Source organism: Hevea brasiliensis, chromosome 4 (assembly GCF_030052815.1).
Source record: "Hevea brasiliensis isolate MT/VB/25A 57/8 chromosome 4, ASM3005281v1, whole genome shotgun sequence".
NCBI classification, from domain to species: Eukaryota; Viridiplantae; Streptophyta; class Magnoliopsida; order Malpighiales; family Euphorbiaceae; genus Hevea; species Hevea brasiliensis.
Window position 1 is genome coordinate 21,403,780 of NC_079496.1, and position 72,089 is coordinate 21,475,868.

Consider the following 72,089-nt stretch of genomic DNA (forward strand, 5'->3'; position numbering starts at 1 on the left):
AGTTGGCAATGTCAATTATTAATTGATGAGTTATAATTTATTTTTTCTTTTGGTAATTCATTTATAAAATGCAATTCAGAAAGGTATGCTGCAGTGTTTTATCTCCTTCCCACAAACAAGACAACCCAATTCTCCTTCGTTGCTGTCCATCTATGGGACGTCGTAGTCGTATTGATAAAGGAATTTGCAAAAACAACTCCTCAAGCAATCAATCAAGAAACATACTTTACAATAGAATAAAGATGAGTATTAAAAATTGAAAGAAACTCAAAGAAAGAACGAAAGAAGTGGAAAGAGAAAAAGAAAGAGTTGACAACGAGAGTGATTGAGGAAGAAAAAAAAAGAAAAGCAAAATATGGTCATTTAAATTCTAATAAATTAAATAAGACATATAAGTCCTTAAATTATATTAATTTATGTTGTTAATAAATAAATAAAATAATTTAATAAAATCCCTAAAATAAATAAAATATTATTAAATTAATAAATAATTAAATTAAAATGTATTTAAAAAATATGGAAAAACCCTTAACTTCAATCAAACGCTGAAAAAGTCTTCAGATTTTTGCCTTGGATATCAACAGTTGTCGAAAATTATTACCTCTACTCCGTGGAAATGCCCGAATGTTGGATAGGTTAAACTAAATACCAATGGAGTTTCTAAGGGGAATCCTGGGTTGAGTGACGGTGAAGGTCTTATCAGAGATCATTTGGGTATTTGGCAGGTTGGCTTTGGAGTTAGATTGGGTGTGTATAGTGCTAGGCAAGCTGAACTTCAAACTTTAGTTCATGGATTGGAGTCAGTTTGGAACTTGGATTATCGGCAAGTCCAGGTGGAAGTGAATTCGCAGGCTTCTTTATGCTTGGTTTCTGGCATCGTTTTCCGACCAGTGAAAGCAGAGTGTTAATGATTTAAGATTTAATCAGAGTAAAATCGGACCACAACATAAAGTCTCATATAATAATATTTTAGTTTTAATACAAATATATCATCATATTCAATACAAATGTCCACAAGTCATATTCTACATCATAATTAATTAAAAATAAATAAATATAACATAATTATCCAAATAATTATGTTCAAAATAAGTCACCATAATATAACAATTTAAAAATTAAAGAAGAAATAACGCATTTTCTATGGTTGAACATGGTTAAAGTCTTGGATGTTTCAACGCTACTTCAAATCCCAAATGGATGAAGACAATATTGCTCCTTTTCATTCCTTAAACTAGGACATGGTTGTTGAACATGGACATACCAAATCAGATTCTCGATGAGTAAAAGAAAAAGGAAATTAGAAGTTAAATTTCACCTATCAAATGGGTGTACCAAGTCAGAAATTAGAACACATTACACATACGTTATCTTTCCTCTTTGAACTTTATTTCTTGGACAATAACAAGTTCAAATTCCATCAACATTAAGACACAATCTTATAACTCTTCATTTTGCTATCAAGAACAACTATTCGCAATTGAGATTCAAGAATAAAAAATTGCCTAAAAGTGGAGGCGAAGGCAACGAGCAAAGTAGACAAAGCCCAAAGAAAGACTTGTTGAAAGATCGTCTTTTGAAAGTCTATCCAACAAAAAATGATGAAAGTCTTGAGAAAGGAGAGAGAGTTGCAATTTTAGAAAGAGAAGCTAGGGTATGGTTCATTTTTGAGAATGAGAGGAAAGGATAGAGAGCTGGGATTTAAGAATAAACAAAACCAAGTCATTTTTTGTTGAAATGACAAGAATGAAAGGAGTTATGAAAAACCCGCTTGAACTATTAAACCCGTGACGGATTCACCGGTAGCCGGTAAGGTCAACGGGTATATACTGATTTTACTTCAAAAGGGTTTTAAGGGTGAACCAAACTGGAGAGAGGGCCTAGTTATTGGTTTTTACAATTGAACCGGTCGAGCTGGGCTGGGTCTGATAATCATGGTTTATGGCAATGACAACTCTAAGGCCCTGTTTGGTTCAATTTCATATCTGTCTTGTATCTATGTTCGTATCAATATATTTATGTTCATGTTCATATCTGTCTATGTATTTATATGCATGTCTATTTATGTGTCTATGTTTATGCTTGTATTTGTGTTTGTATCTATTTGTATCTGCATCTGTCTGTCTATCTATATTTGTGTTTTTGTCTTTTTTTTTGTATTTGTCTATGTTTGTATTTATGTCTGTTTGTCTATATCTATGTGTTTGTGTATGTTTGTCTACGTCTGTCTCTTCGTCTATCCACATTTATTTGTTGCTCTATTCGTATTCGTGTATTTATATTCATGTCTATTTATGTGTCTATGTTTATGCTTGTATTTGTGTTTGTATCTATTTGTATCTGCATCTGTTTGTCTATTTATATTTGTGTTTTTGTCTTTTTTTTGTATTTGTCCGTGTTTGTATTTATGTCTGTTTGTCTATATCTATGTGTTTGTGTATGTTTGTCTGCGTCTGTCTCTTCGTCTATCCACATTTATTTGTTGCTCTATCCGTATTCGTGTTTGTGCATATGTTTGTTTTTGTATGTCTTTTTTAATGTCTGTCAATGTATGTATTTATTTGTCTATGTACACGTGTATGCCTGTGTTTGTGTATGTCTGTCTTTGTGTTTACATATGTGTTTGTTTTTGTTTCTTTATGATTTTGTGTCTGTGTTTGTCTATGTTGTATCTGCGACTGTTTATGTCTATGTCTATTTGTGTGTCTGTCTGTATTTGTCATATGGACAAAATGAGGTAAATGGCACAAAAAAAAAAGAGTAGAATGAGATCTAAATAAGAGACGATATTTTTGAAATATATAGGAACATTTTAGGAAATAAAACTAAAGGAATCTTTGATTCTGCATTTATTCCAAACATAATTTTATGAAATTCAATTCAAACATATGCTTTAAGTTTCAACATACTAACCATGAAAAATTCATTTACAAATGAATTTTACTTGGAATTCATTTTCAAGTGAATTTTGCATTTTGAATTCCAGCATGTCAAACGGAGTGTTAGGTAGTATTTAGTATAGATGAATTTCACAAAATTTGGTGGAATTCATTTGTAATTCTTATGGAATTTGGTTTAGTTATAACAAATTCCATGGAATTGGTTCAGATTTGCAAATAAATTTTTATTTAAAACAAACATCCAAATTTTAGAGTTACAAATTAATTTAATAAAATTTTGTGAAATTCATTTCTATTAAACATGACTAATTTTCCGTTTGCCAACTTGTTTTTTCAATATTAAAAGCTTACGAACTGAGCTTAGCATGTCTCTTTAACTCACTCTACCCTTGAGGCAAATCAAGTGATAGATTGGCTAATCTGGCAATGGATTTTGAGATGGGCATTCATATTTTACATGATCTTCCTAGTGCAATTTTTGAGCTCTTGGTTGCTAATTTGCATGGTGTTGTGTGGCCTAGGATTAGGAATGATAACAGATCAGATATTTATAGGTACCCAACTTATTCGAATCCTAATATAATGGATTTAGTAGTATATAATCAGATTTGAGACGAGTTTAGGTTTAAAGAATAACACCAATGTCGGGTTCAATTTCTAGAGTATTCATTATCTAAACCTGTTTATATAATTAATTAATTAATTATAAAATATATTTTTTATAATAATATTTATGAATTTTTATATATTATATTTGAAATAAATCAATTTAAACATTTTATTAAATTTTAAAATATAAATTATTAATAATATTTTTTTAATTATTAATTAAAATATTTAAATTAAACAGGTCAAATATTTTTCAAATAATAATAATTAGATTTTATACGAATCTGGATAGTTGAGTAGAAATTTTAATCAATTTAGGATGTATTTAAATATTGAAAATATTAATAGAATTCATATTCAAATAAGGTGTTTTTCGCAAATGCCTTATACATTATTATTTCAACCTAAAATCTTCCATCACATTTATTAAAGGTTTCTTTAGTGTGTCTATCTAAAAAATATGTTTAGTAAATTTTAATATAATGATATTAAAATTATTTAAGTTTTGAAATATATTTCTGTTATTTTTTGTGACTTGAAATTTGATATGTTTTCGTGAATCCGAATTATAATCCGAACCGAAAGTTTCGCGCTGTGACCCAATTAGGATAAAAAGTGAGATTTGTAGTGGTAGCGGAGGGCATGGGCTGATAAAAGGTGCGGGGGTAATGCCTCGGCCGTATGGACCAGTATAAATATTGTAATCTTCTGCCCTTTGCAGTAAAATTATGAGATATTCAGGAAACACACTGAGGTTGGGATTTGAGAGTTCTGAATGATTGTATCTTGCTCTTTTCATCATAGTGAAAATTTTTCTCTTGTCTTGCTCGTGGATGTAGACCTTATAGTTGAACCACATTAAATCTTGTGTTATTCTTCTTCTATTTTCTATACTGTGTGATTATTCGATATGTGTATGTGTCTTAGATTTGTGTGCCTATTATAATAATTTGGTATCAAAGCTTTGTGCGCAAAACCTAGAGTTTACAGATGGCGTCATCTTCAATGAAGTATGAGACGGAGAAGTTTGATGGTAGATCGTGTTTTAGTCTGTGGAATATTAAAATCAAATCTTCCTTGATCCTACAAGGTCTATGGAAGGCAATTGAGGATAACTTTCTAGAAGGTATGAAAGAGGTGGAGAAGGTTGATCTGAAGGAAAGAGCCTTAAGTGTGATTTTCATGAGCATAACTAATCCTATGCAAGATTGCTGGTGAAAGCTTAGCGTCTGCGGCATGGAAGAAATTGGAGGAGTTGTACTCTATAAAATCGCTGACCATCCACCTGTATCTGAAGAAAAGGCTTTACAATCTAAGAATGAGCGAAGGTATGCCTATTAAATAACATATGGATGAATTTAATTCAATCATTATGGACCCGAAGAACATTGATATTAATATTGATAGTGAGGATTAGGCCCTTATTTTATTGTGTTATGTTCTTTGCCACCCTCCAATAAGACTTTTGTTGATACTCTGTTGTATAGAAAAGACAGTATTTCACTAGACGATGTTAGTAATTCTCTAAAATCAAAGGAGTTGAAAAAGAATTTTCTAGATAAAAAGAGAAAGATTTGAGGGGAAAGGTTTGGCGAGTAGGGAAAGAACACATTCAAGGGAGGGTTCTTCCAGTAGGAAGAAATCTAAGTCCAGATCTAAGTCAAAAATGAAAAAGACTAACTGTTTTGAGTGCGGGGAGCAAGGTCACTATAGAAGAGACTGTCCCAAGTTAAAAAATAAAAAGGGAAAGTAACCAGAAAGTTCTATGAATGTGGTTGATAGTTTTATCGATATTGATGCTGATGACAGTGTTGGAGAAATTTTATCCGTGAGTTCAAATCATGGATAGAATTCCTGGATTTTTGATACTGCTGCTACTTATAACATGTGTCCACATAGAAACTGGTTTGTCACTTATAAACAGATGAGTGGTAAGGTGTTTCTGAGCAATGATTGTGCATTATCTGTGAAAGAAATTGGTAATATCATATTGAGGATGTTTGATGGTGCTATCAGAACTATAGAGTGTTGGCATGTTTCAGGACTGAAGAGGAACCTGATTTCTCTTAGGAAACTTAACTTTCACGGATTCAGGTACCATTCAAAGAATGGAGTTCTTAAAGTGTGCAAGGGCTCTATGGTACTAATAAAGAGCAGTTTGATTTCAGGATTATATTTTCTTCAAGGTAGTATAGTTTCAGGGGAAGCTGCAGTAGCATCTGAAAGCAATAATCAGAATTAGACTCAATTGTGGCATCCGCGTCTTGGTCATATGACTGAAAGAGAGTTATCTCTATTGAGCAAGTGGGATTTATTGGATGGGAAGAAAACAAAATCTATGGACTTTTGTGAAAAATGTGTGTTTGGCAAAGAGAATAGGGTGAAGTTTGATAAAAAAGCAATGCACAAGACCAAAAGAATAGTGGATTATATCTAATTAGATCTATGGGGTCCTAATAAAATCCCTTCCAAGAGTGGTGCCAGGTACTTCATGATTTTGATTGACGATTACTCTCGGATGGTGTGGGTGTATTTTCTGAAAATAAAAGATGAGGCATTTCAATCTTTGTAAAGTGAAAGACAATGATTGAGAAGCAAACAGAAAAGAAGGTCAAGTGTCTTAGAACTAATAATGGGTTGGAATTTTGCAATCATGAGTTCGATGCATTCTGCGGTAATGAAGGTATAGTGAGACACTACAATTGTGTAAGGATACTACACTTGTGTAAGGATACTACAACAGAATGGTATTGCAGAACGTATGAATAGAATGCTTTGTGACAAAGCACGAAGCATGCTCTCACAATTAGGATTGGAAAAAGATTTTTAGGCTGAAGCAATTAATACAGCTTGTTTCTTAGTTAATAACTCTCTATCTACAGCTATTGAGTGTAAAACTCCTTTTGAGATCTGGTCTGGTTCACCTACTGATTACTCTCAGCTGAGAGTGTTTGGTTGCCTTGCTTATGCTCATGTGAGGGATGGTAAGCATGATCCGAGGGCAAGAAAATGCATATTTCTAGGGTATGCATCTGGAGTAAAAGGCTAAAGGTTGTGGTGCAATGATCCAAAGTCTCCAGGATTAATTATCAGCAGGGATGTGACATTTAATGAGTTTGCTTCATTGGATAGTCAGAGGGAGAAGTCAATAGCAGAATCAGATCATGGTATAAGAGAACAAGTGGAGCTTGACATTGATACTTCAGCAGTTTAGTCCAGTGATTCAGAGGATGAGGTGCAAGTTCCTGATCAACAAGAGAATGCACCTGAGCAAAAGTAATAGGAACTGTCACACCTTACCCCTCCATAAGGCATAACATGCTCCCGTAGAATACTTAATGAACTACCGAACTTCACCTACCAATAACTCATTAAGTACCCTACAAGGGATTTTAAAACAATTTTCTTACATTTTGGAAGTGGTGAGCATTTTGGTAAGAATTAAAAACCATTTATTCAAAGTTTAAATACTAGTAAAAATTTTTGTCTATTCAAATTTTATCGCAAATTTTATAAAAATTTTGACAGAGTTCTCTCTGTATTTTGAGAAACCAGTTCTTCAAATACCTGTAAAAAGCACTTCCAAAACTATTTTACAACTCCCAACCTCCAATAATTCACAATTCAACTCAAGTCAATCCATTTCAAAACAGTTTCACAATCCAAGTCAAATTTGTCAACTCAGTATGTTCAATAATTCCATTCACAAAACATAAGGCGTAAAAATCCATATGTACAAATATCAAATTTAGTAAGAAAATCTAAAATAATATTATTATATTTTATTTACACATGCTCAATTTACATTGATAATTATGACATTACTTTATTTATATCAAAAGTAACATCAGGGTATAAAACAATACCCGTACAAAAAGGGATCTAAAAGATCTTGTCAATCCATGACTCACTCTCGCTTTCTCCTTGCTTTTATCTGCGACAGTAAATTAAACTATCGCTGAGTATAAACATACTCAGTGGTGCACAATAAAGATTTAAAATGCGATACATAAATCATTTATTGATGAAACATAATTTGAATACTTCACAATCACATTTCACAAATATCAAAGCTCATAACAACTCATTTTGTCAAATAATATATTAAACAACAGTTTAGTCAAACAATTACATAAACACAGTGTTGCCAAAGTCGTACACAACTTAAGCCATGACACAAAATTTCCGATCAATGTCGTGTTGTACACCACGACAAAGCAATCTCAACCCCATTAATCGAAACCAATGAGGGAGGTGGCTAGCTAGCTAATGAGTACTCATCCGATCTACAACCTCAACTGGCAAGCCAGAGAGGGAGGAAAATAAACGATCTCAACCCCATAAATGGAGGAGGAATAATAAGTAACTGTCATGCTAAGTGTGAATCAAAAATTTGTTTCAAACATTTCATTCAAATATTGCATACAAAAATCAAATCCATTTCCAAAGTTACAATTTGATCACAAGGTGGCAACACAAAAGTTCATAAATTCATAATGCGTAATAAATCAAATTTTCAAAGATAAAATGCTTAAATAGGGTTTATTGTGCACAAACCTCAAGCGAGTCGTCCCTTAACCTCGACTCGTTTCCTCGGGTTCCTTCCCGATATTCTTTTTAACTGAAACACAAAATTTTACAATGTTTCAGTACTAGAACTTAGCATAAATCCCAAAATAAATTTTAACTTCGCATTTACCTATTTCTAACGTGTTAAATTCGACGTTCTCGAAATTTTGTGTTTCGGGTTACTATTCACTGCACTATTTAAGTCAAATAATTGACTTTCTAAGGATTAATAGGTATGGGAACTCCAACTTCACCCACATACCACATTTTGTTCATTAAACTTGTTGGTTTTGGTCACTTTTTCAAAGCATAGGTCATTTTGGCAAAATTGCCAATTTTCGGTTTTGTGCTACGAAGTTGCACTATTCCATTGGTCGATCTACTGTTGGAATTTGATAAAACTTCCTTCATATAAAATGTTCCTTATTGTCTTAAGTGTATTCTCATTTTTGGATCACCTCAATTGGAGTTTTGTAGCTCAAGTTATGGCCAAAATAAGTTTACTGTTCACGCAATCGCTCATACTGAGATTTTGGTGCTGGCAGATTTTTGGTCCAACTTTGGTTAATAATTTGATCAAGTTAAGTTCATAATTTGGTCTTACTTTCTTCATATGAAATGTTGTACTATGTCTTAGGTTTCCATCGGTTCAAGAATCGCCTAAATCCGAGTTTTCTAGAGAGAGTTATAACCATCCAAACATTGCTGCTCAATGAAAAATCTGCAGAATCTCAGTACAGTAAATTTAACTTTGCTCAATGATTTGAATGAGTTAATGGCCTAATTTGGGTTGGTGTTCTTCATGAAAGTTTTAGGTCTATATCATATCTAATTTCTGGTAAAATTTCAGGTCAATTTGACCTACCTAGCTTGAGTTATGACCAAATGAACAGTTACTATTCATTTGGTCAGTTTGGTGCAGGGCAGCCTGCAATCAATTCACTTTGGTCAATTGTTTCACCAAGTTTTGGTCAGTTTTTGGTCGTGGTTCCTCAATGAAAATTGTGGTCTTTTATGTCTATTTTCATCTCCAATTGGTGGCATATCAATTGGACTTGTAAAATTTGAGTTTTGGTCCTTCAAAGTGGGTTTGGTCATGCTGCCAGCAGCATGACCATTGACCTACGAATTTAGCTAAATTTTCCACCATTCCCATACAATTTATTTGGTCCTAATTGATCATTATTTCATTTCACAATAGGTCAAATATGCCATTTATGCATTTCTCCAATTTTTGGTTCATAAACCCTTGCATTGAAACCCTAAACTCACTAACTCTTGCATTTAACCATAACTAGTGCACTTAACCTTAACCATTTAACTAATCAAAGCTTTTAAACTCCTTCTAATGCATCAATTTCATGTAATTCATACTCCTATCAAGCTGCCCAAATTTCAGTTTGGTCCCTCTCCCATATTTGTTTCATTTAAATCAAGTTCTAAGCTCACTTAATTACCTAAACATGCATTTAAATGGAAAAATAAAGAGTTTGATATGCTAACCTCACTTAAAGCTTCAAAACCCTAACCTTTGCTCTTCTTTCTTCTTGAAATCTCCTTCTTAAGTAGTAATAACAAGCTTTAAAGAAGTCCTTATGAGAGTTATTATGGTTGGGTAAGGAAAATTTGAGCTTAATGTAAGCTTAAAGAGAAAGCTTCCATGGGGGATTTAAGGAAACAAGTGGGTGGCAAAGAGAGAGGGAAGAAGAAGAAAATCCTAAATTTTTTTCTTTGTTTTTCCTTTACACGTTTTTGCTTTGGAAGACCATAAATATCAAATTTAATAAATATTTAACAAATTTGTTTATGACATCATTAGTGATGTCATCAACTTTGACTTTTCCAACCTCTTTCCTTTTCTTTTTTTTTCTATTTATTTTTCTATTAGTTCTTTAATTTTATTCTCGATTCCGAAATTTTCTTTTCTCCGATTTTATTTGACAGTTAGGTCAGGAGTCAGCTCTCGGGGTCAATTGACCAAATTGCCCCTCGCCGGTTCATCCCGATTTGCAAATAATCCAATATTTCTTCCGGCTCCCTGACCTAATTTTTTGACTGGCTTAACAGTTCTTTTTCATGGTTTTCTCTTTTCCACTGTGTTTATAAGGGTCCTAAGGACCGCAGCGTCACTTTTTACGGTTCGAAATTTGAGTTTAAAATGACTTGTGATCGTTCGAGGACGTCACTCATTACTGTGACTCTCGGCTCGTTTAACCTCTTATGTTCTGTTTTTCTTATTTATAGTTAACTAATTAAACATTACTAATTATTTGTGTTTATGGCTTCTCAAATTGTCTTAGGTGTGGCTCTAATCCCAATAATTGTCTGGACTGACACCGGTCACCGGAACAGTGAAATATACCAGGCTATGCAAACGGGGGTGTTACAATTCTCCCCCCCTTAAATAAATTTTGTCTCGAAATTTTTACCTGGTATCAATCTCTGAACAGCTGTGGGTGTTGTCTCCTCATGTCCTCCTCTCGTTCCCAAGTAGCCTCTTGGCCCGAATGATAGTTCCACAGCACTTTTACCAACGGTATCTGCTTGTTCCGTAGCTGCTTCACCTCATATGCCAGAATCTCTATGGGTTCTTCTGCATATGTGAGGTCTGGATTCACTTCAATTTCCTCTACTGGTAGTACATGAGATGGGTCTGATCGATACCTCCTCAACATAGACACATGGAAGACATTATGTATCTTCTCCAACTCTGGAGGTAGTGCCAAACGATAAGCCAAAGGACCTACTCTCTCCAGAACCTCATATGGCCCAATGAAACGAGGACTTAGTTTTCCCTTTCTGCCGAATCTCATAATTCTCTTCCAAGGAGAAACTTTGAGGAAAACTTTCTCACCCACTGCATACTCAATATCCCTTCTATACAAATCAACATAGGACTTTTGTGATGCGATGCGACTTTAAGTCGATCTCTCGATCACCCCGATTTTCTCTTGATCTGTTGAACAATTTGGGTCCGATCATCTTTCTTTCACCCACGTCATCCCAACACAACGGGGTTCTACATTTTCTGCCATACAAAGCTTCATATGGAGGCATCCCAATGCTTGATTGGTAGCTGTTGTTGTAAGCAAACTCAATCAAAGGCAAGTGTGTATCCCAACTGCCCTCAAACTCAATCACACAAGCCCGTAGCATATCCTCCAAAATCTGAATGACCCTCTCAGACTGGCCATCTATCTGTGGATGGAATGCAGTACTGAAGTTCAATCTAGTTCCTAGGGCTCTCTGAAGACTACCCCAGAATCTAGAAGTGAACCTAGGATCTCTGTCTGATACAATAGATACTGGCACTCCATGCAATCTCACAATCTCATCGATGTACAACCTGGCCAATCTGTCCAAACTATAGTCCATTCGGACTGGCAGAAAATGAGCAGACTTGGTTAGTCTGTCAATAATGACCCAAACTGCATCATGACTCTTATGTGTCCTCGGAAGTCCCATTACAAAATCCATCGTTATTCTTTCCCATTTCCATTCTGGTACTGGTAGTGGATGTAATAATCCAGTGGGTACTTGATGCTCTGCCTTTACTTGCTGACAAGTTAGGCATTTAGATACAAACTCTGCCACATCCCTTTTTAAACCCATCCACCAGTAATGCTCCTTTAGCCCTCTATACATTTTTGTACCACCAGGGTGCATGGCAAAAGGAGACTCATGTGCTTCCTTCAAAATGATCTGCCTCAAATCAACATCATTAGGAACACACATTCTGCCCTGGTGTGGCAATAGACCATCATCTCTAATTGAGAATTACGGTTTCTTGCCTGTCGGACTTCTTCCATCAACTTCGATACTTCGATCATTACGAGCACCATTCTAATCGATCAATCAACACCGGTGTACATGCCATGCAAGCGTTATCGCCCCTCATCATTAATCTCTAAGTCGGCATGCAATGATCTTAACTCATGTACCAAAGACAAAGGAGTAACAGTAGACTTGCCATAGTCTTGCGACTTAAGGCATCAGCCACAATATTAGCTTTCCCTGGCTGATAGTCTATCAGACAATCATAGTCTTTTATCAATTCTAACCATCTCCTCTGTCTCAAATTCAACTCTTTCTGGGTGCCCAAATACTTCAAACTCTTATGATCTGTGTAAATGTAACATTTCTCCCTATACAAATAATGTCTCCAGATCTTAAGAGCAAACACAATGGCTGCAAGCTCCAAATCATGCGTCGGATAATTCCTCTCATGCGGTTTTAGCTGGCGTAATGCATAGGCAATAACATTTCGATCTTGCATCAACACACAACCTAATCCGTTGTGAGAAGCATCAGAATCTGTATATTCTTTACCCGTGTAGGTAAAGTCGGATGGAGCCTCTGTCAAACATCTCTTCAATTCATCAAAACTTTCTTGGCATTTGTCCGTCCACCGAAATTTCACATCCTTTCTAAGCGACTTGTTCAATGGAGATGCCAACATGGAGAATCCTTCACAAATCGACGGTAGTATCCAGCTAACTTAAAATCGCGAATCTACGTGACATTTCGGGTGGCTTCCAATTAAGGGCGACTTCAATCTTGCTAGGATCTACCTTAATGCCCTCTTCTGATACTACATGCCCCAAAAAGGATATCTCATTCAGCCAAAATTCACATTTCGACAATTTGGCATATAGTTGTTTCTCCTTCAAAGTCTGTAGTACAATCCGCAGATGTCTATCATGCTCTTCTGCATTCCTCGAATAGACCAATATATCATCAATGAATACCACAACAAACTGGTCGAGGTATGGTCTGAAGATAGTGTTCATCAGATCCATAAAAGCAGCTGGAGCATTAGTTAACCCGAATGGCATGACCAAGAACTCATAATGGCCATAGCGGGTTCTGAAGGCAGTTTTAGAAATACTCTGCTCTTGTACTTTTAGCTGATAATAACCTGATCTCAGGTCAATTTTAGAGAACACAGTTGCACCCCTCAACTGATCAAACAAGTCATCAATACGGGGTAATGGATATCTATTCTTTATTGTCACCTTATTCAACTGCCGATAGTCAATGCATAGCCGGAGAGTGCCATCCTTCTTCTTTACAAATAATACTGGCGCTCCCCAAGGTGACACACTAGGGCGAATGAAGCCCTTATCAAGCAACTCTTGCAACTGCACTTTCAATTCTTTTAGTTCATTGGTGCCATTCTCGTATGGCGTTATGGAGATTGGGTCCACACTGTGCATAACATCAATTTCAAATCGCACTTCTTCTCGGAGGTAATCACGGCAATTCATCAGAAACACATCAGGAAAGTCACATCTGATAGGAATGTCCTTGATCTTTGGACTCCCACTTGGGTGTCTATCACATGTGCCAAGTACGCCTCACACCCTTTTCTAATCATTTTTCTAGCCAGTGCAGCTGAAATGATGTTTGAAGGCAATAACTGCCTCTCCCCCTGTATTACTACATCACCATACTGAGGAAGACCAAAAGTGACTGTCTTCAGTCTACAGTCAATCATAGCATGATGCCTGGCTAACCAATCCATGCCCATGATAATGTCATAATCTCTGAAGGGCATTTCAATTAAATCGACAAAAAGTGTGTCCTTGGATCACCAAAGGCGATCTCTATATAGCCTATTTACTCGACCTCCGCCCTAATGGACTAGTTACTAACACATCATAGTCCATTGGTACACACGGAATAGTAGTAGAACACATCACACTAGCACTAACATACGAATGTGTGGAGCCAGGATCAAATAACACATGCACATCTTTGTCAAGGATGGAGAAATTACCAGCTACAACATCTGATGTTTCCGCCTCTTCCCTTTGACGCATGGTATATACTCTAACTAGTGCGCCATCGGATGCCGGGGTTAATGCTCGACTTCCGTGGGTGTTACCAGGACCCTACCTGCCTCTGCCTCTAGCGGTGATCGTGACCCTGGGTGCAGAGACTTGAGCTGATCCTTCAGATGTAGTGAAAGACCCAGACCGGCGCGGACTAGTGCAATCCTTAGCGAAATGTCCGCTCCCTCCACAGTTAAAACATGCACCAGTAGCTCTGTAACAAACCCCACCATGAGTTCTACCACAAGTTTCGCACTGCCGTACTGATAGAGCTCCTCGGGATGCTGGTTGGGTCTCACGACTGCATCGAGGTGGTCTTTGGCCGTAAAATCGCCTCGGCCTCTACGGGAGCTAGATCCCCCAAACTGTTTCCTCTTCCCAGAACCACTTCCAGATGCTTGTTCAGTAGTCTTTTCAGTTTTCTTTTGTGGACCCTTCTTCATTGCCCCTTCTGATTCTATCTTTTCTAGTTCTAGGGCCTGTGAGATCAATTCGGCAAAATTCGATGTCCAATCCCACAACTTGCATTCTCAGACTCTGTCTTAGCCCAGCCTCAAACCTCTTGCATCTGTCTCTGGGGGTGGAGACTAAGCTTCCAGCATAGTGGCTTAGTCTTGAAAAATCTCTCTCATATTCTGCTACAGTTCGGTTCCCTTGTTTCAAACTCAAAAATTCTTGCAACTTCATGTCCACATATGCATCGGGAACCCATTTCTGTCGGAACTCCCTCAAGAAGTCTGACCAGGTTAACACAGGTGGCTCCACCAGGCTGTGGGGGATGGTCTTCCACCATTCATAGGCATCCCCTTGTAATAAGGAGACAGAATACTCAAACTTCATTTCTTCTGTACACTGCAGCTTTCTAAAAACCCGTTCCATTCTTTCTAACCATTGTTCTGCTTCCAGTGGATCCACAGTGCCTTTAAACTCGGTGGCCCCAAATTTCATCAGTTTTTCATATTACCGAGCTGAGGGTTGTGGTTGTCTTTGCATGCGGCATTTGAGCTTGGGGTGGCTCATTACCCGCCATTTGTTTGAAAAAAGGCGACCATCCACTGCATAAATTGAGTAGGAAACTGCGGTGCTGGAGCAGGAGCCGGAGTGGCTGACCCACTCACATTCTGGAGTGCTGGGGCTTTCCCTTGAACCTCAGCCTCAACAAATTGTTCTTCGGAATGATCTCCTTCTTCCATTCCGTTTTTCACAATTTTCTACTTCCTGAGATCAAACACAAGGAGGTTGACCTCCGTTAGTGCATATTCATGATGTAAATATGTCATATGCATCAATTAAAGACACTTGAGCAGTTGTACTTATCATAGAAATATTCACATGCATAGTCAAAATTTATTGCAAAACCATGCTTTGATACCACTAAAACATGTCACACCTTACCCCTCCATAAGGCATAACATGCTCCTGTAGAATACTTAATGAACTACCGAACTTCACCTACCGATAACTCATTAAGTACCCTACAAGGGATTTTAAAACAATTTTCTTACATTTTGGAAGTGGTGAGCATTTTGGTAAGAATTAAAAACCATTTATTCAAAGTTTAAATACTAGTAAAAATTTTTGTCTATTCAAATTTTGTCGCAAATTTTATAAAAATTTTGACAGAGTTCCCTCTGTATTTTGAGAAACCAGTTCTTCAAATACCTGTAAAAAGCACTTCCAAAACTATTTTACAACTCCCAACCTCCAATAATTCACAATTCAACTCAAGTCAATCCATTTCAAAATAGTTTCACAATCCAAGCCAAATTTGTCAACTCAGTATGTTCAATAATTCCATTCACAAAACATAAGGCAAAAAATCCATATGTACAAATATCAAATTTATAGAAGAAAATCTAAAATAATATTATTATAGTTTATTTACAACTGCTCAATTTACATTGATACTTATGACATTACAGTATTTACATCAAAATAACCATAATGGTATAAAACAATACCCGTACAAAAAGGGATCAAAAAGATCTTGTCAATCCATGACTCACTCACGCTTTCTCCTTGCTATTATCTGCGACAGTAAATTAAACTATCGCTGAGTATAAACATACTCAGTGGTGCACAATAAAGATTTAAAATGCGATACATAAATCATTTATTGATGAAACATAATTTGAATACTTCACAATCACATTTCACAAATATCAAAGCTCATAACAACTCATTTTGTCAAATAATATATTAAACAACAGTTTAGTCAAACAATTACATAAACACAGTGTTGCCAAAGTCGTACACAACTTAAGCCATGACACAAAATTTTCGATCAATGCCGTGTTGTACACCACGACAAAGCAATCTCAACCCCATTAATCGAAACCAATGAGGGAGGTGGCTAGCTAGCTAATGAGTACTCATCCGATCTACAACCTCAACTGGCAAGCCAGAGAGGGAGGAAAATAAACGATCTCAACCCCATAAATGGAGGAGAAATAATAAGTAACTGTCATGCTAAGTGTGAATCAAAAATTCGTTTTAAACATTTCATTCAAATATTGCATACAAAAATCAAATCCATTTCCAAAGTTACAATTTGATCACAAGGTGGCAACACAAAAGTTCATAAATTCATAATGCGTAATAAATCAATTTTTCAAAGATAAAATGCTTAAATAGGGTTTATTGTGCACAAACCTCAAGCGAGTCGTCCCTTAACCTCGACTCGTTTCCTCGGGTTCCTTCCCGATATTCTTTTCAACTGAAACACAAAATTTTACAATGTTTCAGTACTAGAACTTAACATAAATCCCAAAATAAATTTTAACTTCGCATTTACCTATTTCTAACGTGTTAAATTCGACGTTCTCAAAATTTTGTGTTTCGGGTTACTATTCACTGCACTATTTAAGTCAAATAATTGACTTTCTAAGGATTAATAGGTATGGGAACTCCAACTTCACCCACATACCACATTTTGTTCATTAAACTTGTTGGTTTTGGTCACTTTTTCAAAGCATAGGTCATTTTGGCAAAATTACCAATTTTCGGTTTTGTGCTCCGAAGTTGCACTATTCCATTGGTCGATCTACTGTTGGAATTTGATAAAACTTCCTTCATAGAAAATGTTCCTTATTGTCTTAAGTGTATTCTCATTTTTGGATCACCTCAATCGGAGTTTTTTAGCTCAAGTTATGGCCAAAATAAGTTTACTCGCTCACGTGTCTTCGCTCATCTTGAGATTTTGGTGCTGGCAGATTTTTGGTCCAACTTTGGTTAATAATTTGATCAAGTTAAGTTCATAATTTGGTCTCACTTTCTTCATATGAAATGTTGTACTATGTCTTATGTTTCCATCGGTTCAAGAATCGCCTAAATCTGAGTTTTCTAGAGAGAGTTATAACCATCCAAACATTGCTGCTCAATGAAAAATCTGCAGAATCTCAGTACAGTAAATTTAAATTTGCTCAATGATTTGAATGAGTTAATGGCCTAATTTGGGTTGGTGTTCTTCATGAAAGTTTTAGGTCTATATCATATCTAATATCTGGTAAAATTTCAGGTCAATTTGACCTACCTAGCTCGAGTTATGACCAAATGAACAGTTACTGTTCATCATTTGGTCGATTTGGTGCAGCCTGCAATCAATTCACTTTGGTCAATTGTTTCACCAAGTTTCGGTCAGTTTTTGGTCGTGGTTCCTTAATGAAAATTGTGCTCTTTTATGTCTATTTTCATCTCCAATTGGTGGCATATCAATTGGACTTGTAAAATTTGAGTTTTGGTCCTTCAAAGTGGGTTTGGTCATGCTTGCAAGAAGATGACCATTGACCTACGAATTTAGCTAAATTTTCCACCATTCCCATACAATTTATTTGGTCCTAATTGATCATTATTTCATTTCACAATAGGTCAAATATGCCATTTATGCATTTCTCCAATTTTTGGTTCATAAACCCTTGCATTGAAACCCTAAACTCACTAACTCTTGCATTTAACCATAACTAGTGCACTTAACCTTAACCATTCAACTAATCAAAGCTTTTAAACTCCTTCTAATGCATCAATTTCATGTAATTCATACTCCTATCAAGCTGCCCAAATTTCAGTTTGGTCCCTCTCCCATATTTGTTTCATTTAAATCAAGTTCTAAGCTCACTTAATTACCTAAACATGCATTTAAATGGAAAAATAAAGAGTTTGATATGCTAACCTCACTTAAAGCTTCAAAACCCTAACCTTTGCTCTTCTTTCTTCTTGAAATCTCCTTCTTAAGTAGTAATAACAAGCTTTAAAGAAGTCCTTATGAGAGTTATTATGGTTGGGTAAGGAAAATTTGAGCTTAATGTAAGCTTAAAGAGAAAGCTTCCATGGGGGATTTAAGGAAACAAGTGGGTGGCAAAGAGAGAGGGGAAGAAGAAGAAAATCCTAAATTTTTTTCTTTGTTTTTCCTTTACACGTTTTTGCTTTGGAAGACCATAAATATCAAATTTAATAAATATTTAACAAATTTGTTTATGACATCATTAGTGATGTCATCAACTTTGACTTTTCCAACCTCTTTCCTTTTCTTTTTTTTTTTTCTATTTATTTTTCTATTAGTTCTTTAATTTTATTCTCGATTCTGAAATTTTCTTTTCTCCGATTTTATTTGACAGTTAGGTCAAGAGTCAGCTCTCGGGGTTAATTGACCAAATTGCCCCTCGCCGATTCATCCCGATTTGCAAATAATCCAATATTTCTTTCGGCTCCCTGACCTAATTTTTTGACTGGCTTAACAGTTCTTTTTCGTGGTTTTCTCTTTTCCACTGTGTTTATAAGGGTCCTAAGGACCGCAGCGTCACTTTTTACGGTTCGAAATTTGAGTTTAAAACGACTTGTGATCGTTCAGAGAGGTCACTCATCGCTGTGACTCTCGGCTCGTTTAACCTCTTATGTTCTGTTTTTCTTATTTATAGTTAACTAATTAAACATTACTAATTATTTGTGTTTATGGCTTCTCAAATTGTCTTAGGTGTGCCTCTAATCCCAATAATTGTCCGGACTGACACCGGTCACCGGAACAGTGAAATATACCAGGCTATGCAAACGGGGTGTTACAGGAACCATATAGTATTGCAACTGGTAGAAAGAGAAGACAGATTAGACCCCTATAGAGATATGCATATGCAAATCTAGTTACGTTTGCCTTATTAGTTGTTAAGACAGTTGATGTGTATAAACCCAGCAATTGTAGAGAAGTTATTTCTTGTTTAGATGCAGATCAGTGGGTCAGTGCTATAGGTGAAGAAATTGAATCTCTTCACAAGAATCAGACATGGGAGCTTGCAATATTGATAGACTGCAAATGAGTGTTCAAGAAAAAGGAATTCACTCTAGGGGTTGAAACACCTCGATGCAAGGCACAGTTGATAGCAAAAGGCTTTACTCAGAGGGAGAGAATTGACTTTAATGAAGTGTTTTCTCCAGTTGTGAAGCACAATTCTATCAAGGTCTTCTTTGCTATGGTTGCTCTTCATGATCTAAAGCTTGAGCAACTAGATGTGAAGACAACATTTTTGCATGGTGGACTGGAAGAGAAAATTTATATGATTCAAACTGTGGGATTTGTCATTTTAGGTATGAAAAACCATGTTTGCTTGCTCAAAAAGTCTTTATATGGTCTGAAACAGTCTCCTAGATAGTGGTACAAAAGATTTGATACATTCATGGTTTGTAATGACTTTATTCGTAGTTCATATGATATTTGTGTGTACCATAAGAAGCTTTCAAATGATTTCTTTATTTATTTGCTATTATATGTGGTGACATACTTATTGATGCTAAAAGCATGTCACAAATTAACATTCTGAAAAAGCAGTTGAGTGATGAGTTTGAGATGAAGGATTTGGGTACTACAAAGAAGATATTGGGAATGGAAATTACCAGGAATAGAAGTGTTGGGAAGCTTTTCTTGTCTCAGCAGGCCTATGTTGAGAAAGTGCTTAAGCGTTTCAACATGAATAATGTTAAGCCTGTGACTATTCTGTTTACTGCCCATTTCAAGTTATCTGCAGACATGTCACCAAAAACATATGAGGAGATGGAGCATATGTCTAATGTTCCTTATTCGAGTGCTGTTGGTAGCATCATGTATGCTATGGTTTGCACCCAACCTGACATTTCACATGCAGTTAGTGTTATGAGTAGATACATGGTGCGTCTTGGAAAAAAGCATTAGCAGGCAGTGAAATGGATTTTGAGGTATTTGAAGGGTACTACAAATGTTGGTTTGACATCTGATAGGGCTAAGATGAGTGATTCAGTTATTGGCTATGTGGATTCAGATTTTGCAGGGGACATAGACAAGAGGAGATCTTTGACAGGTTATTTGTTTACTCTCTCTAGAAGTGCTATCAGTTAAAAGGCAATATTGCAAACTATAGTTGCTTTGTCTGTCACAGAGGCTGAATATATGGCTTTAGCAGAGGTAGTAAAGAAAGCTTTATGGTTATAAAGTTTAGTGGGTGATCTTGGATTGATACAAAATAAGCTAACAGTGTTTTGTGATAGCCAAAGTGCAATATGTCTCACAAAGAATTAGATGTACCATGAGCAAACTAAGTACATTGATATTAGATATCACTTCATTTGGGACATTGTATCTCAGGGGACTGTAGTTGTGCATAAAATTTTTGCACACGATAATCCAGTAGATATGATGACCAAAGGAGTCATAGTCAGCAAGTTTAGGCACTGCCCAGACTTGGTAAGTGTTTATAGTGCTTACTAGTGCCCTTACAAGGGCATATAGCAAGACAGAGTATTTGTGGTTATTTTGTTAATGATAGAGAGAATTCAAGGTAAGGGGAAGAATTATTATTTTTTATGGCTTAAAATTTGGATATGTTTTCATGGATCCAAATTATGACTCAACCAAAAACTTTTCGTTGCGACTCGATTGTGATAAAAAGTGAGATCTGTGGTGGTAGCAGAGGGACGGGTAGATAAGGGGTGCGAGGGCAACGCCCCCGCGGTATGAACTAGTATAAATATTATAATATTTTGTCATATACAATAGAGCTATGAGATATTCGAGAAACACTCTAGAGTTAGGGTTTAAAAGTTCTGAGTGATTGTATCTTGCTATTTTTATTATAATGAAACTTTTTCTCGTGTCTTACCCTTAAATGTAAACCTTACAGTTGATCCACGTTAAATTCTGTAATATTATTATTCTTTATTTTATATTATATAATTATATAATTTATGTGTACCTTAAATGATTTGCGTGTCTGTTATAATTATTTCATTTAATATTAAATATGATTTATTGTACATGAGAGATTATTATGTGTATATATATATATATACACACATGTGTTGTTGCTCATAATTACAAAAGATTCACTTTTTTCATTTTTTTGAGAGATGGAGTGTGTATATAATATTCCAAATCCAACAACCGAATATCGAAAATCAGGCACCCAATTTTAATAGTTGGAAAACAAACGTTTGAATTTTTTAAAGCAGACAAAAAAAAAAAAAGTTAAAAAACGAAAAATAAATATAATGGTTTGATTTCCCAGATTGAAACAGTATCTTATGCATAAATAGGGTTGTTGGTCCTCTAGCTAAAATTACCCTTTTGTCATCTTCTTCCTCCTTGTACACTTTTTTATTTTCTTCTGCACACTCTCTTGCCTGCTTTAATTCAAATCTTCTGACACTTTCTCTCAAGCTTTGTGCTTTTATTGTCTTTCAACAAGCTTTTATTTTGTGTCAAACACACTTACAAATGGGTATCTCATGGAATAATCTTCTCTAACGGAGATTTTCTCTCTCACAATCTGCGCTACAGCCTAACTCTTCATCAACTATCTATTAGTTGTGCAATTAGCTAGATACCCAGGTGAGTTTCTCCTTTTTTTTCTTCTTTTAATCTTCTTCTTAATGAAGAAATAAAAGTTTCTTGCTTTTCATCGTCATCATCTTCTTCTTTAGCATTGCCATGTGTTTGACTGTTTAGAAAAGAGACGTGAAAGAAAGAAAGAAGTGAACACTTGGAATCTCATGACTCTCTTCATTCTGAATCTAGCAACTGTTGTAAAATTTCCAGCTTTAGTCCAAGTTTCCCCCCTCTTTTGATTCTTTCTCCGCAGCCAAACGCATTCTTTTAGTCTTTCTTTGTTTTGCATTTGTTAGACGGAAATTTGGTCTGAACATTTAACATTTCAGATCTATCTATTTTCTTTCGTCTTCTATTATTTTACATTTTGAAAACAGAGTTCTCTTTTCCCACACGAGCAAGCGCGTGGTGGCTCGTGCGTGGTATGCTCATTTTACTGGTGTTTAAAAACATTCCACTGTCACTTTTTCACGTCTGCTCTTCTACGACAGCTCTTCACTTGTCAGTAAAAGCTTGATTGAAATGACACAAGTGCCCTTGCAACATCTCTTTGAAATTTAAGATCAAGTGTCTTTAGCCTCTGAAACTTAAAGGGGCACAATGATGCATGTTTTGAATTTTTTTTTTTTTTTAATTTTTAACTGAGTTTAGAGGGACTGATATGAGTTAAAAATCAATGATATGAGTTGGTGTTTTATGTACAATTATTGATTAGAGTTGACAGTAAACATCTGCTCCAATGGTAGGGTCTGAAAGTTGGAAGGTGAGTTAATAGTTGTCTGAAGTGGTCATGTAGTTGGCCAGAATGAACCCATATGGATGACAGATGGCACTGTCAATTCCACATCTCTGAAGGGTTGCATTTGCATGTAGCTCATTAGTGACATTCATCAACATTGCATGCACCAGGAAAAAAGATGTGCAAATCTTTGGAGGTGGGGGGTTGAAATCATGGCAATTTTTTTTTTACTAATTCACATTTGACAAAGTTTTCATATTTATCGATTAGAAAGCTCTGGAGGCATTTGGGAAATGTAATGCAAATCTAGTTTGATTGCCGTTTTAAATATATATTGTTTGGGTAATCTTCAATCGCTTGGAATGCTATCTAAATCCATGAAAATGAGCAATTTTAAAATGACAAGGTTTTGCAAAAGTTTGCCTTTTAGAGTGTGTGTGTGTGTGTGTGTGGGTTTTCATAATCCTTCTGTAAAAGCCATAATCTCGGCGATATGCATGTTTTCACAAAACATGGTACACAATTTATTAATGGGAAATTTATAATTTGGTCTTTGGGTTTTGCCTTATATTACACTTTAGTTCTGAAATCTAGGAAATTAATTATTTAGTCCCTGGATTTTGCACTACATTACACTTTAGTCTCAGAATTTTGATAACTGAATTATTTAGTCCATTTAATTTTAATATATAAAACAATTTAATTTCAGTAATTTTAATGTTTACAACAATTTCATCTATTGACAGAAGAACTAAATTTTTCAATATATTAAAATTATATAGACTAAAGCATGATATAGTGCGAAATCTGGGGACTAAATAATTAATTTTTCAAAATCTAGGGATTAAAGTGTAATATAGTTCAAAACTCTGAGACCAAATTGTAAATTTCCCTTTATTAATTGTTTCCTAGCTTTATATTTCTCAACTTGTTATGTCAGATTTTGAATGTGATGGTTCTGTTTTTGTATGAATTGAACACATGACAGATCCATGCCAAATGAATATTGTAGGATATGCATGGAATTCCTGTTTTCTTCATTTTATTTTTCATCAAACTGCAAACATGGATTGCAAATCTTACAAAAGTTGGCTTCTTTTGCTTTACCTTCTCTGTCTCTCACTATCTAACTTCAATGAAGAGCAAGTAATGTTCTATTTGATTTCATAAGTTGAAACATATGCTTTAGCTTTTACATGTAACTAGAAGCCAAAGTTACTTGATGTTCTCTACCAAGTGCTTGGCATTGGTATTGCAGACAAGAACACTAGGCTGGGATATCAAAGAATTAATTATGGATTTTATCTTTCATTTTTTTTTTTTTTACAATTTCGTTATATTGATATTTTATTTATGAGCTTCACCCTAACTCTTTTTTTTTTTCTTCCCTTTATCTTTTTGCATTATTTTCCCTTTCGTTTATCTATTAGATTCTTCAGAGAACAATTCTCTATACATTCCTTGCAGTTCTTCAACCAATATTCCTTAAGCTGATCAAATGCCAAGATCAAGGTAAGTAAACCCAATTTGTCACCAATATGTAGTTCTCATATACTTGTGAATTGTGTTGTCTTTTGATTTTTTTTCATTTGTATTTCTCCTAGTGCAAAGTTTAGCAAATATATAAGCATGTTGACTACTGGTATTAAAGATGCGTATATGGACTTCCTGATTGGTGAAGGTTATGCCTAATTCTGCAGCATTTACTGTGCGCAAGAGTTGGATTATGCCTTGTTTTATTTGTGCATGCTGTTTTGTTATTCTCTTGCGCTTGTGTTGAGCATGAAATGAAATCAGACATGAGATACTTGTCTATGCAACAAAGTTAGATGCGGCTGCCTGATTTTATGGCATGCACGTGCATGCTTTAATGGGGGTTTCACAAAGATTAAGATATTTGTTTCATCATTCATCACTTACAGGCTCATTCTGCTCTCTATTTATTATTTAATCTGGAATCCATTAATTTACAGAAGATCTGTATGTGTCAAATTATGAGAAATGTTGTGTGATTATGTGACTGGAAGTAAGTCATGCATTTCTTTTGTTTGCACAATTTAATGTCTACCATCTTGTGATTTTGTGATGAACAGGGGTTCAGAAATGCCTCAAAGGCAGTCGCCTCGAGGTCCACATCCACTTAGGACATCTAGCTCTGAGTCAGATCCACAGCATAATCGACTAATTACTGAGCGAAGTCCCAAGCTGGGAGACCGTCGCTCCCCTCGAGGTTCGCATCCTGACTCACTGAACCAAAAGAAACTAGGCACCCGTATTGCAGATTTAGAATCTCAACTTGGCCAAGCACAGGAAGAGCTGAAGATTTTGAAAGGACAGTTGGCTTCTGCTGAAGCTGCAAAGCAAGAAGCTCAACAAGAATTGGAGAAGAATACAAAGAAACCAGCTATTCTGGAGCCTGAGGAAATTCAAGAAAAGCATCCTCCAACTGAAATTCAGGATCTTGAAAAGGCAGAGAACAACATTGTGGACAAAGTATCTGATGAAAACCAGCAGGAAACTGATGTTTTTGAAGTTCCAGTAGAAAAAGAGGCTGTGGAGGCCAAGGCTGAACCTGGCCACCTGATTGATCAGGTAGAAAAAGGAAACTGGACAACTAAAATGACAACCGAACCACTAGCAATTTCAGAGCCAGAAAAGCCATCATTCCATGACTTGACTTTAAAGGATGATGAGATAAACATGCTAAAAGCCAAGTTAGAAAAGAAAGAAAATGAATTGGAGGCGTTCGGAAAAGAGAATGAGAATTTGAAGAATCTACTGAATGAAGCAACCTCAAACATTTCATCTGCTAAAGCTAAGGAAGACAAGATGTCCACAAGGTTAAGCCAACTGGGAGAAGAGCTGGAAAAAAGCCAAGCAAGTGCAGCTCATTTAAAGGATAAGCTGGAATCTGCAGAAGGAGCCAAGGAAGCCTTGGAAGCTGAAATAAGGAAAATGAGGGTGCAGACAGAGCAATGGAGAAAAGCAGCAGATGCAGCAGCAGCAGTACTCGCTGGGGCAGTGGAGATGAACGGTAGGATTACCGAGAGGTGTGGCTCCATGGATAAGCACTTTGGTGGTGTATTCGTAACACCAGGTGGTGGTGGGTACACTAGTTTTGTGGGATCACCAGGAATGTCTGATGACTATGATGATGGTTTTGGAAGTGGAAAAAAGAAGGCCTCTGGCATTAAAATGTTTGGAGACTTGTGGAAGAAGAAGAGCCAGAAATGAAGATATGATACAACCTCTTGTTGGTATCTATGTTATGTAGGCATATTCAAGTATTTTGCACTGTTTATGTAATGTATGTAAGCTCATGTTAAATTCATCATGAAACCTTTTCAGGGATGATCTTAATATATATTCTACTTTGATTTATGGGTGAGGAATTGGAAATTAGGTGGGAAACAAAATTAAAATCTGATTTTAAATTGGGAAATCAGTAAGGGAAGAAAAAGGGGTTGAATGATAAGTTGGATTGATTTCAGATCAAGCTTCTTGCATTCTGATTGAATAAGTCCAATATAGGGTAAATTAGTGTAAACTCCATAAGTGTATAAACAGCACACACTTTTGTACTTTAGTCCTTTGTTCTTAAAATCAAATTAAAGGATCCTTAATGTTTGATTCAAACGTTTTAATCTTTCAGTCAATTAAGAAAAATAATTATGAAAAAAAAAAATCTTTCTTAAGTACAAAATGCGTAGGGTAAGCTTAATTGAAACACTACTTAGGGTGGCAATCCGGTGAATTTTATTGATTCGGATGTATATATGTTAGTTGAGTAATAGGCTACAAAGCATTTTTCTTTTCCAAGTTTTTCAAACAAATGGAGTGCAGGCGTATGAGAAGATTTGTTCTTCTATTGGAGAGTTCAAAGCTTTTGTCTTTACAGTAGATTTATTAGCTTTGATAGTGGCTTTTTTGAGCAAAGATACATAAAATTATTGAATGTTTAATGTTTACTAGAAATTTTAGCCAATTAAAAACGTAATTTAAATTTAAAATTTAAGCAATGGAGTGCAACTTAAATAGAAAAACTTTAAATAAAAAGAAACCTATTCTTATTAAATAAACTTTGTGGATAAAAATGTAAAATTTTGAAAAATATATTGTTTAATCTTTTCGTCAGTTTTTTTGTTTTTTAGTATTAATAAATTACTGTTTAATTCTTATATTTTAGTGAATTTAATTAATTATTTTGTATATTTTTGAAAAACATATTAATTAGTATGTGTAATTTGATTCAATTAACTATTTAGTTCTATAATTATTTTTTATACCTAAACTATCCTCATGATATTTTCTTTATTTCTTTCTTATCCTTCCTTATTTTTCTCTTCATCATTTTTTTTCTTTACATCCACACTTTTTTCCCTTCATTTTCTCTTTATTTTCATATGTGGATAGAAATTGTACAAATTATCTTCACAAAAAGGTAATCAATTTCTTTAAATTCTAAATAATAAAGGAAAATTATTTCTTAGTAAAGAAAATATAAAAATGTTGTCCAAAGAAATAGAATTTAAAAAAAAATGTGAATTCAGATTTACTTTCCATATAGTAAAATTTCTATTTTTATTCAAGAATATATTTATCAAAATATAAAGAACAATTAATTAGTTTCACTAAAATAAAAAAAAAAAAACTAAATAGTTGTGTGTTTTAAAAAAAAAATCAACTAATTAGTTTCCTTAAAATAGAAGAATTAAATAATAGTTTAAATAGTACGAATAACAAAAAATTTGACAATGAAATTAAATAATTTAATGAAAATAAAATATATAAATTAATTAATATAATTTTTAAAATATAAAAATTAAATAATTAATTTCATTAAAATATAAAAATTAAATAATAATGTTTCCTTAATATAACTACACTTACGTATAAATAAAATAATTAAAGTAATTATTTTTCTATGAGCCGATAAATTATCGGTTTCTCTCTTTTCCACCCAAAATCACATTAAAATCAAACTCTCAAAATCAAAATAGAAAAAAAAAATCTCATAACAGTGTAACTCAATAAATCAAATCAAATTTAGGCAATATCAAAGGAGATTTTGTTCTTGTGAAACCCAAAAGGAAAAATGAACATTGAGAAAGAAAACAACATGAGAAATGGATTAATTTGTCTCTTATAAAATTGGATTTTTAAATTAATTATTTAAAAAGTAAAATTTAATTTATTTTGCGGACGATATTAAATAAATTTTATTTAAATATGTTAAAAAATTAAAATTTTCTTTTTGTGAAGATGTAAGATGTGTAGTTTTGTGGCTCATCAGACAATACTTTAAGAATTAGAGGAAGAAGAAGTTCAAATTGGATAAATATTCATGAACTATAGTTTCATTAATTAAATACAATTGACACTTTAATTTTTTTTAATATATTTAATTTTAACTAAAATTTAAATTTGAAACTTTTTAATTTTAAAGATAACTTCGTTACCTTTGAAATAAAACTCATTAAATTATAAGTTGATTTTAATAAGATTATTTGAAAATATATAAAATACATAATCCTGCTATTACATGTATCTTACAATCCGTTTGAAATTGCTCAGGTTTTGATTGAAGAATGTGTCAATTTAGAGCATGTTGATTTAATTTTTGTCAATAAATATCTTAATTTAGAAATTTTTTATCTAAATTCGATATATCATTATTTTAAAATATAAATATATAAAATTTATATATTTAATAAATAAATTTCATATATTACTAATGTTTATACAGATTAAATTGTGAATCATATAATGACTCATATCTACGGGTATTTATTGAAAAATTTTAAAATATAATTATTTTATATATAATCATCATATTATAATAAATTTTATATAAATCTGATTATACGAGCATATTCATTGTCCATATTCTCTTCTCCTTTCTACCGTTTCCTTTTCTTCCTTTTAAGTGGTCCCTCGGAGCCCACAATATACTAATGCTTAACGGTGTGCTACCAAATTTTCCTTGTGTAGGGGTTCATGTATAAATAAATACGTATGTCAGACAAATTTATATGCATAGATATATGATTCTATGTGGTCGGTCCAATGTCCATGCTTCAATTATTTTTATTTTTTGCTTATATATTTATTTATGAAAATTAAAAATCTATGGAAGCCGATACCCACAGGGAAAGAGATGAGGTGGCACATAGTCTAACCAAGCCAATAGAATTCAATTCTATCATCGTCATCATCATCATCATCTCTTGCATATGGATGTTGGTGGAGGAGATGCGCGCTTTTCAATCATTTTTTATTTTATTATTAATGCAGTGGTTGCAATTCAAAATATATATATATATATATATATATATATATATATATAAATTATTTATTATTATTATTATTATTATTAATTTTATTTCCATCATGGATATCTATCTTGACTAATCTAGATTCTAGTGCACGTGATTTTGAGGTAACCTTCTTATCTTAATAATTCTCTTTCTAAAACTATTATTTTTTAAAAAAAGAGTGTACAGACACGCAGATTACAGATCATATGCTTTATTCATATTAGAGTCAAAGTATAAGAAAAATGAAATTAATTGTAAGCCGATATGTCAATATATTAAAATTAATATTTAATTATTTGATAAATTATTTAAAATTAATTTTTAAATAATTTAAATATATGATTAAAAAATGTTTAAAAAAATTTAATTTATTAAAATGATTAAAAATAATATAATTAATTTATATAATTGTTAAAAAGATAATGCTAATAATTTTAATTATTAGATAATAAAATCTTTTACTTGATAAAAAATAATTTTAAAATAAGCATATAATTTATAAGTACTTTTAAAAGATAAATTACACGTTCACTTATTTATAATTTTTGATTTATAAGTAAATTTAATTAATTTATAAATTAAATAAAAAAAATATATCTTTCTTATCATTTAAATCAACTCTTGAAACTTGATTGTAAACTTTATTTGCAATTAGGAAATAAAAATTTTTGTCCTAAAAAAAAAGATAATTTTACTTATTTTTCTATTACATTTAAAGTAGCAAAATAACAAGTTGAAGAACTTTTTGAGGTGGTGATAGATAATGAGAATAAATTTATTGTCTTATTAACAAAAAGTATACAAACACATCACCAATGTAAAATTAAAAAAAAAAAAAAAAAAAAAAAAAAAAAAAAGACCTATTCAAAGAGTATATGTAAACACCAGGCAATTGTTCTTGATTTTGTGGAAATCATGAGGCTGCTATTTTCTCAAACAGAACCAGCCTATTATCAGCCAATCTTGAGTTATATGCAGATCTTTTATACTCAAACCATGTAAATTCTTTGTACAAGCTTTCCTCCTCTTCCTTTATCAGTGGGGGCAATGGAGCTATTTTCTCACTCAAAGGTGGTCCACCAAAATATATCATCGAAACTCTGGATCTCATGCTGTTTGCCAAAACCCTATGCCTCACACTTTTAAACCTCCCATTTGTCATCACCTATACCAACACAAACAACCATTGGTAAAATTAACTAACCTCTTTAGCTCAGAACTTTAGGTAAATGGAATCACCAAGGCTGTATGTTACCTGCAAAGAGTCACCAACATTGATGAAAAAGGAGTTCTGATCAGGTGGGACTGAAATCCAGTTGCCATTCTCAAGAGAGATTTGGAGGCCTGATGTGTTGTTGGATCTCAGCACAGAAATAATTTGTGGGTCTGTATGCTCTCCAAAGCCAATCGTATTGTTAGAATTCAGAGTTTGAATCCCAGGTCCTGGACATGGAATTGGAGGGTAATGATTTAGCCTAAAAACAGAGTCACTCTGTTCGTCCATCAAAAGTTTACTGAACACAGTTCTTGGTTGGATCCTTAAACCATCAGCCATCATTTCAAGAATATCACATGCCATCTTTTTCACAGCTGATATGTAATCATTCAAAGCAGACCTGAAAGAAATTAAGAGTAAAGGAATCAAATTTTCTATAAAGAAAATAAAAATCGCCGAATCTGATTGATTTTGTTGTAATTTGTGTACCTAAACTCTTCTGGATTGCTCCCAAAAACTTCAAAGAACCTCTGCGAAAAGGAATCTTGATTGATGGTGAAGAGAAGGTATTCGATCCAGCCCACATCGCCGTTTGGTCCAATGCTTCTGTTACCATAGCCTAAGGGATTAGGAGGGCCTGCCTTCTCCTTCTCAGAAAGAGGTAATGAGAAGAAGCTGAGAGCTTCAGATTCAAGCTTGGAAATGAATTCCACAGGGACTCCATGGTTGACAACCTTGAAGAATCCAAGTTCCTCACAGGCCTTAACAAGGAAGTGTTTGGAGTCGGTTTTAGAGAGGTCTATTATGGGGACTCCAGAAAATAATGTGGTGGGTTTGCAGTTTCTTATACATGACAACTGTTCAATAGCTGGTTTGGACACGACCTCCATTGTTGTTTCTGTTCAAGTATTGGATTTGGGCAAATTTTGAAGAGCAGGGGAAGGCTTTCTCGTAGGGAGAGAGAGAGTTGAAGAACTAGCTTTGTATTGAATCTGAGGTTGATTCTGGACTATTTATAGAGTGTGTATGTAAGAGGAAATTGAAATTAAAAAAAAAATATTATTATTTTTTTTTTTTTTTGAGTTTCCATAAATTTCCTGTATTTTATTAAAATTAATTATTTAATGTCATTTTTATTTTATATATATATATATATATATATATATATATATCCAATTAAAAGATTTTTATGTTCTTAAAATAAGCTGATTAATATGTTTTTTTTTTTTTTGACAATATTAGATAGAAAGATTTAAGAGTTTGAATTTGTAAAATAAGACATATTTTAATTGAATTAAAAAAAAATAAAAATAAGTAGGTAATTTTAATAAATTTTAAAAACTTAATAATTTATTTTGTTTTAATAAGATATTTTTGGCTACGCCAAGTTCATGTGTATCACTATTCATTGACTGGACTTCATTTGCATGCGCAAATAGCATTATCTAATAGGTTATTGGTCTTATTCGAAATTATAACTGGTGATTTCAATTCATTATTTGAATCAAAATAAAGAAATCGATTCTCCAATATATATATATATATATAGATCTTAAATTGTACTTGACCGTCTGTGAGATTTTTATATTTCTATTTGAACATATTAAAATTTTTCACAATTTTATTTAAAAATATAAAATTGAATAGTACAGCTCCAAGCAACTGATAATAAAAATAATAATAAATAATTATTTATTTTTATATTTTAATAAAATTAATTATTTAATTATATTTTAAAAAGATATTATTTAATTCTTGTCATTTATTTTTATTAAACTATTTGACATTTTCGTCAAATTTTCTGTTAGTAATATTAGACAAACTATTATTTAATCTTTTTATTTTAGTAAAACTAATAATTAATCCCTATATTTTAAAAAATATACTATTTAGTCATTATATTTTATTTATGTTAAACTATTTAGTCCTTCCATTAAATTTTCTATTTAGTTAATTCCTGCATTTTGAAAAATACTATTATTTAGTCCTTTTATTTTGTGAAATTAGTTAGTTAGTTTATGTATTTTGAAAAATATATTATTGAATAAAAATAAAAATTTTGATATGTGAGAACTAAATATGAATTTTTTTTAATTTCCAATTATTTGGACATCATTTTTATATTTTCTTTATTTGGAAATAATTTTTCCTGATTATTTAGAAATTTAAAGAGATTAATTGACTTTTTTATGTAGACAACTTATACTATTTTAATTGACAGATGAAAATAAAAAGAAAATGAGAGGGAGAACGGTGTGGGCATAGAAAAAAAGAAACATAGAGAGAGAAATAAGGGAGAAAAAGAGAGAAATAAGAGGAGAGGATTATGGTTGTTTTGGTATATAAAATAATCATGAAACTAAATAATTAACGGAGTTAAATTATAAGGACTAATTAACGTGTATTTCAAAAATATAAAGACTAACTAATTAGTATTATTAAAATAGAGGAACTAATAATAGGTTGACCAATTTGACTAACAGAAAAATTGACGGATGGACTAAACAGTTTAACAGAAATAAAATACAGAGACTAAATAGGGTATTTTTCAAAATGCAGGAACTAAGTAGTTAGTTTTATTAATTTACCCATTATTTTTTATATCTAAATTACCCTAATAATTTTTCTCTTATTTCTCTTTTATCTTCTCTTATTTCTCTCTCTTCATATTTCTTCTCTTTTATATCCACATCCTTCTCCCTGTCATTATTTCTTTGTGTTCATCTGTTAATAAAAATAATATAAGTTATTTACATAGAAAAAGTTAAATAAGTTTGCCTAAGTTTCTAAGTAATTAAGAGAAATTATTTCTCAACAGAGAAAATAAAAAATGATGTCTAATAAATTGAAATTTAAAAAAAAAAAAAAAATATATATATATATATATATAAAGTTAGATTTAGTCCTCACGTAGCAAAATTTTTTTTTTATCCAAGAATAATTTTACTTTAAATGAAAGCTTAATTTTCATGAAAGCTAAATTTTTTTTACATGAAAGCTTAATTTTCATGATTTTATTTTTATTTTACTTTTTAATTTTGCTTTAAATCTCTGAAATTTAACTCTCTAAGTGTTTAAATTTATTCTGTTTCATATTTAGCTTTCACTAAAAATATTTTAACTCAAATTTCTAAAATATTTTCATATATTTAAAATTTTATTTTATATATATTTTTTATTTTTCATTTTTTTGTAACCATTTAAATTTATGTATAAAATAAATTATAGGATTAATTCATTATTTCTTTTGTAATAAAAATTTTTTTATAATCAAGTGAGCAAAATATCGGTATAAATATATTTTGTACGCAAAAAAGAAGAAAGTAAACAAACAGTGAGAATATGGGGAATTGACACTCTAACTATTAAGAGTTTGTTTAATATTATTTTTTATAATTAATATTGAGAAATGTACTTTTTTTTAAAATATATTATTTAAAAAATATTAAAAATTAATTTAAAATTAAATTTAATAAATTTTAATTATAAAAATAATAATAAAATATTTTTTTTAACGATATTAATATAATGTTTCTTTAAAAAAAAAAACTTTTTGGACTTCAAAATCACAGTGTTGAATAGGCATTATAAATAGCGGAAAACATAAATTAAATTATAAAGAAAATAATAATTTTTCTTTCAATATAAAATTTACCTTTTTTATAATTTCACTCAATCAAGTCCATGTTAATAGCTAGCGAAGAGAAGAGACAAGTGAATTATCATAATTTAAATCAATATTACTCTTCAGAATTGACTCATCAAACTATCCAATTTCATAATTATTGTACAAAAATAAAGGTTTCTGGTAGAAACAGAAATAAAAAGAGAAGAAATCCAATGAAAAAAGGGAAGAAAACACAAGAAAAAATATAGAGAGAGGATCTCATTTGATAGCATCAAATCATACAATGAATTTCATAGTTCCATGAAGCAGCTTCTTATATGAAAATGGTCAAAATCTCCCAAAAATAAGTGGCATTCACTATTCCACTTTAGGATTAAAAAGTCAGATTTTATTCCTCCGAACAGACAGACCCGACAAGCTTATCGCATTCATAAGGACATTAATGGTCACATCCAATCGACTCTTTTAGATTTTCGCACTTATCCTTTCTTTCTTTGGTTTTCAATTAACACACTTTCTTTTTTAATAAAAAATATGATTTTTCCCCCTTTATTTAATTAATGAGAAATATTTACAAACTTGAATTGAACATTCAGTGGACTAAAATAAGAATTCGTAATGTATGAGATAAATTTATTTAAATTTAAATTAATTATTTCTAAAATGTTAAAGGGGATTAGCATTTTTTTTAATTTTTTGTTTTTATTTGAAATTAAAAAAAAAATAGACGTGTTGAAAGGAGGAGACTTCAGTGACAGTAATACTGAGATGCCGTCAAGGTTCTCCCATTTGGTTGTCGGTCAATTACATCATCCCGTTGTTATCATGTGTTTCGTCCAATGAATATGCCTGCGATGCGACCGCTTCATTTTCTCAACGAATTTCCACCTTCTTCACTTTTCCCTAAAATTTAAACTGCTTAATTTTTTTTTAATTTATATTTAATTAAAATTATTTAAATAATTTACAAATTTTATAATTAATTTAATGATTTTTATTATTTAACACGAAAATTTATTAAAATTTGATGTGTTTGAATAAAATTTAATCATTTTCTATTTCATAAATACCGATGAATTTACTAATATGTAATGATGAGTTTCACTATAAGATTTTATGTAATTTAATAAAAATATTTTTTATGAAAATTATTTTTAAAAAAAATATTTTTAATAAAAATAGTAATATTAAGTTTATGATATGTATTTATATTATACATATATAAATATTTTTATATTTTAATAAAATTATTAAAATTACGTTGACTATTTTGAAGCAGTTCAAACATTAAAACAAACAAAAATAATTTTTAGGAAAATAATTTCTGTAAAATAAATAGACTCTAATTAAACTCTTCTATTATGAATTTTTATTTTTGTAAAATTGATAGTTGATTATTAAGCTAATAATAATTCATTGTCAATAGTTCATTGTCAATGTGGATGGATTGATGTATTTAAAATATCACCAACAATTTTTTTTTTTTAAAGATAAAATTTGACAATTCATTAATAAGAATAATAAGATGAGTGTAATATAATATTCTCATAAGAAAAAAATATAAATATAAATAATTAAAATATTTTATTTAGGAATGATATGGATAAATAGAATAACCTTTCAGGTAGTAACTGTTCTTTTGTTTTTTGGACGACTAAAAAATCTTACTGCACATCTGTCTTTAGAACTTGTTACTTCTATAATCCATAGAAGATATTAAACCACCAAATATTAATGAAGGAACAGCCGCATGATTGAATTTCTTGATAGAAGATTATTACCTATACTTGAGTCTCTAACAAAAAAAAAAATGATCTAAGCTATATTTTGAATTGCCAAATAACCCATTTAAATATTAAAAAAAAAAACTTGACTCAATATTAAAAAGAGAACCTCATATCTGTTTATAAAATATATAATCTAAAGAGAGAAATTCAGATTTGTTCTAAATGAACACAGATTTGAGAGTTTATTAAAAGTAAAAACTAACAAAAAAAAAACAATAAAAGGAAAAAGAAAAACAATGTAAGGGTAGCCATCATTGAGAAATTCACCGGTGGTTATCAAAAAAAGAGATTTGAAAAGGAAAAAAAAAAAAAAGAGAGGAGAAAGGAGGAGAGGAAGAAGGAGAATGATCCACCAACGATTTATTTTGAAATGATAAAGAAGTATTAGAGATATAAAATTACTAGTTTAAATTTTTAAGTTAAATGATTTATTAATATAATATTATAACCTCTCAAATTAAAGGGTTAAAAATTCAAATCTTAAAGACTCAATACAAAATAGAGTAAATATGTATTTATTTACTCTTTAAATTTAATAAATATTTATCGTGTGAATATATATTAGAGATATAAAATTATTATGAAAATATATTAAAAATATAAAATTATTCTTAAATCTCTATCAATATTACTAAGGTAGTAAGTTGCAATCTTTCAATCTATTTGATAGTTGACATTGAGTACAAAGCTACAAAATTATGCAATATGAATACAAAAAACTCAATGTAGATGAACTGTTTCTGAAAATCTAACCCATCAACTAAATAAAAGACTAGGACTTGAAAACTTGCACTAATCATAGAGGTCAAAGGTTAGATTGTGATTAGTCACATCAAATTAAATATGGTCAATGAATGAGCTGGTGCCGGAGGTGACCCAAGTTATAGTAATGATGCTAATTCTATGCACCTACACTCCACTTTCAATTATATATCCCCTCAAAGTTTCAACCACAATATGAGGTCTGCTTACCATCTTGGATTCTGAGGGACCCTCTTAACTTCTGAAGGATTTTCAATACCCTCTCAAAATAGTTTTTGAGTACCAGCAGTAGGCTTAGAGTTTGCTTCTTGTGCAGAATTTGAATCAATAGCAACAGATGTCTTATTCATTATGCTGTGATATCTTCATTGGATGCTATGCAGGTTGATAATTACTTTTAAAATAATGTTTAATGTTTTAATTAAAATTAAAATATTATTTTTTTATTTAATATATAAATGTTCATTTTACATTTAATAATTAAATAAATAATTATTTTTTATTAAATATTTTTATTTTAAATTATTATATAAATAATTAAATATTAATAATTAATATAATAATTAAAAACTAGTAGAATAATTAATATCAACCGGGGTGATAGAGATTGAAAATGTCATTATTTTCACAATCACATCCTTTACACATATGGGCTTCTAGAAAATTACATATGAAATGTCTTATATAGAGGCAAGTCCCATCTGCAATGAATGTATGAACTGGAATCTTTTCATGCTTCACCATGAGCTTTAGCCAATAGGATTATAGTCATTTTCAAAGAGATAAAAGTTTTGAATTCCAATTTTAATTAAAGTTAATTATATTAAAAATATTCTCATTGGCTGGCCCCTTAATTAAAAAATAAAATTAAATATTTAATGAGTTAAAACTGATAAAACTATAAATTATAAATAATATTTTAAAAATAATAAAAAATTTTAACTTATATTTAATAATTCATAATGAATTGAAAGTTAATGATAGTTTATAACTTAAAAATTACAAAATAAAATATAGAATTATAAAATATTAAATTACAAGTTTGAATTTATTTTTAATATATATCTAAAAAATTATAAAAATATGTAAATATTCATATTATTTTGAATTTAAGTAAATAATTTTTTAATTAAAAAAGGTTTTAAATTTGATGATTTTCTTTGCCTTAACTGTAAAGCTGTTGGTCTAGAAAAGAAGATTCTATGTAAGCTATTGATAGGGTATAGGTACAATCTCCAAGTGAGGACCCATTTTGATACATGATATAAATGATTGGAGGGAAGATACAGACTCAGACATTGATTGATCATTGGATCCAATCAAACAAAACTATTCTGCATTTAATTTTATAAAATATTTTAAAATTATTTATTTTAAATATATTAGATTAATATGGAAGAGTATATCTTTAAAATTACTAAAAAATTTAATTTTAATATATGAAAAATAGAATTATTGGATCCAATGTTATATTGCCAATTGCATGCCCCACTAGTCATTAATTCCCTTCTCCACTCCAACAATTATAAGCATATTGTCAACAATTATAAGCTACTAAATTTGATTGATTAATTCATAGAATGTAATTAAATGAAAATGATATAATCATTTTACCATAAATTAAAATCGACTTTGCAATGAATATTTCACCGTTAATTATTTGATTAAAAAATATATCCTAAGGTTCAATTAACCAAACCATACCGATCCACCATCAATCTCTATTGACTAGTGCAGGAAGATATACTCATCATATGTCTACAAGATTGCTCATCTCTTTTCAACAAAACCACAAAGGAATTAAAGATGTGAACAAATCCAATGGCTCACCTCACCATGAATATTTCAGTTGTTATAATAGTAAATAGCCCACTGAATCAAGAATATTTCAATTCTTGCAAGAAACACATGCGCAGGAATATTTCAAATGGCTCATCATGAATATTTCAATTGTTATAATAGTAAATAGCCCACTGAATCAAGAATATATCAATTGTTGTAAGAAACACATACGCAAGAATATTCAACTCTTGCAAGAAGCACATACTGTACATCAACCAATCATTAGATGGATTCAAGCAGATGATTAGCACTATAGAGATTCAATAAAAGCTGCCTTTTTTTTTTTTTTTAATCTTTTTCTCTCCTTCTTCTATCATGGAAGAAGAAATGTAAGTCATAGGTAAGACAATCTTCAATAATTAGATTGCAGTTCTTCCAGCTGTTCCGATATTCCACCCTCTCTCCTTTTCCCTTTGATTCCTGTTCTGCTGAGTATCCTTCATTCCTGCTCTTCTACCATTGCCTAGCAATACCCTATGCCCCATCTTCCCCCTACTTCCAATGGAGATCCTAACCTTCTCCGTCCCAACATTTATTCCTCCTTTTCTTAGATGTTGCTGTGCTGGAGATTTCATCTGAACTTTCTTTTGAAGGCTTCGTCTCAATATGCTGCTTAGCTTTCTAGTGCCTTGTTTTATTGCTTTAGGACTGTTGCAATGTGTTTGCTCTGGCAAGCAGTTAGCTTCAGACTCTCCTGTATCTTCTTTCATATCATCATTGCATAATGACAATGGAGGAAATGGCGGTGCTAGTTGTGCTAAACCTCGCATACTTGGTAGGGGAATAAGTGAGGTGCGCCTTGGAGCTGGAGCTATTGAGATCCGTTGTGCTGTTGTGCAAATTGAGGCTCTGCCAGTTCTTTTTGGTAATGCTAGTTGTTCAGTCATCTCTGGGTTGTTTTCTTTTTCTGTGGGATCGATACACTTGGCAATGCCACTATCCGTTAAAAGGGGACATGTAGGTTTGTTGCTGTTGTTCTCCATAAGTGGTTGACTGGAATTTAGTTGATCGCTGCCCAGTACAGTAGTTTTAGGTTAATTGCAATTTTTTACTTCCTAATAGTCGGTTTGCAAGTGGCGGCCTCGGTGGTGCACTATTTTGCTCATCCTGCTGCAGTTTCATTTGTTGTTGCTGTTGCTCAGCTATCTTTAAGTCCACATGCTGACGTGCTAGCTTCCTTTCAATTAGCAGTTGTGACTCCAGCTCCTTCACCTGCAAAAACAACACAAAAATTAATATAACTAAGACAATGTAAGGTCATACAGTTGGCATGACTTCTGCTCAAAAAAGGAAAAGGTTATATGAAAGGCATGAATACAAAATTATGAACATTTTAAAGCCAAATTGGAAATGAGTTTCCAATATGTTACCTTTTCTTGAAGGTTCTTATTTCTGAGGTCTTTTTCTTTCATCTTCAAGTCCAATCCGTGGATTGTTTCCTCCATTTTCTTGATCTGAATATCTTTGCTCTTCAAGTCTTGTTTTGATTTTTCAGCCTTAGAATTGGTAGAATTAAGATTTTTCGTAAGCAGAAACTCATAGAAAAATGACAACAATACATAAAAATTTTCGTGAAAATAGAGCAATCCTAATCAGTTGTACCATCTGTTTGTGTCTCAGAAGTTCAGTAGTGTCCAATTGCCTTTTTGCAGGACCCAACTCAATCCCTCTAACTCTGGTTGCAAAGTTCAGTGAGCATAGGGTCTCACCCAGGTCATTCTCATTGGGACTTATCTGTACAAACATTAGTGTCTTTGAATCTCCTCCTAACCAATATAAATCCATTTGTCAGGCTTCTCATTTTCATTCTGCATGGATAGCAATAGAATAGAACAAAAGAAAAAATAACAAACAAATTGGAATTTCGCAGCAATTACAAACTAGAATTATCATTGCACTTGTCCATGCTCTTTTACTTTCTTTGGGAAATGTAGAAAGAAATTTACCTAAGGAATCTTGAAGCAGGTGGGTGAGCTTGGAATTCCTACACAGCAGGGACACATTTTGAAAATTTCAGACTGAAGATGCATGTATTGGGTTGTTGATTTGCACAATCAAAAACAATAAAATAATAGCAAGTAAATAACAACCTGAATGGGATGTGAGGGCTTTTAGTTGCAAGAGCAGATATGACATCACCAAGTGCAGATAAGGATCTGTTGATATTTTGAGTTTCCTTGAGCCTCTCTCCCTGGGCTTCGGTCTTTGCTACTCGCTCGCTTCCTGCTAAATCAACCAACCATAACTTGCTCTTTGTACATTCCCCATTCAATAAATTCTCTCCTCTCACCATCACACAGTGAATGCTGTATCAAGAGAGAATTACATAGTAGCCTTTAGCACTTCTTCTGATCATATTTTATTATTTATGTAAGCAAATTTAGTGAACTTGGAATTCAAATGGTAATATGGGATTCACATACCAATGGGATCGGCTGCTTTGCTCGTTGGCATTAGTTGATCCAACTGCTCTTGCATTACTTCCAGTTTGTAAAACTTCCCAAGCCTCACTTATGCTGTTTACATGTGCTTCGACCAAGCCTGGGACATGATGCAGTCCTTCACCAACTTGTCTTATTTCCAGCCTACATTACAGTGAAAAGACTGTTTGAGAATTGTCCAGTTTCCCAAAAACAACAGAACTGTTAGAAAATTTATGCAAGAGAAAGAAAATTGCTTGCTTAGAAATCTTTGTTTTTCAATTTTCCTATGCAAAAGATATTATAAGAAACTGCAGTAGTTTTCCTTTCCAAGTTTACCTTTTAATATAGAGAACCATAAAATGGGGTTTTCTGAATTTGAGTTAAAACTAGAAAATTGTTTGCCAATTTTACTTCTTCAACTCTAGGGAAAATGTTTACCACTTTCAACGAGTAAATATATATTTTTTGCATTTTACAGGAAAAGTAAATAAAAAATATAGATGAAAATTGGAGAAGAAAAAAGGATTTTTTTTCCCCCTCAAAGTAAACCCACCGTCAGCAATTAGTTTGAAGAACCCAAACAATTCCCATCTTTAGCGAACAGTAAGTGAAAATGTAGAATTGAACTTTCATATTAAACTAATCACTGGTATTGCTATATTCATAATCTTAAAGTTATGGAACTCTTCCAAAGGCATTGATGATGTCAATATTCCCTGCGAACTATTGCACAGAGTTGACAACAGACTTCAAGAAAACAGCAAAGAAATAAAGCCTTTGCTGTGTAATTTGTCCTCTTCTTGATTAATGACATTATCTATGCATTTATAAGCAAAATGGAATATGTCAATAATTGTCTAAAAAAGGAATCCTTAAGGTAAAATGTTCTAGGAACCCTAAGAAAGATAAATGACCAAGAATTTCAATCTTACCTCTTTGCAGCCAATCCTGGCTGTGAGACTGAACCCAGCAAATCTCGTATTTGCTCATTATATACCTCTAAAACACTCACAGATACCTCATACCGAAAGAGCTTATGGCGCTCCTTAATTATGCGAAATATCTCCTCAAGAATCCTAAAGTTTACTCCACGAGCTTCTTCTGTACCCTCCATTGTAAACGTTTTCCCAGTTCCAGTTTGTCCATAAGCAAATATGCATGCATTATACCCATCCAAAACAGAGGTTGCAAATGGAGCAGTGCCTTCAAAAACATCAGCTAAATAAACAAGCAAAAACAAACAGGTTATTAAGCAATATCAAAAAGAACAGCTCAACAGCATGTATTGCAGCATTACTAAAAAATTTACTGGGAACTTCATACTGAGTTGCTATTACCTTGGTCTGCTTGTGGGCTAAAGACAGCATCAAACTTGAAGGTTTTTCTGGGAAGCCCATTTGAAGTTACAGTGAGCTCACTATCTTTAGCAGATTCGAAATCAATAGTCATTGAAGCACCCAATGAAAGTTCTTCAGCATTTAAAGGCCTACATCGGCAAAAGACCTTTATGTTTCCTGCAAGTAAGCATCAGTTTTCAGTAAACCTCTTTCATTTTCTAAGCTTCCAAATCCTATATACCAAAGCAAGCATACAGTTACCTTTCAACTCTAAAACCTTATTGTAGAGTTCCTTTCGTTCCTTGGCCCCTTCAATAAATTTAATCTTGAGATCTTCATGCAAATCTATTTGCTCCTTCACTATCAGAACATGAACAATTAATTAAGAAAATAAAGAAATAATCTTTAATATTTGTACTTAAAAATTAAGGTAAATTAATAATGTAATTTTAACCTACTCGTGGACTGTATAGTGGACCTCATTTCATCCATATCTGCAAGGCATTTCTTATATGCCAATGCCTCCTCTGATAGCTTTATGTGATCCATTTTCATAAGCTGTAAAATGGAACTTTAAAAACTAATATCATTCCATATCAATTTGAACATAGGGACATCTCCTGTCATAATTATTTTAGTACCTTCAATTTCCTAGTCATGTCCCTCAACGATGAAAACCAGCTGCTCTTCTCTTTCACTTGTCCCTCGATGGCAAACGCTACACAAACAATTATCATTTTAAAAAAATTTTAAAAAGAAAAAGTCTGAACTGATTACCAAAGAAAATAATGAAATTTCTTTACCCAAGGACCCAACATGCATAGACTTGCGCATAAGCTCATTTTGGAGCTCCTGTAAAGATTTCCAAGCATCTTGACATTCCCTATTCTTAAGTTGATTTTCCCTCTTAAGTTCCTCCAACGCACACCTCATCTGTGTTAGTTCCCTTTTCTGAAACTCAACATGTCTAAGTAGCTCCTGGGAATCTCCCTTCACTTCTCGGCCACCATTATCTTGCTATTTAACCATTTTGTTTAATTTTTGGGAAAAAGAAAAGAATTAAAGTCGGTCAAAGTTTTGTTTTCTTTTGGATCATAAAGCGAAGTTTAAAACATGATTAAAAGGTATTACTTTGGGTGAGTTGCATTCTGCCACTTGAGATATTCCCATTCGTTTCAACAATTGAGCTTCTCCAGCGTCTGATATTTGAATTTTGAAAAAGGTTGGCTAACTTCTAACTGAAAACATGAAGCAAGAAACGGGGCAGAAACCAAAAGGAACTAGTAAAATTGAACTTACAAGCAGAAGAATCTTTGGTTATAGAAATGCCACATATGATTGGGCTTCCAATTACTCCTTCAAACCTAATGGATAAGCCATCCTCACCATAAACACAAGTCTTTAGGTCAGATATAACCAGAGGCTTATTTGCATCTACTTCAGCATATACGTCTAGGCAGGAAACAGCCTACAAGCGTGATCAATAAACAGAAAAAGATTAAGCTATTATCTTAATTCTTCAGAAGGCATTCCATTTTGTCTCAGTTTCATAAATTCTCACCTTTTTCTGTTGTATAAAAACATCAAACACTCTCATTCCAGGAGAACCGTCTGTGAATACAATTTCCGCAAGATGCAGACTCACAGCATAATTCCCCGGCTCCACTCCAGAAAACCAGTATGAGAAGTTGCCAACACGAGCTGTTTGGTACAGAGAAAGACCATGTTCCTGTCCATCTCCAATTGTAGCGTTTGTCCTTACAGTATCACCACCTGAGAAACAATTGTCCTCCAAAAACTCCACACCATCCAAAACCACAGTCCCATCAGTGGATCCAGCATTGATGCTCACCACAGATAGACGGTTTTTTGGGAATTTCTCTTCCTTTGCTGGCTCCAGAAGGAGCTCCAAGGAAGATTCAGGAGACAATTCTCTGTCAAATTTTTGGCATATTGAAGAAAACTTTACAGATGGGGATTTATGGGTATCTTTGGTATCAGTAGCCTCGATGCCATTCTTTAGAGAGAGCTCAAAAGAACACTTGTACTTGTTCCCATCCGAGAATTCAGGGGAATCTCCACAGTTAGTCGTCGGTACGTCAGGGGAACCAGCGCAAATAACCAGATCAGGAGATGTTAAAGAAAAACCAAGCATGGAGCGACCTGGGAAGATATGTAGCATAGAGCTGAATCAAATTCCGGAAAAGGCACTACAAAATATCTGATAATTGAAGGCCGATTCAAGTGTAAACAAGTGGGAATTTGAAGACATTATACCTTCAATGGCATCATTGGCAACTGGGTGAACAAGCTTTTGAGCATCAACTGTTTCCAAGCTTTGAAAGGCTTGCCGAGAAGCACCTAAAACAAGAATCAAGTAAAAATGCACGCAGAAAAACTAAATTCAGGAAGAAATGAAGAATCATAAATGTACCATTATCTGGGTTGGCAGAAGAATCAGGATCCTCCATTGTGAAAGTTGAAGATCTCGGTTGGATGTCTACCACTAAGGGCCAAGTGAAGAAGAAATTAGAGAAGCAGAAGTAAGAGAAAAGACAGAAAGAAAAGGAGAAAGGAGAAGGTATTTACAGTGGCATGTGAGCAGAAGTGGATCATGCCATTGATGATGATGATCTTCCATTGGTGATTTGAATGTGTAATAATCTTAAGAGAAAAGGAGGAAATGGAAAGAAACATTCAATCTGCGTTGTGCAATTGAGAAAAGCTGACCGTTTGCTCTGTTTTGAAATTTGAAATTTGTGAACCGGCCACACTTCTTGTCCCTCGGCTTTTATACTACTGCCCTCTCACTTCATATGGGGTAATTCTCCCATGCTTTGCTCTTACATTCCACTTCTTTTCTTTAACTTTAATTTATTATTAAAAAGATTTTAAAATTTATTTTTATTTCATAAAATTCCTTTAATTTTTTATAATAAATTTTTAAGTTAAAAAAATTAAATTACCATTTTATCTTTTTTATATAAAAAAAAAATTACCGCATTTACCATCATTAGAATCTAATACAAATCATAATTATTTGTATTCTAAAAAGATAGATGATTTATCCTCCACTGAAATATATTAAAACTGTATTTATAAACGTCATATTATAACTTAGATAGATTTTTTAATATGAAAGCTTACTATTATAAATTAAAAAGATTTTTTTTAAAATAAAAGTAAAATTTAGGGATTTTTTAGTAACAATTTAAAGTTAATATACAAAAGTAAAATATGAGGCAAAAATTCAAGAACATACTATAAAAAATATCCCATAAAAGGGTGATAAATTTTATAGTTATTTTATTTTTATAAAAAATTATTTTGAAATTATGAAACTTTTGTGTATAATTTTTATATTTATTTTCTATAAAAATATTTATTCACAAAATACATATTAAATTAGCAAAAGCTAATAATAATAATAATAATAATAATAATAATAATAATAATAATAATAATAATAATAATACCCTATTTATACATTTTGAAATCACTTTAAGAAATAAGACAACTAAATTCATTTACCATTTGCAAATAAAAGAACCTTATTATTTATAAATGACCTGAATTTTAAATAAATTTTCATTCTATAATTTTTTTTTTACATTTAGCTTGAAAATATTCTTTATATTAATGACAATTTAATTTACTATTAAATTTTATTTTAGAGGCATAATTTCAGTTTATGATATTTAAGTGGTATAGTTTTAATTTTATTTTTAATTTTGAAAATTTATACTCTCATTTAGTTGAGCAACTTTTAAAAATTTGGTCTTTGGTATTTTATAATTTAGTTAAAAAGATATAATAAAAATTACAGTTTAGTCTTTCTATTTTTTATAAGAAATAAGTTAGTCTCTGACGTATATTTCTAACTTCATGTTAACAAAATAATTCCGATTAAAATTCACTGTAATCAACCATAATTGAAACAATGACTAAATTATTACAAATATTAAAAGTACAAAGATTAAATTATTATAAAAAAATTTCTTACCTTCTTTGAATGAAATTATAAAGTATTTGTGAGGCATATAATCGTCAAGGAACTTACATGATTGTTCCTTCTTTACGTAAAGAAGCTAAAATGTGATGTGTACATAAAACAGGCATACAACAATGGACAAAATCACTGCAAGCTCAGACCTCAGATTCTGAAGCACTTGGCACTTTGAAATAAATTGCATGCCAAGGTTAACCCATTTATACATTCCTCTTGCTAAGCAATGTTAGAGCATTGATTTGATTGGTAGTTTCAATTCTAATGCTTTTCTTGTATCCACCAGGGAAAGCAACTTTGCCAATTTTAAAGCCTCGTGTATGTTATGTTCTTCTACAAGTTAATTCCTGCTTCTTCCAGTGCAGCTGCCATTGAAGCCGACGCCTCTTCAAGGGTCGGCTTCTTTTCAACTGTGTTGAAGGCCTCGAGAATATCTCCTCCTTCCCATTCATCATAGTCTTCCATCCCAATACCGCATTCCAGCCCGGCATTTACCTGCTTAAAAATGAAATGTTATTCATACTAAAATACAATAGCAATGTTATTCATGATAAATAGAGTTCAACCTTCCACTCCATTTCATGGAATTGCCGAGAGAGTCAGAAATGTATTTAGAATAAATAAAAGGTTCATGCATCCCACTGAAAAGTGTCCAATAATGTAATCATCACCTTTCATAAGGGGAAAAAGAAACAGAAAAACAATTATAGATATCCGATGATCAACGGTATGAACCTCTGTGAAGTCTTTAGTCCTAAGCAGTTATTACATTTTTGGGCCAGTAATTCCTTTCACACGCCTGAACGCATAAGATGTGATTTGAGATCAAATCCGAAATGCAGGTCCAGAAAAGCATGACATAGAAACCATGACTAACTAAATGCACAGCTTACAAATATTGATAAACACATTAACACCAAAAATTTGACCCACTGTCAGAAAACAGAACTATACTGGTTCAAATTCATACCTCTTTCACAATTTCCTTAACTCGTCTCAGGGAATCCAGAACACCAACATGGACCATCTTTTTATTTCGAATCAGCTTAATGCCACAGCCTTTCACTAATTTCCCATCCATTACCATGCATCCAGCAACACGACCACTGCCACTGCTAAATACAGCCCGGACTTCTGCTGAACCAATTGTTTTTTGTTCCTATCAATAGACATGCAACTCTCAAGCGCAAATCTTTAATAATAAAAAATTCAGAGGTCAAAGAAACAGCACATGCTCCCTAGTCAATAAGGTTCATGGTTTAAATCCATATTTAACTACAATGATAATCACTATGAATAACTCATGGGAGGAGTTCGATGCGAATAAATAGGGGCAAACAATATCTCTTTGTTGGTAGCAATGAATGGCTTATTGCATCATGGGTTTTGAAGAGATCAGAAGCATGCAACCTTCCCCTTGAATTGAAAGGAGGCTGTTTCTAACTTTCTATGATTTGAACCTGTGATCTGCCAAGATAGAATGATGTAATCTTACCGTTGCACCAAGGCACACTTTCACTTCCATCCCAAAACTAAAAGAGGTGGAAAAATCAAAGAGAGAGAGATCAACATATGAGAATTGGATGCATATGCTTCATGGACACTTCATTTTCAATGGAAGACATTTGTGAGAAATGTTGTAAAGCAGTAACAGAGTAAAATTAGCATGCTAATAAGGCGGCATGCTAAACAAGCGTGTCAAAACAAGGAAGGAAAAGAAAAAGAAAATATCAATAAACAGAGTCACTACTAAGTCAGTAAATAAGTCCTCAGTCTTCACACATGGAACGTAATAGAAACACTTATTTAGATTGTTCCTGTATTATGTTCAAAGGAGCTAAGAAACATTCACAAAAATGGTATTTCCGATGCAAGAAAAGTCAGTCTACACCATATTTGACAGCTTCCCTTCTCCCATAACTCGCAATCCAAAACACCTCAAAAGGAACACACCACAACTTTGGAAAACTTTTGATGCAGCAAAAGTTAAAAAGTTACTATCCAAACTATGCACCCAGTTCCATGTAATAGAACAAGATATTCATTAGATCTGCTATAAACATTACCAAAGGCTGCCCAAGAATATTAAAAAGAAAAATGAGGATGTAGAAAATAATGCTTTTGAATTAACCTCAACAGGCTCCAGAAGTCCTTCCATTGCATTTCGTACATCTTCAATGAGATCATAGATAACTCTATATAGCCGAATCTCAACACCTTTGTTTTCTGCATAGCTCTTGACAGAACCTGGTGCCTTGACATTAAATCCTAAAATTATAGCCTCACTAGCAATGGCAAGATCAACATCACTGGTGCTTACATCTCCTGTTGCTTGCAAGAGGAACTTCAAGGTGACATTATCTTGGGGGAGCACCTGTAAGGCTTGTCTGACAGCTTCAATAGATCCCTAGTTATAATCAGGAAATTTTAGTTTCTTTGCAGATAGTATACCTTGCTTATGATCTGATTTAATATATTTTGCTAATAACTCAGTGCAACAAAACATAAGTTCACAGGCATTAGCATGCATATGTGTGCAAATGTAGTTATCATCACTGTGAAGCAACAAAGGTCCCAACTAGTTTGGGATTCAGGCTTAGTTGGTGTTATTGTGAAGCAACAAATGCAGTGCTGAAAATTTCATTCCCCTTCAAAAGATTTTGGATCAAATTTGCTGAAATTTAATCCAAAATCCAAAGATCAATATATGTTTGTTATAGACAATTCAAAACTCCGCTAAGTGAAGTAGTTTACATAAATTTATAAAACTTAATTCGTTAACTATATTTAAAGAATTTTGTCTTATTAGTTGTTTTGTGAATGTATTATGAATGCAAATGTTTAATTTTGCATGCATTCATATTTGGTGAATCTCCAAACTTGTCAGTTAAAAGATAATTTTAAATTTCACCCGAGTGGAGCGGCATTTGTATAGATCTGTCCAAAAATCTTTTCATCATATGAACATAAGATTCTACAATCAGGATTTGATAACGATCCCATGCAGAGACAAACTAAAAGCTAGCATATTGCATAAAAGCCAAGCCATGTTTAGCTGAACAAGAAAATGACACAAGGACTCCTTTTTTTCAGTGTTATAAGCTGTAACAAATATACATACCTGAACATCAACTTTCATTATGATATTTAACTGATGTAAGTCTAGTCCAGAAAGCTTTCCAGATGAAACAGCCCATGCTAAGGAAGAAAGTGTAACCTTTCCATCCCCAGCCTTAGCCGATATACGGTCATTTCGCAATAATTCTGCACGTGCTTCAGCCTTTTCACGTGCAATATCAAGGGAGGCAACAACCTCAAATTCATCACCAGCAATTGGTACATTACTCGATCCAATAACCTACAGTTGAGAGTAAAAGATTTTTTTTAAGGTAAGTTTGGAAGAGCCATACAAGTCAACCAATTTGAAAACCAAGGAAACAACTTCAATAGAAGGCATCATTTTACCCATTTCCTCGATTTTTAATTTTAAAATATTTTGTATGATACTGAACAGAGAACCATTTTAGTAGATTTATTAACTGAGTATAATAAATCATATTATCAAGAGATAAAAATAATACAAAAGAAATTTGAAAAAACCACAGCAACATTAAAGTGATAAAATTTAGTGATTCAGTTGACTATCAAGCACAAAGGAATAACAAGAAAAACAAAAACAACAAAGATGATTGGAATGGAGCATGAACCCTCTGGAATCTTAAATCTGTTAAAACTTTCCAAACTAGGGGGTCTTTTTTGAAAATAAAAGTGCATAACTACACTTCTGATTATTTCAATTTAATATTGTCAGCATTGCAATGTTCTGATTTACCACAGATCATCAAATCATACTGAAGAGGTTCTCCTACAAACATGCTACCCTTCAAATGCGAGTAAAGATGATAAAAATTAATAAACAAACCTGCACAGGAATAGATGGTCCGGCTTCATCAACTGGATTTCCACTATCATCAAATAAAGCTCGCACCTGACAACATAAATTCTCCAAGAATGGTTAACATTTCAAAATTAAGCATTTAGATTGTGTAAAGCTGTAAAGAAAGTGTCAGGCGTTTCAAATTCCAACTAACCAACCTTGCCAAAGGCTTCTCCACAAACCACTACATCGCCACTTTTAAGTGTGCCATTCTGCACAATAAATGTAGCTACTGGTCCTTTAGATTTATGAAGACCTGCCTCTATAACTGTACCCTTTGCATTTCTATGAGGATTAGCCTTCAACTCCTGTAACTGAAACAATCAGGCATAGGCCAGAACACAAAGATGGTGAGTAACTAATAAGCAAGACAGACTAAATTCCCTTAAACTACACTAAAGCATTTCTAGGACATACCACTCCACAAAGATCATGAAATAACAAAATAAGAAGACCCCAAGATGAGACCTCAAAACGATGACAATCCAATGGCAAGTTCACTGCTATATTAGCCATAGCATCAGCACAAGAACTACTCTCCCTTCATCTATGTGCCTATTTTTAAACACACTGTACATCCTTTTAATTCTTGGGAATCTCTAAGAAGCATTCACTCAGAATCCTACTGCATCTATAAGCATTGTTGTAAACGAACCAAACTGTTCGCAAACTGCTCAAAGCTCGGCTTGATAAAAGTTCAGCTTGGTTCGGCTCGTTTAGAAAATGAGTCAAGCTCGAACTCAATTTTTAGACTCGTTTAATAAACAAATCGGGCTTGAGCTTAGTAGTATTCAGCTTGTTAAGACTTGCGAACCGGCTCATTTACAAGCTCATGAGTGAACTCGTAAAATAAGCTTGTAAACAGACTCATTTATAAAAATATTTATATTAATTATTGTATTTCATTATATTATAAATATTTATTATTTTATTTAGCAATGTTCTAAAAATAATATATTGTTTAAAATTATGATATAATCAATATATAAAATGTATTTATTAAATATAGTTATTTGTAATTTAAATTTACATTTTATCTGAGAGCTAATCAAAATTACGTAATTTGAACTTCATATCTATAAACCTAAAACTCACTTTGTAAATGAGTCGAGCCACTTGATGCTCAATTCAATAAAAAGCTCGGTTTGAATTGGCTCGTTTACAGCTCATTTTCTAAACAAGCCAAACTTGACCATATAGATATTTGGCTCGAGTGTGACACAAGTTGAGCTCGAGTTCGAAAAAATTTTGACGAACCAAGCCTGAACTCTTTAAAGCTCGACTTGGTTCGGTCCGTTTATGCCCCTATCTAGGAAATTTGTTGCTCCAAGTACATATCTCTGTGCACACGTATATTTCTGAATGTCCTTTTGCTGCTCTATTCATTAAATCAGATAGTTAATTCAAAAAACAGTACAAGCCCACATGGAAAATTTCAAGAGACAATTATAAGATATCATACTTAGACAAAAGGTTATTCTTTCCATACTACAGCCAGAAACTAGTAGTAAAAATTCCTATCTATAATGTCTTGCTTACGGGCCAGTATGGACGCAAGAGAGATAAGTCTCACAAATATCAAAAATATATTAGGTCCAAGAATCCATATTTCACAACAAAACAGCTAGCAGACTTGAATTATTTGTTGCATATTGCAAGAAAAACACCAACATCAACTAGCCAGCAGCCAATTAAATTTAACTGACCTCAGCGACTAGCATAACAGTTTCTAATAAATCATCTATGTTATCTCCCCTGAGAGCACTGATCTGTTAAGAGGAGATAGCAGAATATAAGATTCATCCAAAAAAGTATAAAGCACAAAAGATAAATGCAATAAAGATAAACAAGTTAGAAAAAACACCTGGACCATTGGGATGTTACCACCCCAGTCTTCTGGCATGAGACCAACTGAAGAAAGATCTTGCATGACTCTTTCTGGATTAGCTCCATCTTTATCTATCTGGTGGGGAAGAAATCATTTCCATGGAGAGTTAGCAAGTCCTCATGCCAGTACCAGTTAAACCATATGCATTTTCAAGTGCAAAAAAGTAGTTGGCATACCTTATTTATAGCGATTACAATAGGAACTCCAGCTGCTTTGGCATGAGCTATGGCCTCATTTGTCTGTGGACGAATCCCATCATCGGCAGCCACCACAATAATTGCAATATCAGTCACCTTTGCTCCACGAGCTCTCATTGCTCCAAATGCCTACAGGAGCAGATGATAAAGATATCATCTAAAGGCAAGGAAGTACAGACTCATTACAGCAGAGTTGATTATATAAAACACATAAGAAGTTATCAATTGCTTAAACAATGATAATGCACACTAGATATAAGTTATCAAGTCTTTTTACCCATTTTGCAAGGAAAATAAGATTTGCAGCTTACCTCATGGCCAGGAGTATCAAGAAAAACACAAGGTTGTAACTTCCCATCAACAGGTATCAGAACTGTATATGCTCCAATTCCTTGTGTAATCCCACCAGCTTCTGAAGAAGCAACCTGTAAATACCTAGCTGTCAGGATTCAGTTGAATTATCTATATGTCATGCTAGAACTGACCACATATAGCTTCAAAAATCAATTAACCCAATATCAAGCTCAAGAATGATGGATGTTTTACTGGACTTCATTCTATATTACGCCATAAAATTTTATCACAAAAGGGAGAATAGCCTAGAAAAGTTAGAAGTTCAAATTTATTCACGGGCAATTGGGCATCAAGGGGAAAACAATTCAAAAATTAGTATCAAGATTATGAAGTTTCCACATACCCTGCTTTTACGAATGTAATCCAATAGAGTCGTCTGCCATGCAAATAAACACAGAACAGGTATTAGCAAAGTCTTCAAAAATATAAATTTTTTTCCTTGCATATTCAAATTAAAACCAAGGATGAAGAGGGAGGAAAAAGAAGAAGAAGATAGAGAATGCTTATAGACCTTGCCATGATCCACATGCCCCATTATAGTAAGGACAGGAGGCCTCTCTTCCAGTTTGTCCAGATCATCTTCATCAAGAATTTCCTTTTTTCTTGCCATTTCTTCATATCCAACAGGATCAGCATCTATGACCTCCACATCATACTCCTTGCATACCATCTTTACCATATCCTTGCCCAGAGTTTGCACCCCATCAGGTCTAATCCCCATTGAGTACAGATACCCAAGAATTTCACCTTCACTGATGGCCAAGTTGTAGGCTAATTCCTCAATCAACATACCTTTTTCCCCAACTTCTAAAATTTCTACTTTGACTGGAGCTGCCTCTTTGGCAGCCTGGAGTCTAGCAGCCTTTCGGCTAGCTTTACTCCATTTCCTCCCTTTCCTTGCAGTAGCTGCACCTGGAATAGGGACATTGAGCTCCGATGTCTCCTCATCAGGAATCTCAACATCATCATCAACAATTCGTCTCCTTGGCCCTCCAGGTGAAACACTTTTCTTTCTGTCTTTGAACTTTCCAGGGGCAGGGCCCTTTGCTGGTTTTGTGGGGGCTAAAACTGCCTGAGCAATTAGAGGATCAACAACTGATTTTTTGCGGGCAAATTTGTCAACTAAAATTGGCTGCCGTCCATTACTTTTTGTGGCACCCAAATCAGATTCATCACCAACTAGTGGATTTCGAGCTGCCCCCATATCCTTCAAGATAACAGGTTTTTTCATAATAGAAGGAGGAGCTACAGAAGGCTTAGCCTGTAACTTAGGTTGAGGTCTCAGGGGTAGCTGCACAGGCCTTGAAGGAACGCTACGTTGAGATTCTAGCTTTGTCCCTTCCCCTGTTATAGGTCCTTCTTTCACAGCCTTATTATTAGTCTTAGGAACTTCCATGACAACTTTTTGCACATTTGCCACAGTGTCCCCTTTCCTCCACACACTCTTCAAAGTTTTAGTTTTGCGAAAAGCCGCTGAATTCCCAGATTTAGCAACTCTCGAGTTAGCACCCACGTTAGATGGTGAGATTTTATTTACATTTCCATTATCTTTCCTAGCAGTGCTAGGAGTTTCAAGCTTTTCAGCCTTTTCCAACACCTCCCCAATAGACTCAATCACCTCATATCTTTCTCGTTCATCATCAGAATCCCTCGAAGGGTCCAACTCAACGGAGCTCATACCTAAAGGGGATTCACCTTTAAAGTCTAGAGAAGATTTCAATACAGGCTTTGAAGCAGGCTTAATTAAGATTTCGCTATCCGCATCACCATTACTGCTTGCTCTAAATGAATTATTAGAATCAAAAGACACCACATTTCCTTGCTCAGTAATGAAATCTGTGGTAGTGACTGAATATTTACAGACACAATGCCATCTCTTGGCACTCCGTTCAGAAAAAGAAACTCTCCTAACAAGTGAAGAAGAAGAAGAAGAAGAAGAAGAAGAAGAAGATTCCGATGAACTAGTGGTGGCTGCCGCCACATTAACGCTTCCTAAGCTAATCAAGGAAGCCAGAGACGGCATGCTTCCTACAAGAACCACCATGGAACCCATCAAAATAGAGCTCTAAAGAGAATTTAATTTTACCTCCACAACTTCATCTGCCCAATAATTGTGAGAATTCGACAAATCAATCGAAACAAATAGTAATGTTAATAGCACTTAACTCTCTTCTCATGCAAATTTGGGGAATTCTGAGAGAGAGAGAGAGAGAGAGACTTTGCGACTGGAAAGAAGGGGAAGATATATTTGGTGGTGACGGACAAAGCCAAAAACGGGCATTTGTGTGGCAGCTTTCTGCCCATTAAATTTTTCCAACTGATAAGGCTTCAAAGATTTTCATGGATTTTTATACATTTATTATTCTAATTTTTGCCTTGCATTAATTTTTTTTTTTCACTTTTTAATAAAAAAAAAAACTTAAATGAGTTTAATCAACAGTTTGTCATTTAAAAAGTTTACCTTTTGACAATTAAAATTTTCAAATTTTAGATAATGTCATGTAAAAGATATAACTAATTTAGAATATTTATATTAAATAAAAATGGATGAAAATAAGTGTTTGCTGAGAGTCCAGTATAAGAATTAGTACAACAATCACGTTTTTACCGCTAAATTATATCCATTACATTGAAATTATTATATATAAATGAATATTTTATCGATTAAGACAATTTGACAATTGTTTCTATATAAGTAATCTAAAATCTCGTAACGAGAATAATGATATACTTTAATCATAAATCGAGAAAGTTTCTTTTTACTTAAATTTTTATTTATTATTTTATTAAAATTATTATAATTTTAATAGTGATTCGTTATCATATACTAATATTTTAAAATCTCACATTTATCATGAAATATATGTAAATGTAAATTATATAAAAAAAATGATTCTATTAAAATTATTATAATTTTAATGATGATTTATTTTAATTATTAATTTATGTATACATGTGTTTTATTTAAAAAAAATATTTATTAAAATATAAATTAGAAAATAAATATTTAAATATTTAAAAGTTTTAGTTAAATTATTATTGAATAATAAATTTAATAATGTCCAGTTAATTTTTACGTCCACATATCATTGTTTTAATAACAATGTTGTACTGTCATTTTTTCCACGCGCGCGCCTTACCTAGAACTTTACGTGGGAAACTTTAGGCTTCGATTGGAAAATTTTGGTGGGAAACATGCCCAGTTTACCAATTATTAATATTGTTTGAATGCTATAAAATAATATATTAACTTTTGACTTACTTAATATTTAACCCTCTAATTTTTTTGGATGAGATTAATAAAGTTTAATAAATAGTATAATATTATACTTTATTTCAAATTTTTAATTAAAATCTATTATAGACATTATATTTTATTTGAATTATTAAAAAAAATTAAAAAAAAAACTGAAAATTTCAACATTGTAATTTTATTAATCGAGTAGTTATTTTTAAGTAGTAAATTTAATTCTAATTTAATTTTTAATTTCATTTCATATTTTGATTCTAATTTAACTTTAAATTTAATTTTTAAATTTACGTAATTATTATTGTTAATTGGATTTTAATTTTAATTTTAATTCCAATTCCTTTCAACTTTAATTTAATTTTAGAAAACATAGCCATCAAAATTTTAAAATTTAATATTGACCATCGTATTTAGAGTTAGTTAAAGTAATAAAAATATAATTAGATATTTTTAATCTTGATCCTTTATTTTGTGAGAATAAATTTAGACTCTAGTTCAGTAATAAATAAAAAAGTCACTAATTAATCTTAGCTCTTAAATATTTTGAGGTTTAATTTTCACCATATTAGATGAAGAATAATAAAAGTAAAAAGAGAACAAAATTAGTACAATAATCTCCACCCTTATTCTTTAGTAAGATAAATTTATTATTCTCCTTTGCTCTTTAGAAAAAAAAAATCTAAAATCTTAAAAAATACCTCTCCTTTCACCAAAAATGACACTACCCGTAAACCCAAAATGCAGACAGCCTACCCCAGCTGCTTTCAATCTCACCTTCAATAATTTCCACAAAATACCCATGCTACTCCCCTGAAACAGACCACCATTTTCCTCAGAAGCTCCTTCGATTTCACTTCTATTTCAACCCTCACATGCCCGTTTAACAGTATTTTCAAATCCCTCTTGCAGACCATGAGCAGAGCATTACATCAATTGAAATAGAGCCCTCTGTCCTCTTCGACCAATAGCCTTTTCACGCTTCAATGCCAGCATTCACGATTCCTTTCAACGCCTACTTGGTTCCATCTTATCTTGCTAGTCATAGCCCCTTCATCATTCTCTTCTTTTTCGATTTCCACCCATTTTATCTACTATACTCCTAACTGTTCCCTTCTCCTCAGTCATGCAGCACCACACTTAGCTATTGAAGGATGCAGACCCACAAAGACACACACCATGCACACAACACATGTTTGACACACTGACCCATTTCTTCAGAGAACCAGAAGATCCCTTCGTTCACCTTAACGCCATTCTCATCCTACATAGAATGCCACGCTAGAGTCTCTCTCCAGTTCAGACCCGTCCTCAATCGGTGGCCTCTGCTGTATCCTAGCAACACTAGCAAACTGCTGCAGAAACTCACCGTTGCCGAAGAAGTTCATTTGGGTATTCATTGTTTAAACTCATATTACAATGTTTAGAATGATAATATAATGTCTCTCGATTGTGTTTTTGGATGCTCTGAAATCTGCTTTATTAAATGTGAATGATTGAAGAACCTTCTCTGAGCGGAATGTGGTTTTGTTTGTTATTGGAACTTGATAGTGTAATTGTAATATGATGATTTTTCGCATGCTGTGATTACGTCCTGAATGCTATTAAAAAACTGATACTAAGATTGAAGGTGTGTTGCTGGTAATCGGAAAAACTAGTGTAGGTGAGGTGGGGATTTTTTTTTTTTCTATATATTTATTTAAGCTCCATCCATTCCTTTCTTAAAATGCCATTCATTAATTCATTATTGTTGATGAATACTTTGTTTGCACTTTGTAGGGTTCGTGTGGTTGCTTTAATCCTCTAAAGATGACATTTTGATTCCCATCCTGGTAGTGAAAGTTAATGCTTCAGTCTTTGTGTGAGGGTTGTGATGCCTTTCATTTTCATATCATGATTTTTCCTTGGTTTTAAGAGTATTATATTGATGATTATGAATTGGTGTAGATTCTATTTGTGTTGACATTTGGTTATGCTTACATAGTTTATTGTTTATTAAAATACTGATAATTAAGACGTGGGTTTGAAAGTTTAGGTTCCAAGAGGTACCCTTTAATTAGTTAAATTAAATAAAACTTTTTTATATATAATTTTAGGAGTTCCTTCAACTATTTAAATTAAAATTATTTTTATAAAATTATTATTTTTTTTAGTGGTTATAGGTACACCCTTAACTATTTGAATAGGAGAGCATCCCTCGAATTATCTTAATTAATTAAAAAAATTAAATAAAAAAAAACCTTGTTTAAAAAAATTATATTTAAAATTTTTTTTGGTGGTTATCGGAACACTCCTTAAATTATCTAAATTAATTAAAAAATTAAATTAACAAAAAATCTTTTTTTTTTTTGCATAAAAATATATATATAAATTTTTTGTGGTATAGGGTTACCTTTAACTACTTAAATAGAGGGAACCTTTTGAATTATTTAAATTAATTAATTAAAATTTAAATTAACAAAAAAATCTTTTTTTGTAAAAAATATATCTCAATTTTTTTTTACTGGATGGCAGAGCACCCTTAACTACATGAATAGAGGACGCCCCTTGGACTATCTAATTTAATAAAAATTAATTGGGAAGTCCCTTTGATTGCTAAAATCTCTTTTAAAAACTATGAAGTCCTTTTGATTGCTAAAATCTCTTTTCAAAACTATCTTTCAAATAAAGATTCCCCACTTTTTTTCATCTTTTAGAATTTAATTTTAGAAAAGTAAAATAGATAAAAATAATTTGCTAGTGGTAATAGCCATTAAAAGCATTTAAGTCCATTCCTCTTAGATTAAGACCTTACTTTAAAACATAGAACAACATCAAGATGAGCTCATTTTATTTATTGTTTTTATGTGGTGTTCATATTGAGAAACGAGATGTGTGAATAAATATACAGGCCAGAAGATCAATTTTGTGCAAATTGCATCTTTTGAAAGTTGGAAAATGTTCAATTTTTAAGAGAAACTCTATCAAGTTTTCAGCAAATTTATAAGTAAGAAAATTTGTGCATTTACATATTTATTAATTAATTGAATTAATTAATATGTATTAAGATTGTAATTGATTAAATCCAATAATGAGACTTAGATTTATTATATGAGAGTACTTGTTAATGGTCAAATTTTTTAGGCATTAATTGACACATTCCTTTTAATCAGGACACTGAACGAATGAAAGACTTGGTCTATATTAATTCAGTTTCTTGTTTATAATTATTAAATTATGCTTAGCAAAATCAAAGAATAATAAAAGTGTGCATTTACACATTGGTTGATTGATTTGTATTAAGATTGTGGTTGGTTAACACTGATGATGGAACTTTGATTTATTATGTGAAAGCACTTGCTTATGGGTCAAATTTTTTAGATATTAATTAACACATTCTTTTTAATCGTGATACTAATTAAAATAGATAAAAGTCTTGATCCAAATTAGTTCAATTTTTATTTATAATAATTGAATCATGTTTATCAAAAATAAAAAAATTTATATTTATTTTTCTTAAAAGTGTTTTTACTTTTGAAGGTATGGCTCAACATTCAAATTCATGCAACGGACTTGATATACTTTTTTTTTTCTGGATACCCATTTTAAATTTAAACAAATTTAATTTTTGATAAAAGATTTTAGATCCAATTTTATTTTTCCTGCAAAATTACTTTTTGGGCCTTTATATTTTAGAATTATGGTTCTTTCTTATCAAAATTCACTAATTGTCAAATTTAAATGCCCCTTTTTTATTCCTTAACCTTGTTATTTTAATTATTTTCTTATACTTTTTTTAACATCAATATTAAAAGAATCAACAACCTTTTTTTATATTATTAATAAAGTAAAAATTAAAAAAAATAATAAAGTGGAGACAAAATTCACTTTTAGGTCGCTTCACTTGTGTAACACTCCTAATTTTTAAATAATTATTTTATATATAAATATAAATATTTTAGTCTAACTCTTGGTATTGTGGGTTTTGCGTGGGTATTTTCGTTTTGTGGCAATTCGATCGTCGCCCAGATCTGCAATTTCGAGCCGAGCAGACAAGCTGTCGAAATCACTTAGGAACCGGGTCAAAGTTATAGGCTACTCCATCATTTTCAGACGCCCCGGATGCGTTGCAAGCTACAGAATTGGCATTGGTAAACCCAAACTCCTAGTTCTTTTATAGTGCTGGGTTTAGAATAAAATTCCATAAAATAGTGGGTAGCTAGAAAATTATAATTCATTTGCGTTAGCTCTATAATATTGTTAAGGACCGCGGGATAAAATTTTAGAATTTTTAAAGCTAGCTAGAATGACTTTTGCAAAATATCGGTTTTAAACCTTATAATTGAATTGTTAGATTATATGAGATTTGCCTAAGTTGGAAGGCCCAGGAGGGGCCATGTGTTGTTGTTGAGATGAAGTGTGGCTTTAGAAGTGTGATTTGAACTACTTTGCAGGTTGGGTAGGTCTTAGATATAGGGAAAACTCTGTCAGATTTTCGGCACAACTTATGGTATTTTTTATTATTTTTAAGCTTGTATTGAGTCAATTATATTAAATAATTGTAATGTAATTGTCAGGTGAGTCGGGACAGCCTTCCTCCTCTGCCCACAGTGACCTCGGTTTACGTTTGTGAGTAAAATATTAATTTTAACTATAATTTCAATATTATATATATTCAAGGTATGTTCATGCATCACTTATAAATATATATTTACATAGTAGGCACGCTTTATATTACATTTTTAATTGATGAAATGAATATGGATGCTATTTTATGATAATTTGGAGCTGTGTGTTGTGATATTAGATATGGGCAGGACGGATAAACGCGGCTGGAGCTTGACTTGCTGGGACTCGATTCTATTTTGGTTAAGACGGGGTAGGCACGGCTCGAGTTGATCTTTCTAGCCCTCGCATTTGGACTATTAAGAGAAAGTCTTACTTGAGATGTACTCACTAGCAGAGGTTGGATTTAAGAGAGCTGTTTAGGGGATAAGCTCCCATATATAGATATAGATATATATATATATATATATATATATATATATATATATATATATATATATATATATATATATATATATATATATATATTGTTTGAATATTATATGGGTGTGTGAGTGCTCCAAATTACCTTCTTGTTGTCTGTGATGTGACTTGTATGAAATCTTTGAAGGTGTTGCATTCCATCCCTTAGGGTGCACTAGCCTTAGATAGCTATAGAAATTATACTTAAAATTAGTATTTTACTCTCTGAGTGAGTGCTCATTTCTGTTCATCTTATTTTTTCAGGATACAGGAGATTTCTTGTTGAGTTTTAATCTGCCTCTCTTCTTCGCAGGTCATTTAGTAATATCTGTTATATTTTTTATAACTTTACTAAATTCTAGAACTTCTGTGTTAGAAGTATTTTATTTGATTTGAGTCTGTAATATAATGCCATGTTAGATCTGTAAATCTATTAAATGCATATATGATTGGATTGGATGAGTGAGCTGAGTTTCCATTTGATTTTATGACATGATGAGTATGTGGAGGGTGAGCTGAGCTCCCCAATTTGATATATATTGTGCTTACAGGTCGAATGGGTCAAAAACTCTCCGTTGGGTGGTCCATGTTATGGTCGAACTCTGTCCAGTTGATTTCTTGAAATTGGGCTCAATATGGGCCTTAGGATTGAGTTAAGGAATAGTTAGGTTTACTACAAGCCTCGGGGGCTTTAGGCTGGCTCAGGTCCTAGTGCTTGGTCCTACCATAGGTTGGGTCGAGACGACTTACTTCTATATTTGACTTTCCCTAATAGTTAGACATTTAAGTGTTCCTACATTGATGCATTACAACTATTTTCTAAACAAACATAAAAAATAAATATCATAATTTAAAATGTATTTTAATATTGTTGACATTTTTTTATTGTAAGCACATTATTAAATCTACCTACCCTGTTTAGAGACGATTATGAGATGTATAACACCTTCCCCACACGTATATGAACTCTGAACCTTGGTTTTTTGGATTAGAAGTGGTAAATATTTTTTAAAAAAATAAAAAATTTTCCAAAATATTTTTTTTAAAATTTTTCCTCAATTAAAGTGCTAACTTCTTACTTTCCACTTGGATAGAATTGCTTAGCGATCGCAAAACCTCTGCAACAGTTACCAAATATCATTAATTGTTACACCATTAATTATTTTTTATCCCCTTAACAATTACTTCACAAGAGTAACACTTTATATTCAATTTTTTAATATTGTACCAAACACTTCCTCTGAATTAAGTGCTCGACTATGTTTGGAAAAGGCTCACAATTCCATAGCCTAAAAGCCTCTAAATGAAAAAAAAAAAAAGAATAGGTATTGAAATTGCAATTTTCCATAAGGATAAATCTTTCCACTAAAAATTTCTTGGCTTTCTCTTTTCCTAGCACTCTCCATATTTTTTTTAAACTAACTTTTTTGTCCTAAGGAAATCTCCTTTTTCAAGACTTAATAGCCATATTTAAAGGAATCTCAATTCCTCCATTAATTACCCCAATTAATACCTAATTAAGCTCTTTCAATTAATAATATTAATTATGAACCATTCATTTTCTAAAAATGAAAAATAGCTACTAAAAGGTCCTTTTATGCTCTACTCGAATGCATTAATTAGACTCAATTGGCCCATCATAGGAATGTATAGACTGAATCAGATTTCTAATATCTCTCACTGACACATAATGGGACAGCGAAGATAAGTTCTTTTTCATTCAAATTCATACTTTGGCATATAGGTCATGCAACCAGCAAGCACGAGAAAGTAATAATGTTATGCATCTATTAGGATACATGACTACTCATTTATTAAATCCTTGGAACAGTGGCGGAACCAAAAATTGACATAAGAGGGAAGAAAACTTTATGTTTTTTTTTTCTTTACTCTTGTAAAGAATGAGTGGTCACTTTCAATTGTAGTTGAAAAAGGAGCTTCTAAATTTTAAAAACCTTATTTCATAAAATACGTATTAGTAAATTTATTTTTACTATGTTATTAACTTTCTAATTTTACTAACTTAAAATTTTACTATTAATTAGTTTCCAATCCAAACATACACAAAATTACAAAAGTAATAACTTGAAATTTCAAGAAAAATTTATATGTTTACAATTTATATATGAATATAATTACCAAAATAAAACACAAGTCATTAAAAATTAATAAAAAATTTCATCAAATTTTTCATTCATTTATACTAAATATCAAAGTTTAATTAAAATTCTATAAATGAAATCACCAATGTTAATTGTGAAATAGAATGAAAAGAAAAAAAAAATGAGAATAGTAATAGATAATGGAAGAGAAAGAAAATTGAGCCTTGAGATTTTGAACTTTAAAGTTTTTAAGGGTATATATATATAAGTATAAATAATTATGAATTGTTATTTTGATGGCTAAAATTTATTTAATTGAGAATTTGAATCATGATATGGATCTTGTTTAACTACATTAATCATTATATTTTTTATCCTTTGTTAAAATTAATGATGAAATACCGTAAATAAAGTACAAAGAGATACTCGACCATACATATGGTATATTCACAATTATGTCTTACAGTGATAACACAATTCTCCAATTAGTGAATAACGTTATGGCATACTTAACCATATAACTTGGTGTAGGATTTTAGGGTTTGTGTGCCATATCTTGATAAATTGGGAAATAATAAGTGATGGGTGACATGATAGGATAAGAGCCATAGTAAACCTCGATCTTAGTGCCTAAACTACTTAAAGGTTTAATCTGAAAGCAAGAACTTAGAACAAGTGTCTCCAAGGCTAGGAGCGTAAGGCTAAAAAAGCTAGAGTATGAGTAAATAAGGTGGCAACTTAAGCTTACTAGCATTCTGCAAGCCCCAAACTAGAGGCCAAAGTTAAAGGTGAAATGCACTAGGTTGAGACAAGTATCAATGATAAAGACAAAAAAAGGAAGAATAAATAAAAGTCAAAAGATATGAAAAGGGATTAGAAAGTCATAGTTGGTATAAGTTCAACGTTATGAACAAGGTGTTAATCATTTGTTTATGTATAAACAGGAATAATATTGTGACAAAAGAAGTGGTGGAGCTTGAATCTAAATGCCTAATGTTGGCATTGGGAAGCGTGTTTAGGGCTTTAGAAGATTGGAATTCAAAAATTTATCTAAGGTTCTATATAAACAAGCAAGATGAGTTATGAACCTAGCCAATCTCTAATGCCCTAAAACATGCCAAAACACACCTTTAGCATACATTTTGGATTCATTTGCCATCAAGGATTGAGGTTTAACATTTAAACCTAATAAATCCTAACTAAATGAGGGATTGAAAAAGACTAATCTCAAAGGCACAGAATCACACTTTTTGCTCCCTTTGGTAGTCTCCAGAGCTCTAATTGTAGCTCCTCTAGCTTGTCCACCACAAGTACCACTAAGATCACCTTAGGTAGCCCCAAATCCTCTCTTTGATTGTAACACCCCTCACCCGATTACAGTGTAACCGAGTAAAGTGTGCTACATTCGATGTCAGAACACCCTAACTTATCTTACTTTATTTCTTTAAGAATTTTGTTCTCGTTATATTTAATATCGATTATTTTTCGACAGAGAAACTAACGGAGTTTCCTCTATTTTATTATCGTTTGGCGTGTTTTACTATTCACCTATTTGAAAATTTCAATAATATTTTAAAATAAAAATCTCATCCATATTAATCATAATCATCTGATAAGTTTAAATATTCCCTATATAATTCAATTTTACATTCATTTCCATACCTTATCATTCATGCTCATCATATTCATCCCACATTCAATTCTTGTAATTCACATACTCAATTCATATGTAAACATTCTCAAATTACATAAGCAAAATTTTAAAATTTCCTTAATTTACATAATTTATAAAATAATTACATAATTTACAAATTTACATGATCTACAAATTAATTACAGTTCCATAATCTATATTTCAACATATAATTCATAGTTTATATTACAAATAATAACTAATTATAATGTACAAAATACATAATATGATCTATATGGGCCCTATCTACATGCAATGCTGAGGAGGTGACAACCTTGAACACTCTACAGATCAGAACTCCAAAATCTCTGTTTAGTATTCGTTGGGCTTTAACTTCAGTACCTGCGCGAGGAAACAAATTCATCGCGCTAAGCATTGTTGCTTAGTGGTGCAATAGTATAACAAGAAATAATGTATACAAATAAAAATAATGGGAGCATATTTTCTATACTTAAGAATTTAACTGGGTTCATATGAAATTTGCCATACAGTATATTTTTCGTTATTTATATTGCTCTCTAGAATCACTTCTTTCATAAGTTTACAATAATCATTTATATAATGTACAAATAAATCTAAAATTTATACTTATACTTATATTCTTATGAAAGTCACATTTGTAATATTATTTAAGTTATAATTCTTCTACTAGTCTTTTTATCACTTCCTTGATACTTTCTAAGTTGTTTACAATCATTTCGTAATATTTAAAATTTTTAGAACTAATTTACTTTACTTCAGATCATTTTAAGGAACAAATTTTTGGAGCTAATCTAATTTATTTCAGAACTTCTTCTCATTTATTTACTTTCTAGCATTTTTAATTGCTAATATTCATAACTTATTTTAATAAATTAGACTGGCCAAGTAACCTACGACAGGTTGACTAAACTGGATAACAGGTCGTTGGCACTGGACACCGCGGTGCCTCGGGCGTCATACCATGGGATGCAGAACGTCAACCACATATGCAGTCAGTATGACTAAAAAGCCATGATAACACATAATCGAGCATTAAGCCATGAGTGCGGGCATAAAGCCATGAATGCGGGCATAAAGCCATGAATACGGGCATAAAGCCTTTTGCAGTACTGCTAAAACAATACTCTATTGGCATGCCAATCTATCCAATCTGACACACATGTCTAGGCAATACAAGGGCACATAATATCATTAAATATTAATATATTGTGTTTTATGACTTCATTATTTCATGATAAATTCCATAATTTATACATTCATCATAATATTCATACATTCCTTACATCATTCGTGTTGATCACAATTCATTTGATCTCATGTACCATTCACATTCAAAACATCTTTCCTTTCTCTCTTGATGGGAACCTAAATCCCAAATAGCACTTTTATCTCATTTATACATTTAACAATCTATTCATGTAAATTATATTTCATACTTCAAGTTGTATTGCTAATATATTATGAACTCCATTGGTGTTGGGAGTATAAATCTCAATTAACTATTCCAAGTAATCCATGAACATTTCATGGATTCCAAATTTCATGCCTTAATTTCCTTTATCAATTTAGTTCTTACACTTTGTGTCTTTGTATTACTATTCACATTACTATTCACTCAAATTGTTGACTTTTTAATACATAATAAATTTATTGAACCTAATTTCATTAAGATACCACATTTTGCATTCTAAAGTTGTTGGTATTGGTTGCCAATACCATTTCAAAGCTTATTTCATGTTATTCAAAATTTTCAGATTTCATACCCTAGGTTTACTGTTCCATTGATCATTTGTACAGTAGAAATTTGACAAAATTGTCTTCATAAAAGTTGTTCCTTATTGTGTCTAGTTACATTTCTTTTTTTGAATCACTCTATTTGGAGTTTTGTAGCTCAAGTTATGGTCATTTTACCATAACTGGCCGAATTGACTTGTACCCAGATTTTCTGGACAATTTGGTTCTACCAGATTTGGTGATCTAAGTTTGGTTGGCAATTTGATTAGGTTATGATCAGAATTTGGATTTGTGTTCTTCATGAAAGTTGTAGGTCTATGTCTCATCTTGCTGTTGGTAAAATTTCAAATCAATTGAACTTTCCTACACTGAGTTATGACCATTTGAACAAACACTGTTCATTTGGTCATTTTCCAAGGACAGCCTGTTGGTCACCCGGATTAGGGTAATTTTTAGGTCAATTTGGTTTGGTTTTCTGGGCAGGGTTTCTTCACCAAAGTTGTGCCATTATCCTTATAAAACTTTTTCCATTGGTTTCATTGCATTTGGATTTTTATAGACCAAGTTATGTTCATTTAACATATTTGGCACTTCTAATGGTTATTAAATCATCTCAACATCATCAAATTCTAAGCAATAATACAAAAACCCTAAGTTAGGTCAAAACCCTAACTTATAATTTCAATCTCAATCATACATCCATGCAATTTGATTTCTAATGCCTTAAACTTCATTAATCAACTTCACTAACTAAATCAAAATCATCAAAACCATCAAATTCATTTACTTCCTAGGGCTGCCACAAATTGAAACTTCAACATATTCCAAGTTTTCTTTTCTTTTCATGTCATTTCAACTTAATCAAGCATGTTTTTCATGCTTAGGAAAGAAAAAGGGTATAGTTAGTGCACCAACCTCTTTAACCACTCTCTTGGCTTATTGAAACCTTAGAATTTTTTTCACTTTCTTCAAATTTCTTGGCAGCCAAACACTTCTCCTTGGTGTGGGTGTAATTTTTAGTGAAGGTGGTTAGGGCTTTTAGGGTGAGAAGCATGAGGAATTGAAGCTAAATTGCAAGAAAATGGTGAAAGCCATTCTCCCATGGAGTTCGACTGGTTTAAGGGAGAAGAAGACATATTTGTTTCTTTATTTTTATCTTAATTTATCTCTTTTTATTAGTTTTATGTAAGCTTGTTGAATGGTGATTGGTGGATAGGTTCTTAATGACATCATATGATGTCATAATTAGGTATTTTTTTCATTTTTTTTTCTTCTTTTCTCTACTCATTTTTAATTTAATTTTTAGCAATATTTATTCATATTTTAGATCATAATAATTATTTACTTAACTGGACAAGTCAGCCAAAAATAATCTCTAAAGACGAAATGACTAAAATGCCCTCCGTTTTGGCTTAACAGACTAAAATTGTCTGTACCGATTGAAAAATTTTCCTAAGCCTTTTCTTGGCATTCTAATGCCATAGAAACCTTAATGACTCTTCTCTGGAGTCCCAAAAATTATTTCATGAATTTTCTCCTGAGTCTGGGGTCGGTAACTATCTTTATCGATACTTCCCCGTACGGTCACCCATCGCTAGGGCACCGGCTCATTTAACCTGGTTGTATTTTATTTCTAAAATTTTTCCTAAATTTTTCTTATTAATATTTGAGTTATTTATGACTCCTCACTTTAATCTAAATATTTTTTTAAATGTTCTAGCTGTCTGGACCGACACCGGTCACAAGAACAGTAGAATGTACGGAATTGCTACAATGAGGGTGTTACATTGATGCTTGCCAACTACTAACAATTAGGGTATGTGTCTTTAGGTGATGTTTTTATGGATGTAGGAGGCTAGAAACAATTTCTAGAATTTTTGATTCAAGAGCAATTGAGCTTTTTCTCAAGAATCAATGGAGAAAAATTAAGAGAGAGAGAGAGCTCCCTTGTGCCATCCAAAGAGGGAAGGAAGAAGAAGAACCAATTTTCTTCTTATCTTGTATTTATATGCAAGAGACAAAAAGTATTAAATAAGTGCCACATGTCATGATCCCATTTAATCTTGCTTTTATATTGTCTTAATCTTATTAAGCAAATGTCAAGCCAAGATTAAATTATCAAATATCATCTTCCATCACATGAAAGACAAATGTCACACTATTTGAGTGCCACGTGTCACCTTGTAAAATTATCAAAATTCCCTTGTATGCATTTTTGAGTTCTCAACGTAAAAATGTAACTTCTCCCTCAAATTAATTTATATCACATATCAATTAATTAATTAATTAATCTCCATTAATTAATTTCACAATTAAATTCATACTTAAACTTTTTAAATATAAATCTAATTTATTTAATACATCTAATATCCTAGATTTGGTTTCAAGTCATGCTAGAGACTTTGCAATCTTATTGCAAACCAAATCTATTTAATTAATTAATTAAAGGGGTATTATTGCCTTGATTTGATTTCTTATGAGCTTAATGCAAGTTTAGTGTAGAGCTCCACTAAATATTGACATTAATCACTAATTGATGAACTAAGAAGTGAAAATTAATAGTGGGTAATTCAAGATTTCAGAATTTTAACTTTAGACCTAGAGATAGGCTAGGATTTAAGGGGAATTTCAATTGTTAAAAGTCTAAATTACCTTAGTGATCAATATTTTAATTTTCATCCCAACCCTCGAGGGAATAATATTTTCTATACTACTGTGCGATCCAGGTGCTTGTGAAGTTTACACAATGCCAATCATGTTGTTACGATAGAATATGAGTAGTAAGGGTCACACGCTTCAAGTAGTTCCAACATAGAATGAGAACATAACTATGGAAAGAAAAAAAGTATGCTCATGTCTCCATGCTCTGACAGTACCCCCACTTATATCGAGTATGAACTTCCAAGCTCGTTTATCATTTGAGGATGAATGTTCTTAAGAGGGAAGATTGTAATTCCCCTTACCCAGGCTAAAAGGAATCCAACTTCATGAATGGAACATTCTTCAATGCCCTAGGTGATAGGAGAAGTTAGGAATCGGATGGTGGGAGAGAGAGTAGGGTTTTATGGGATAAGTTATTGAAGAAGGAATATTTGGAAAATAAGAGGAAAAGAATTTCGGCGGCAAGTTAAGTAGCCAAGGAATGTTAGGTCACAAGACAAAAACTTCCCAACTAACCTTCAAGATGACTTTCGGGCATTGAAACTGTGATACCCCTTACCCGTCTACAGTGTGGCCGAGTAAAACGTGCCACATTCGGTGCCGGAGCACCCTATCATATCCTGTCCTGTCCATTGTTAATTTTAAATTCTATAGAAAACATGTGGTAAAATATTTTTTTTTTATCACAAATTGTTTCTATGGACACCCGGGCAGACCCTCCTCTGTTTTATTAGCATCAGGTGAGTTCCCATGTTTACCTGTTAAAAACAATTTTATAACTATTTCATATTTCCATACATCATATCATGTCATCATGTACTCATATAATTTGCTCATATTCATTTCAAGTAAATATTCTTCATTCCATTCATATGAAAAATTTTCTCCCCCCCTTTCGGAACTCAGCGTCCACGCTGAGGTTTGCCCCACCATCGCCCAAGAGGACACGCGAGTGACTCTGATACCAATTATAACAGTCGAGCTCTAAGGAGAAAGGTCCCTTAGGCAAATCTCACATCGGCAAAGCACGGAGATAGTCTTGGGTTTAAAAAGTAATGATATATAAATGGGGGAACTAATCACCAGAGGTGCCTTTTGGTGGAATGGCCTGGAGAGTTTGAAGAACTCCAGGGTTAAGCGTGCTCACTTGAAAGAAATCCTAGGATGGGTGACCTCCTGGGAAGTTCTCCATTCCACCTATGGGACAAAACCGTGAGGCTTACAGCTAAAGCGAACAATTCCTCTAGTGATTAGAGCCCGACTGTTACAAAATTCATCTATAATAATTTATAATTAATTTACAATATCAAAATTTAATTACATATCTCAAAAAGATTTACATCATTTACTTATGTGCAATAAACAAAAATGGAAAACTAAATATACATGGGTCCTACCAAAACTACTCTGCTGAGGTGACTAGCAGACACTGTCAGATCTGATCAAATCTCTGTCATGGCACTACTACTGCGGCTGCTACTGTGGCTGTGTCTGATCTCCAGTACCTACGTGATGGAAATTTAATGTGCTAAGCGAATTGCTTAGTGGTGCATAACTTTAAAGAAAAATAACTGAATAATTAAAAATAATAATTCTAGGCTATTTCATAAATTCTAAGTCTTTACAGATTTATTTGACTTTGGGATCAATTTATTTATCAGGATCTTATCTGTACATTTATTTCATTTTCAATCTCTTTAAAATCATATCAGTGCCCAAGTAACCTATAACAAACTATAAAGACTGGATACACGGGAGTATACTGGTTAGACAACCATATGTCTACCCTGTATGCAACTGTCATGTCAGGCACAAAGCCAGCGGGCAGGCTTTCAAAGCCAGCAATGAAATTAGGCACAATGGCCAATGGGCAGGTATATAACCTGTAGAATAATCATATTAGACATATTTTATCAATCAATGATTATTCATGTAGGCAGTACTGCTATCTGTAGTCCCTAATTGGTATACCAATCGATCCAAACTATATACATAAGCCTAGGTTTACTTTGGGCAATTAAGCATTATCAATTACTTATTAGAAATTTCATGTCACTTTGTAGTGAGAAAGTGGGTCTCACATACCTATTTCATGTAATTCAGTCTTTAGCAACATGTTAGGGTTAAAACCCTACCATAAAAAAGTTTGTCTTGTGAACCTTTCTTTAGGCTCAGTTTTAATGTCTTAATTTTACTTATCAATTTGATCACTTTGTGGCCACTGTTTGGCCATACTTCCTTCATGGAAATTGTTCCTCTATATCTTGTCTTTGTTTTCCCTTTTTGAATCATGCCATTTAGATTGCTTGAACTCAAGTTATGGTCAACTGACCATAACTGGTTCATTTCCTAATTCTGGCTCTTTAACTAGACAGATTTTGGAGTTACATTTTACCAATTTAATTGGACATGTTGCAGTCACTTTTAGACTTAGTGTTCTTCATAGAGTTTGTTGCCCTATATCTTATGGTCACTTAAAATTTTGGATTACAATTTTTTCAAGTTTTGTAGAATTACTTATAGCTAAATCACTAGCCTGGACTCAAATACCCTATGCCAATAGCATCCTAGTTCAGGTCAGTGGCTTTGACTCAACTTTTAGGATTCTTACATTCATAATTTCAGGAAAGTTCTAAAACAAAGTTGAAGCCCTATTCCTCAAGTTTCCAGAATAATATGGCTCATTCCAATTGGAGTTTCCTAGTGGGTGATATGACTAAAAGACCATTCTGGGGTCAAGTGATCACTTAGGCAATTTCCAGAATTTGCATACCAACTTGACCTAGCCAATTGACCTAGTTTTCTTAATTTTTGAGTTTTGGTCAAAATACCAATATTGTAGATTGATGTCTTGTGGAAATTGTGTCACTGATTTCATTACATTTGGATTTCTGTCTACCAAGTTATGGCCTCTTTGCCAAAACTGGTCAGGTAAGCCTATTTCTAGCATTTTTTGGGCAATATGGTTCTAGACAGTTTTATGACCTAATTTGGGCCAATAATTTGGTTTAGTTTAAGGCATTTCTGAGCTCTGTGGTCTTCATGAAAGTTGTAGTCCTATATCTAAGCTTTCCAATGGTATAAAATTCAGGTCATTTAAACCTGTCTAGTGGGATTTATGGCTAAATGAATGTGTACTGTTCATTTGGTCATTTTTCTAGGTTCATCATTTGGTCATCCGAATTAGGACAACAATTTGGTCAAGTTCTGGATAGAATTTGGACATGGTCTCTTCATAAAAATGAAGCATTTTAGGTCTAGTTTTATCTCCAATTGGCCTCATACCAATTGGAGCAACATAATTTCAGTTGTGGCTCAAAACATTCATTGAATTTTCAAAGTCTCAACCTGTATGGAAAAGTACGCTTCCAAATTTCATTTCCTCCAACTCCCAAAGTATAATTTGACATTCATGGCACTTCTAACATCATCAATTCATCTCAACACAATCAAATTCCAGCAATTACACAAAAGT

At 32.5% G+C, this 72,089-nt stretch overlaps 4 protein-coding genes across 7 annotated transcripts; 1 reads left to right on the forward strand and 3 right to left on the reverse strand.

Annotated features, from left to right (window-relative positions):
* The first annotated feature begins 21,458 nt into the window (after positions 1-21,458).
* Positions 21,459-25,875, forward strand: LOC110664291 (interactor of constitutive active ROPs 1). 4 transcript variants are annotated; one of them, XM_058145585.1, is made up of 3 exons: positions 21,459-21,758; positions 23,962-24,006; positions 24,588-25,875. In XM_058145585.1, exons 2-3 carry the CDS (start codon positions 23,993-23,995, stop codon positions 25,726-25,728), a joined length of 1,155 nt encoding a protein of 384 aa, XP_058001568.1. In that variant the 5' UTR covers positions 21,459-21,758; positions 23,962-23,992; the 3' UTR covers positions 25,729-25,875. The 4 variants fall into 4 exon arrangements, with proteins under 4 accessions (XP_058001568.1, XP_021679604.2, XP_058001566.1 ...); XM_021823912.2 differs by having other exon boundaries at positions 21,460-21,758; positions 23,925-24,006; XM_058145583.1 differs by lacking the exon at positions 21,459-21,758 and adding an exon at positions 22,483-22,518 and having other exon boundaries at positions 23,925-24,006.
* A 3,772-nt stretch (positions 25,876-29,647) lies between these two features.
* LOC131179266 (gibberellin 2-beta-dioxygenase 1-like) lies at positions 29,648-31,001 on the reverse strand. Its single transcript, XM_058145586.1, has 3 exons — positions 30,517-31,001; positions 30,067-30,427; positions 29,648-29,976 (listed from the first exon to the last, which is right to left on the reverse strand). Exons 1-3 carry the CDS (start codon positions 30,915-30,917, stop codon positions 29,725-29,727), a joined length of 1,014 nt encoding a protein of 337 aa, XP_058001569.1. The 5' UTR covers positions 30,918-31,001; the 3' UTR covers positions 29,648-29,724.
* A 7,124-nt stretch (positions 31,002-38,125) lies between these two features.
* LOC131179265 (kinesin-like protein KIN-14Q) lies at positions 38,126-44,577 on the reverse strand. Its single transcript, XM_058145582.1, has 18 exons — positions 44,396-44,577; positions 44,241-44,312; positions 44,084-44,167; positions 43,368-43,969; positions 43,106-43,274; positions 42,938-43,005; positions 42,610-42,823; positions 42,448-42,524; positions 42,265-42,364; positions 42,068-42,166; positions 41,807-41,983; positions 41,402-41,687; positions 40,470-40,631; positions 40,137-40,352; positions 39,993-40,030; positions 39,649-39,812; positions 39,417-39,542; positions 38,126-39,258 (listed from the first exon to the last, which is right to left on the reverse strand). Exons 1-18 carry the CDS (start codon positions 44,445-44,447, stop codon positions 39,076-39,078), a joined length of 2,889 nt encoding a protein of 962 aa, XP_058001565.1. The 5' UTR covers positions 44,448-44,577; the 3' UTR covers positions 38,126-39,075.
* Positions 44,578-45,847: 1,270 nt separating this feature from the next.
* Positions 45,848-54,462, reverse strand: LOC131179267 (translation initiation factor IF-2, chloroplastic-like). Its single transcript, XM_058145587.1, has 12 exons — positions 52,700-54,462; positions 52,532-52,564; positions 52,146-52,259; positions 51,814-51,963; positions 51,614-51,712; positions 51,456-51,518; positions 49,908-50,063; positions 49,735-49,800; positions 48,934-49,170; positions 47,944-48,219; positions 46,783-46,971; positions 45,848-46,307 (listed from the first exon to the last, which is right to left on the reverse strand). Exons 1-12 carry the CDS (start codon positions 54,239-54,241, stop codon positions 46,146-46,148), a joined length of 3,087 nt encoding a protein of 1,028 aa, XP_058001570.1. The 5' UTR covers positions 54,242-54,462; the 3' UTR covers positions 45,848-46,145.
* Positions 54,463-72,089: the final 17,627 nt, after the last annotated feature.

Coding starts and splice junctions, on each gene's coding strand:
- LOC131179265 (XM_058145582.1), bottom strand. CDS start 44,447: ATGGAAGATCATCATCATCAATGGCATGATCCACTTCTGCTCACATGC. Junction 42,525..42,609: donor TATGCATGTTGGGTCCTTGG/GTAAAGAAATTT, acceptor TTGTTTGTGTAG/CGTTTGCCATCGAGGGACAA. Junction 39,813..39,992: donor CCTGCTTCAAGATTCCTTAG/GTAAATTTCTTT, acceptor TATATTGGTTAG/GAGGAGATTCAAAGACACTA.
- LOC131179266 (XM_058145586.1), bottom strand. CDS start 30,917: ATGGAGGTCGTGTCCAAACCAGCTATTGAACAGTTGTCATGTATAAGA. Junction 30,428..30,516: donor AGCAATCCAGAAGAGTTTAG/GTACACAAATTA, acceptor AATTTCTTTCAG/GTCTGCTTTGAATGATTACA. Junction 29,977..30,066: donor ATGTTGGTGACTCTTTGCAG/GTAACATACAGC, acceptor GTGTTGGTATAG/GTGATGACAAATGGGAGGTT.
- LOC131179267 (XM_058145587.1), bottom strand. CDS start 54,241: ATGGGTTCCATGGTGGTTCTTGTAGGAAGCATGCCGTCTCTGGCTTCC. Junction 49,801..49,907: donor GTGGAGAAGCCTTTGGCAAG/GTTGGTTAGTTG, acceptor TTATGTTGTCAG/GTGCGAGCTTTATTTGATGA. Junction 48,220..48,933: donor TAATGAAAGTTGATGTTCAG/GTATGTATATTT, acceptor GATTATAACTAG/GGATCTATTGAAGCTGTCAG.